Genomic DNA, 72089 nt, shown 5'->3' with positions numbered 1-72089 from the left:
GAGCTCGGGTACGCTCGAGTTAGATGCTACAGCATGCAAACACGCGAACTAAAGCAGCAGCGAGGCGCTACGCAGGGCGGTGAACTAAAGCAGCAGCGAGGCGCTATGCAGGGCGGCGAACTATTGGACACGACACCCAGGCCGTTTGGTTGTTGGGGTCGCATCGGTGGCGAGCGCATGGGGTGTTGGGTGCGGTCACTACAGCATGCGAGGGAGAGAACGGGTAGGGGGAGGACGGGCAGCAGCTCACAGCGGGCACTGCGGTACTGACGGCGAGGTCGAGGAGGAACCGGAGCGGTCGGGGTGGCGAAGGGGATCTCCGATGACGCGAGGTCGAAGACGGCTTGATGAAGGTGGTGCAGGGCATGCGAGCGCTCGGGGCTCAGCCTGCTCGATGAAGTGGACGATGGCAGAGCTCATGGACACGGCAAGGCGATGAGGGGGCAACGGTGACTACGACTTTGACTGCGGAAAGCGCGCAGCTGCGTTGTCCATGGCGGGGAGAGGGCCAAGGAGAGAGCAGGGGGGAAGTGAGCGAGTCAGACGGATCGGGACGGCTCCAGGGAGATCACCCATGCATCTAGATGCTCGGCGAGAAGCAAGAGGAGGCGTGGTGCCTCGCACTCGGCGGCACGCACCTCCATGCCCGCCTGGCGGGAGGAAGCAGGTGACTGGCACTGGGCCAACACAGTGCTGGGCAGGCCAGTGGGCTGCCAGGTGGGATGCGCCAGGTAAAGTCTTCTTACTTTTTCTTTTCTGTTTTCTATTATTTGCAGTTTGTTTTGGCTTTATTAAAAATGCTAGGCCACTTTATAAAAAACATGAAGATATTTGTGGGCACTGTTTGAAATATTCCAACAGCCCTCATTTACTTTCGTGGTTACTTATTTGGACATTTAAAATTATTTATAGCATTTAAATGTCCAAAATCAAATACTGTATGATTTAATTCAATAACCTAGAGTGTCCTAGAAAAGTGTCCACCATTTTTGGCAGAGGTTCTGGACCAAAACAAAAATGATGAACATTTATGAAGGGCATTCCAGGTTCATTGAAAAAATATTTTAGTAAACCCTAGTTGGTTTAAGTGGTGCTGGGGGTTTATGCCATCCCCATTTCAAGTTTCAGCCAAAATTAAGCATGATGCATCACTCTAGCTAGTCCTAATGCAAGCACTAACTAGGGTTGTGACAGTTGGATCTTCATCTTGTTGTCCTTCCATTCGCTTGAAGCCCGGCGACCGGCGTCCAACGAGGGCGCGAGGAAGTGTTGTGTCGGTCTATCCATCGGCGGCTAGGTTAGGAGCTAACCAGACTTGAGGCTGGAGCAACAAATTGGGATTTTTTCTATTGTCGATCGATATGGGAGGCGCTCGTTTGGGCCGCGAGCCTGCTATAGGCACTACTGGAATCAGGATCTTTGCTGTCAGCTAGCTCATTATCGTCCGCTAGCTGATGACAAAGAAGGTTGATGTAGGGCACAACCCTAGGGGGGCGATCTTTCATGCTTGGAGTGGATCCTACGGGGAAACACGAAGAACACGCGGAAAACACAAGGGAAAACACGGGGAGAAACGAGAGGATCACTCAACCGACAAGTAATCGATCACACAAGGGCTAGATCACCGAAAGCATAAGGTAACACATGATCCAAAATCAACAAAGGAAGGATACAAAGGGAACCGTTCTTCTCCGTGAGGTCTTGATTGTCTTCTCCAGATGGAGGCCTTGAATCCGAATGGATCTTCTCCGAAGAGGCACGATCCCTCACGTGGATTAGATCCGGTACGGACGAGCAGAGATCTATCTCTAAATGAGCTATCACAATGCTAACCCTAAAACGTAGGTAGGAGAAGAGTATATATAGTTTACGGGGTGAAAGGGTACACGAGCCTCGGCCCAAGTGGCTGCGCGCAGGCAGGGCCGGAAGTTCCAGGTGGGGCCGGAAGTTCCGGACGCCGGAGGGTCCGGGCAGGGTCCGGCCTAACCAGAGAGTTGGCGCGGGTGAAGCTGGGCTGGCATACGGGGCCAAGAAGGTGTGGGCGGGCCGGAGGTTCCAGGGGCCGGAAGGTCCGTGCAGGTTCCGGGCTAACCAGAGAGTTGGCACGCCCGGGCTGGTCGATGTCGTCGGAGGCCGGAAGCTCCGGGTTGGCCAGACGTTCCGGGGGCCGGATGTTCTGGGCAATGGCCGGAGGTTCCGGGTTGTCTAGAGAGTTGACACCTGTCGTTTCTTCTGCAGCTCCTGGCTCCATGGCTTGAGTGTTGTACCTGATCACACATAGCGTCTCGGACTTAGGCAGTAGCCATGTCTCACTGGAAGAAAAGGGGAACTCAAGTAGGAGTGATGTCACCTTGGATTGAATAGCACGAGCTCTTGCTCTTGTCATGGGTCCACTTGGAGCTTGGATAGTCGATGGAAGGTCCATGGGGATGACCGAAGGATGCTCCGCATCATCTCCCCCCCCCCCCCGGGAAAGATCCGACTTCGGATCGAAATCCTCATCGCCATGGTACGGGGAGAGATCGGAGACGTTAAAGATGTCACTCACGTTGTACTTGTCGCGTGGGAGGTCGATCTTGTAAGCGTTGTTGTTGTAGCATGCTAGCATCTTGAAGGGTCCGTCGGCTCGAGGGAGAAGCTTGCACTTGCGTTCGTTGGGGAAGCGGTCCTTGCGAAGGTGTAGCCACACGAGATCGCCAATGTTGAAGATCATGGGTTGCTTGTTGACGTTGAGCTTGGTCGATAGTCGTTCTACTTGGCGCTAGATGGTGTGCCTTGTATCCTCATGCATATTCTTGATGTAGCTTGCCCGTGCACTCGCATCCATGCATGTTGGTGCGCTCTTGTAGAGGAAGGGGTAGAATGTCCAATGGTGACAACGGGTTGAAGCCGTAGACGACCTCGAAAGGGGACTTGCTGGTAGTCGAATGTCTTGCACGGTTGTAGGCATACTCGGGCGATGGGTAGACATGTTTCCCACTCCTTGATGTTCTTCTTGATCAACACGCGAAGTAGAGTGGAGAGAGTCCGGTTCGTCACCTCCGTTTGGCCGTCGATTTGAGGATGGTATGCGGATGAGAACAAGAGCTTGATTCCGAGCTTGGTGCATAGGGTCTTCCAAAAGTAACTCAAGAACTTGACGTCACGATCGGAGACGATTGTCTTTGGTACTCCATTGAGTCGCAAGATTTCCCTACAAAAGAGATTTGCAATGTGTGAAGCATTGTCTATCTTGTTGCAAGGAATGAAATGTGCCATCTTAGAAAATCGGTCCACAACAACAAACACGGAATCCTTTCCATTTTGAGTTCTAGGCAAACCAAGTACAAAATCCATGCTAATGTCTTCCCAAGGTTGATAAGGAATCGGAAGAGACATGTAAAGACCATGAGATTGAGCTTTAGACTTAGCTTTGCGACATGTTGAGCATCGGGTGGTGAAGCGTGAAACGTCTCGAAACCTCTTGGGCCAAAAGTAGTTCTTGGAGAGTGTGGCGAATGTCTTATCTCGTCCAAAATGTCCCATGAGTCCGTCTCCATGAGCCTCTTGCAAAATTAGCAAACGAAGAGAAGACTCGGGAATGCATAGTTTGTTAGCTTTCATAAGATAAGCATCCTTGATATAATATTGTTCCCAAGAAGTATGCGTCAAACACTTAGCATAGGGGATAGAAAAAGATGGATCATTAGCATACAAGTCTTTTATGTGCTCAAAGCCAATAACATTCAACTCAAGTTTAGTGACAAGTGTGCATATGCGTGAAAGTGCATCGGCAACTACATTTTCCTTACCCTTAATGTACTTGATCACATAGGGAAAAAATTCAATAAATTCACTCCATTTGGCATGACGCTTGTTCAACTTAGTTTGACCTTTTAAGTACTTAAGCGTTTCATGATCGGTATGGATGACAAACTCATGAGGTCTAAGATAATGTTCCCAAACATGTAGCACACGCACTAAAGCACACAATTCTTTGTCATAGATGGGATAGTTAAGTTGAGCACCGGAGAGTTTTTCACTAAAATATGCAATGGCTCGTTTTTCTTGCATCAAAACTCCACCAATTCCGGTACCACTTGCATCACAATGAACCTCAAAAGTTTTGTCAAAATTGGGCAAAGCAAGAATCAGAGCGTGAGTAAGCAAAGACTTGAGCTCATCAAAAGCGGTGGATTGCAAAGATCCCCAAACAAAAGGAGCATTCTTCTTACTCAAGGCATGCAAAGGAGCGGCAATAGTGCTAAAGTCTTTCACAAAGCGACGATAAAAACCCGCAAGACCAAGAAAACTACACACTTGTTGCAAATTGGTGGGTTGGGGCCAAGTTTTGACTGCTTCAATTTTAGATTCATCAACATGGACACCCTTGGAAGATACGACAAAACCCAAGAAAACCACTTTGTTGACACCAAACGTGCATTTTTTCAAGTTGGCATAAAGACGTTCCTTGCGAAGGGTTTGCATAACAGCCCTAACATGATTAAGATGCTCTTTCATGGTTTTTGCTAAACACAAGAATATCATCGAAGTAAACCACAACAAAGACTCCAAAATAAGGGCGAATCACATAATGCATAAGACGCACGAAAGTACCGGGAGCCTCCGATAAACCCATAGGCATAACTAACCACTCATATAAGCCAAATTTGGTTTTGAAAGCAGTTTTCCATTCATCACCCTCTTGTATGCGGATTTGATAATAGCCACTTTTAACATCAATTTTTGAGAAAAAGTTGGCTCCGCTAAGTTCATCAAGCATATCATCTAAGCGAGGAATGGGATGCCTATAGAGAAAGGTAATAGCATTGATAGGTCTACAATCGGAACACAAGCGGAAACTTCCATCTGGCTTAGGCACAAGTATAACGGGAACGGCACAAGGGCTTAAGCTTTCACGTACATGACCATTGTCGATGAGTTGTTGTACTTGTCGTTGAATCTCCTTAGTTTCTTCGGGGTTGACGCGGTATGGAGCTTTGTTTGGGGGAGGCGCTCCGGGGATGAGGTCGATTCGATGTTCGATGCCTCGTAGAGGAGGTAGACCCGGAGGTAGCTCATCGGGGAAAACATCTTGGAATTCCTGCAAAAGAGATTGAAACACTAAAGGTAGCTCGTGAGAGGTGTTAGCTTTTGGTTCTCCATCCTTGCACACAAGGACAAAGTGCATCACACTCGATGGGTTCTCACACACTTCTCTCATCTCACTTTTTATGGCAAATAGTATGAGGTTTTTCTCTCTAGGCGAAGAGGCGTTCAAGTTTGGCTTGTGGATCTCACTCACTTTTGGGTGGATCACTTTCTCACTCTTCTCTCCATGATGGGTGGCTTGCTTGTCGGCTATCACTTGACTAGGAGACATAGGTCGTAGCACATATTCCTTCCCTTTTATCTTGAAGCTATAGTGATTGCTACGCCCGTTGTGGATGACACCACGGTCGAATTGCCATGGTCGACCAAGAAGGAGGCGGCAAACGGTCATGGAGACCACATCACACTCCAAAGTGTCTTCATATGCACCAATTTTTAAGGAGACTTGGACTGTATGCTCAACTCGTATAGTGCCGGAGTCACTTAGCCATTGAACCTTGTAGGGGTGCGGGTTCTTCCTCTTTACCAATTGAAGCTTTGAGCATAGTTCTTCACTTGCCAAGTTGTGGTAACTACCTCCATTGATGATGACCTTGACGGACCTTCCATTGATGCCGGCCTTGGTGTGGAAGATATGGCATCGTTGATCTTCTTCTTGTTGATGTTGAAGAGTCAAGACCTTGGAGACAACAAGAGATGGGCTCGTATCTTCATCACAAAAGACTTGATCATCTTCATCCTCATTCACTCGCCGGTGCATGGCCACTTGCTCAAGAGCTTCCATCTCCTCATCACTCATGGAGTTGTAGGTGCCATCGTCGTTTAGGATCATGGTGCGCTTGCTTGTGCATTCATAGGACTTGTGGCCTCGGCCGCCGCAAGTGAAACGCTTGAAGGAGCTTGTCTTGACGATATCATCGGTCGGAGTAGATGAAGAAGCACGCGGCTTGAAGTTGCTTGTAGTATGAGGAAGATGACTTGAACTTTGCTGAAGTTTTCTTGTAACTTGACTTGGCGTCGTTGCTTGGAGAAGGTTTGGTTGATGTAGATGTTAGAGGAGTTGTTGAAGCTTGGATGTTGGAGAAGTCGTAGGTCTTGGATGAGTACTTGGCGTACTTGAAGTCATCTTGCACTTGACGTTCCGCCTTTGTAGCTTGATGTACGATCTCAATGAGGTTGGAGTATGGTTGGAAGTCGGCGATCTTCTTGATGGGATGATTGAGTCCATTCAAGAATCGTACCATAGTTTGCTCATCATCCTCCGTGACATTGGCTCAAATCATGGCAATCTCCATTTCCTTGTAGTATTCTTCAACACTCTTTGTTCCTTGCTTGAGGAGTTGTAGCTTCTTGAAGAGATCACGGTTGTAGTAGGTTGGCACAAAACGTGCTCGCAGGACATCCTTCATTTGAGCTCAAGTGGTGATTGGAGGTTCACCTCTTGATTGTCGGCGCTCAAGGACTTGTTCCCACCATATGAGCACATAGTCTTGGAACTCAAGTAATGCCATAGCTATCTTCTTCTCTTCCTCATAGTTGTGCAACGAAAGATTTTGTCGACCTTCAATGCCCATGAAAAAGGTACTCTTCGGGGTCATTGCTTCCATTGAACTTGGGCATTGTGAATTTGAGCTTGCCATAGTGTTGCTCTTCATTGTGTTGTTGGTGATGGTGATGATGACGCCCTTGTCATGGAGGGTAATCATCCTCATGTTGCTCTTGTCGTGGAGGAAGTCCATGATCAACTTGCTCTTGTTGAACTTGAGGTTGAGGTGGAGCTTGACGAGCTTGTGAAGGAGCTTGAGGAACTTGACATTGCACGCGCGGTTGGTAGTTTCTCTCTTGGATTTCTTCTTGAAGGGCTTCCTCTTGATTGCGCCGTTCGCGATTGCGGTTGGCGATGGCTCGACTTGATTCTTGAAGGGCACGTTGCGCCTCAAGAGCTTGCGCTTCACGTAGTTGTTGTTGAAGACGTTGAGCCTCAGCGTCTTGTTGCTCTTGGTGTAGACGCGCTCGTTCTTCTTGTTGGCGCCGTAGTCGTTGTCGTTCTTGAGCTTGAGCAAAAGCGACTTGGTTTGATTGAGGACGAGGGACTTTCTCATAGGCTTGCTCTTGTGAATGCTTGACGTGTAGCGGGTTGCGAGATGCATGACGGTCTTGACGTGCGGCTCGTCGAAGAGTGTTCGATGACGGTGTACTTGAGCCGGAGAAGGAGTCGTCGGAGTGTCGACTTGAGTGGCTCCGTCTTGAGTATGACAATGTAGAAGGAGGCCGGTTCACCAACAAGGCGTGGATCTCGTCCATCCTTGCATTGTTCTCTTGCTTGTGCGCGTTGATCTTGTTGTTGAAGTAGTCTCGTGTACGTTGCTCGGAGAGTCGCAAGTCGGTGGCGAGGTTGTCGATGCGGTCGTTCATTGCTTGTTGCTCTTGATGCGATGCTCGTTGTGCACCAAAGAGGTGGCTCTTGGTGACGTATGATGACATGTCATCGTCTTGCTCGATGAAGAGTGGGTTGGTAGAAGTACTCGGCCTATCCATCATTCCAAGCAAAATGTGAGTGGTAGAAGGAGAAGAACTTATACCAATGTACCTTGACCGATGTTGATGATGAATCAAGTTCACTCAAATGCGGACAATGAAATAGCACTATTGGTACCAATTCTTGTCGGTTCTCATAGCTACACAAGTAAAAGCTTAGGGTGGAGCTTGGTTAGGATGGTGGCATAAAATTTGATGCAATTGAAAGTGAGATTCAATGATGTTGGAAAAGATTCACAAAATTGAAAATGCAACAAGTAGACCAAGCAAGTAGGGGTACACGGAAACACACATGCAAATAGATAAATGGGATTGTGCAAACCAAAAGTGAGCCAAAATGTGGAATCCACGAAAATGCTCTTGTTGCACAATACTAGAGAGACGCTAGCACGATTGCACAATAGGAGGATACGGAGCTTGTGCACAACCTACTAGGCAAAAATGCAACGATCTCTATCCCAAGTATGCTATATGTGTGGTATTTTGGTGCTATGATCCAAGATGATCTTATATGACAATCTTAATGTAGTATGATGCTATGGTTCTTGCTTATAAGCTCTTTGCTTATCTTTCCTCTTTGCTTAAAAGCTTGGGTGGCTCTTTCACTTTTGAGCTCTTTTCTCATGCAAAACTTCACGAACCAAGATAGCAATTGTGTATGCTATGACAACTTTGTGACACACAAGTTGATGCCAAGATATGCACCATGATGGTTTGGTATGTATGCTATGGAGTATGATCACTAATGTGCACAAGTCACGTTGCCGGCAATACTCAATGGCTAGTCTCGATGGGTAAGCAACGCTAAAGATGGGCTATGATGTTTATCAATGCAATGGCAAGGTTTGGACAAAGATGTCGTCAAGATTACCGTCCTTGCTTACGGTTGAAGGTTCCAAATGGATGCAAATGTAGACGATGTCGTGGTACACGGTCTTCAGTATGTTGGCGAAGATGCCGCTGCACCATGGTCGGAGTTGCCGAAGTAGCGGAAGTCGACGAAGATTTGCAACCTTTCTGTCTAGGCCGGAAGGTCCGGGCAAGACGGAAGGTCCGGGGTCCGGAAGTTCCGGGGAAGGCCGGAAGGTCCGGGGACCGGAAGTTCCGGGCTGGGCCGGAAGTTCCGGTGGTCGTGATTCTGCCAAGAACAGAGACTTCGGGATCGTGGATTTGGGCAGAAAAACTTGAGGAAAAACCCAAATCCGAAAGGGAAAAGGGAGAAAATAGGGGGGAAGAAGGGTACGGAAGCTAGATCCACTCGAAGCAAAGCAGATCCATGGATCAAATCCAACAAAACTTCATCACACCAACAAATCACAAAAAAATGTGGAGCTATTTTTTGTGGGGATTTTCGGATTTAGGACGAAAACAACAAAATCAAGCTGGAAAACAAAGGGTAGGGGCTCCAAAAACGTGATCAGCGTGGCTCATGATACCAAGATGATGTAGGGCGGAACCCTAGGGGGGCGATCTTTCATGTTTGGAGTGGATCCTACGGGGGAACGCGAAGAACGCGCGGGAAACACAAGGGAAAACACGGGGAGAAACGAGAGGATCACTCAACCGACAGGTAATCGATCACACAAGGGCTAGATCACCGAAAGCATTAGGTAACAAATGATCCAAAATCAACAAAGGAAGGATACAAAGGGAACCGTTCTTCTCCGTAAGGAGGTCTTGATTGTCTTCTCCGGATGGAGGCCTTGAATCCGAATGGATCTTCTCCGAAGAGGCATGATCCCTCACGTGGAGTAGATCTGGTACGGATGAGTAGAGCTCTATCTCTAAATGAGCTATCACAATGCTAACCCTAAAACGTAGGTAGGAGAAGAGTATATATAGTTTACGGGGCGAAACGGTACATGGGCCTCGGCCCAAGTGGCTGCGCGCAGGCAGGGCCAGAAGTTCCGGGCGGGGCCGGAAGTTCCGGGCGCCGGAGGGTCCGGGCAGGGTCCGACCTAACCAGAGAGTTGGCGCGGGTGAAGCTGGGCTGGCGTCCGGGGGCCGCAAGGTCCGGGCGGGCCGGAGGTTCCAGGGGCCGGAAGGTCCAGGCCGTGTTCCGGGCAGGTTCCGGGCTAACCAGAGAGTTGGCACGCCCGGGCTGGTGGATGTCGTCGGAGGCCGGAAGCTCCGGGTAGGCCGGACGTTCCGGGGACCGGAAGTTCCAGGAAATGGCTGGAGGTTCTGGGCTGTCCAGAGAGTTGACGCCTGTCGTTTCTTCTGTAGCTCCTGGCTCCGTGGCTTGAGTGTTGTACCTGATCACGCATAGCGTCTCGGGCTTAGGCAGTAGCCATGTCTCACTGGAAGAAAAGGGGAACTCAAGTAGGAGTGATGTCACCTTGGATTGAATAGCACGAGCTCTTGCTCTTGTCATGGGTCCACTTGGAGCTTGGATAGTCGATGGAAGGTCCATGGGGATGACCGAAGGATGCTCCGCATCAAAGGTCTTTGCCATCAGCTTACAGAAAGCTGACGGCAAAGAAAGAGCGGACGACAAAGAGGGTGTTTGCCATCACGACACCCCGACACGACACCCCCGACACCCCGACCCCCGACATGACACCCCGACCCCACCTCGACACCCCGACACCGTGACCCCGACATAGCACCCGGACCCCGACACGACACCACCGACACTCCGACCCCCGACATGACACCCCGAGACCGCCTCGACACCCCGACACGACACCACCGACACCCCGACCCCCGACACGACACCCTGAGACCCCGACACGGCACCCCCGACCCCGACACAACACCCCGACCCCGACACGACGCCCTCGACACCCCGACCCCAGACACCTCTTGAAAAAGGTGCTCTTCGGCCTTCCAGAGGCCGACGGGGTCATATATTTGTGAATTATGAGTTAGGTCGGGTATTCAATTATTATTATGTACATATATATTATTAATTAGTTCATGTTATTAGGTATTCAATTTTTTATTATGTTCATGATGATAATACACACTTAAATTTTTTATTATGTTGATGTTATACTAATTTCATTTACTCTTTGTCATTGCAGGTGTTGATAGATGGTGGGCGCGGGTCGAGAGCGCTCTGAGCCTCCTTCCTCGGTGCGTGCTGGGAGGTGTGTTGTTATTCCACCCCAGCACCTTCGGAGAGCGCCGGTAGACAGCATGCAGACACCGGCGGGTGCTTCTTCTTCGGTCGGGAGAGGTCGGGGAAGACGAAGAGGGGTGCAGCTAGAGGTGGACGTGGCGGTGGGAGAGGTAAGAAGGCTGTTGTGCCTTCCTCGCCGCCACCCCAGCTGATTCTACAAACCACCAGAGTGCTCCGTCTCAGGTTGACCCATCTAACTTGGACCCGTCTCGGACTCCGGTCCACGAGCCTCAGGCCGACGAGCCTCGGGTCGCCGAGCCTACGTCCGACGAGACTCGGGTCCTAGAGTCTTCGTCCAAGGAGACTCGGGTCCCAGAGTCTTCGTCCCACGTGACTCTTGAGACTAGTGGCCATGCTGATGGTGGCGAGGACACCTTGTCTGACGATAGCTACAGCGATGGCGAGCTGGTTGAGGGGGGCAAGAAGGTCTACCAGCATGGTGGTACAAAGCTCCCGCCCGTGCCGGCGACCCACGACCAGAGTTGGTTGATTGAGCCTAACAGGGAGAAGTAAGTGCATTTACTCTTTTTTAACCTTTTGCCTTCATGTTTCTTCAAATTAATATCTAATGTGTTGGCCTTGTCATACTGCAGGGGTTGGATACATGCCTCTGGTGTCCGCAGGCCCAACCAGGTCCTTGGTGTGATTTGCCGGCACCACTTCCCGGGGTGGGTCATGTTGCTTGGTGAGGGTGAGGTTCCACAGCTAGCACTGACTTGGGAGCTGTACGAGGATGCCCCGGCCCCGCCGGGGGAGATGGTCGACGGTGTCGTGTGCGAGACGGTGGCTGACATTGTGAGACGGCAGTTTTGGGCAATTTCTCCTTTACAGAATTAAAAATCAACAATACCTAGTGATTGTACTAATCAGTGTTGTCTTGTTTGATTGCAGACCTTCTACAGGTGTCTTGAGGAACACGAGGCGGACACGGCTATGGTTCTCGAAGCCGAGTGCAAGCGCCTACTTCAGAACTTATGATGAGGACATCAATACAATTGTTACACCCACAGCCCCTGCTGCTATACATACTGGACCAATTACTAGAGCTCGTGCACGCCAACTAAATTACCAGGTACTTTCGTTTCTTGGTAATGATTCTAATGTTCATGAGAATATGATGCTGCCTAAATTGGATACATTTGTTTTGCTTACAAATGAAGGGCCTAGCTTGGAGAAGGATGAACATTGGAGCAAGAACAAGCATGGAGATGATGGCATGCACAAGGGGAACAAGAACGGAGTTACAAGTGATGATTTCAGGACTTTGAAGCCACCATAATGGGTGCATGAAGCCTTGGACGAAATATACAAGATGCCACTTCATAAATTTCGTCCCGAGGCTATTTTAGGTGCTGCGTCACCTTATTATTGGGCCAGGCCCATGTAATTTCGAAATACATAAGTATAGGCTATTTTTAGAGTCCGTATGTGTGGGGAAACAAGAGATAGGGTCGATTTCGGACCCCTCCACCAAGGGCCACGAAATTCCCCCCTCTTCCTCCATATATACAGCCCTTAGGGCATCATTTAGACTTTGGGTTTTGTTTAGATTAAAAGTTCACCATAGCTGCAACTTCGCGTACTTCGTTTGTGTTCAACGACCAGACAAAGGCGTCACAGAACCCCACCTTGATCAATAAAGCTTTCGCTTATATTCGCAATATCCAGATTACAATCTCAGTTTCTTGCTTGTTCTTCGTTTGCTCGCAGGAAACAGACCCTCGTGGTCAGGTTGATCATGCTCCGGCGTGGTCAATAACCTCTTGGAGTTGGTTTAGCGATTGCTAAGGTGCGACGTCCTCGCACGTTCGTAGTCGGATCATCAAAGTCGACTGCCACCAAAGCGATATCCATCATCTCATCGAAAGACGGGACACCTTTGCCTCTATCAAGTGGCTACCATCAAATTCGTATGAAATTGGGAGATGAATGGAAAACAGCATTTAAAACTAAGTTTGGATTATATGAGTGGTTAGTCATGCCTTTTGGGTTAACTAATGCACCTAGTACTTTCATGAGATTAATGAACGAGGTTTTACATGCTTTCATTGGACGATTTGTGGTAGTTTACTTTGATGACATATTGATTTATAGCAGATCTTTGGAAGAACATTTGGAACATTTATGTGCTGTTTTTATTGCTCTACGTGATGCACGTTTGTTTGGTAACCTTGGGAAGTGCACCTTTTGCATTGACCGAGTATCTTTTCTTGGCTATGTTGTTACTCCACAGGGAATTGAAGTTGATAAAGCCAAGATTGAAGCTATTGAGAGTTGGCCGCAGCCCAAAACGGTCACACAAGTGAGGAGTTTTCTTGGCCTCGCTGGATTCTATAGGCGTTTTGTGAGAGATTTCAGCACCATTGCTGCACCTCTCAATGAGCTTACAAAGAAAGATGTGCCTTTTCTTTGGGGTACCGCACAGGAAGAAGCCTTCACGGTATTGAAAGATAAGTTGACACATGCTCCTTTACTCCAACTTCCTGATTTTAATAAGACTTTTGAGCTTGAATGTGATGCTAGTGGAATTGGATTAGGAGGTGTGTTATTACAAGATGGCAAACCTGTTGCATACTTTTCTAAAAAATTGAGTGGGCCTAGTCTGAATTATTCTACTTATGATAAAGAATTATATGCTCTTGTTCGGACTTTAGAAACATGGCAACATTATTTATGGCCCAAAGAATTTGTTATACATTCTGATCATGAATCTTTGAAACATATTAAAAGTCAAGCTAAACTGAATCGTAGACATGCTAAATGGGTTGAATTCATTGAGACTTTCCCTTATGTCATTAAACACAAGAAGGGAAAAGAAAATGTTATTGCTGATGCGTTGTCTCGTCGCTATACTATGCTTTCACAACTTGACTTCAAAATATTTGGTTTGGAGACCATCAAAGATCAATATGTGCATGATGCTGATTTTAAAGATGTAATGCAGAATTGTAAAGAAGGAAGAATGTGGAACAAGTTTGTTGTTAACGATGGATTTGTGTTTCGTGCTAACAAGCTATGCATTCCAGCTAGCTCCGTTCGTCTTTTGTTGTTGCAGGAGGCGCATGGAGGAGGATTAATGGGACACTTTGGCGTGAAGAAGATGGAGGACGTACTTGCTACACATTTCTTTTGGCCAAAGATGAGACGGGATGTTGAGCGTTTTATTGCTCGCTGCACTACATGTCAAAAAGCTAAGTCACGACTCCATCCTCATGGTTTATATATGCCTTTGCCTGTACCTAGTGTTCCTTGGGAGGATATATCTATGGACTTTGTTTTAGGTTTACCTCGACAAAGAAGGGGAGGGATAACATATTTGTTGTCGTGGATAGATTCTCGAAAATGGCACACTTTATACCATGTCATAAAAGCGATGATGCTGTTAATGTTGCTGATTTGTTCTTTCGTGAAATTATTCGCTTGCATGGTGTGCCAAATACTATTGTTTCAGATCGTGATACTAAATTTCTTAGCCACTTTTGGAGATGTTTATGGGCTAAGTTGGGGACTAAACTGCTTTTTAGTACTACTTGTCACCCCCAAACTGATGGACAAACTGAAGTAGTCAATAGAACGTTGTCTACTATGCTTAGGGCTGTTTTGAAGAATAATAAGAAAATGTGGGAGGAATGCTTGCCTCATATTGAATTTGCTTATAATCGTTCATTGCATTCTACTACTAAGATGTGCCCTTTTGAAGTTGTGTATGGTTTCCTACCTCGTGCACCTATTGATTTGTTGCCTCTTCCATCTTCGGAGAAGGTTAATTTTGATGCTAAACAACGTGCTGAATTGATTTTAAAAATGCATGAGTTAACTAAGGAAAACATTGAGCGTATGAATGCTAAATATAAACTTGCTGGAGATAAGGGTAGAAAACATGTTGTGTTTGCACCTGGAGATCTTGTTTGGTTACATTTGCGTAAGGATAGATTTCCTGATTTGCGCAAATCAAAGTTAATGTCACGTGCTGATGGTCCCTTTAAGGTGTTAGAGAAAATAAATGATAATGCATATAAACTTGAGCTGCCTGCAGATTTTGGGGTTAGTCCCACTTTTAACATTGCAGATTTGAAGCCTTATTTGGGTGAGGAAGATGAACTTCCGTCGAGGACGACTTCATTTCAAGAAGGGGAGGATGATGAGGACATCAATACAATTGTTACACCCACAGCCCCTGCTGCTATACATACTAGACCAATTACTAGAGCTCGTGCACGCCAACTAAATTACCAGGTACTTTCGTTTCTTGGTAATGATTCTAATGTTCATGAGAATATGATGCTGCCTAAATTGGATACATTTGTTTTGCTTACAAATGAAGGGCCTAGCTTGGAGAAGGATGAACATTGGAGCAAGAACAAGCATGGAGATGATGGCATGCGCAAGGGGAACAAGAACGGAGTTACAAGTGATGATTTCAGGACTTTAAAGCCACCATAATGGGTGCATGAAGCCTTGGACGAAATATACAAGATGCCACTTCATAAATTTCATCCCGAGGCTATTTTAGGTGCTGCGTCACCTTATTATTGGGCCAGGCCCATGTAATTTCGAAATACATAAGTATAGGCTATTTTTAGAGTCCGTATGTGTGGGGAAACAAGAGATAGGGTTGATTTTGGACCCCTCCACCAAGGGCCACGAAATTCCCCCCTCTTCCTCCATATATACAGCCCTTAGGGCATCGTTTAGACTTTGGGTTTTGTTTAGATTAAAAGTTCACCATAGCTGCAACTTCGCGTACTTCGTTTGTGTTCAACGACCAGACAAAGGCGTCATAGAACCCCACCTTGATCAATAAAGCTTTCGTCTTATATTCGCAATATCCAGATTGCAATCTCAGTTTCTTGCTTGTTCTTCGTTTTCTCGCAGGAAACAGACCCTCGTGGTCAGGTTGATCGTGCTCCGGCGTGGTCAATAACCTCTTGGAGTTGGTTTAGCGATTGCTAAGGCGCGACGTCCTCGCACGTTCGTAGTCGGATCGTCAAAGTCGACTGCCACCAAAGCGATATCCATCATCTCATCGAAAGACGGGACACCTTTGCCTCTATCAACTTATGGCACGAGGCTTGGGTGCAGGCTGTTCGAGACTACTACATCTCAACTAACATCGGGAGGGCCAAGAAGAAGTGCCGCGGCAAGTATCTGATAGAGGCGGAGGTGTCCCGTCTTTCGATGAGATGATGGATATCGCTTTGGTGGAAGTCGACTTTGACGATCCGACTACGAACGTGCGAGGACGTCGCGCCTTAGCAATCGCTAAACCAACTCCGAGAGGTTATTGACCACGCCGGAGCACGATCAACCTGACCACGAGGGTCTGTTTCCTGCGAGCAAACGAAGAACAAGCAAGAAACTAAGATTGCAATCTGGATATTGCGAATATAAGATGAAAGCTTTATTGATCAAGGTGGGGTTCTGTGACGCCTTTGTCTGGTCGTTGAACACAAACGAAGTACGCGAAGTTGCAGCTATGGCGAACTTTTAATCTAAACAAAACCCAAGGAAAAGCTACTAGATGGATCTACTTATGTAGGAGCAAGGGGTGGCGGCCAAGGAGGTGGGAGGACGTCCCAAGGCAGCCTAAAACTAAATCTAGGTCGTACAAGGCCAATGGGCCCAAGTGGAGGTGATGTAACACCTTTGGACTTGTAGTTTGACTCGGATTCTGCTGCAGCATCAGATTGTTTCGTCCACAACTCAACGCTCCGGACGAATTTGAAGGTGATTCCAATTGGGTTGGAAAGTGCACGAAATCTAGTTTCCAACAAAAAAAGAATCACCCAATTCGGAGTCCGTATGAAAAACTTGTGTGCGTTTTGAGTCAGGTATGTCTGTGCAGTCCGAATCTGAATCCAGAACGTGAGAGACTTGGACTCTATCTTCTCTTGGACCAAAAGTGACGTGAGAGAACTTTTTGGACAGCAAATAAACATCTCTTTCTTCCTTATCTTCATATGTGGATTGTACAAATGTCCCATACACCTGCAATTAGACAAAACACAAAAATGTGTGAAGTATTTTTGTTCTGGATAACATAAATAGATTATTGAATAGTTTGCACTAGAAATCACCTGACAAATATGCATATATGCAATATTTTTGGTCATATCCAAGGTAGTCATGTCCTCATCATCCTCCCCTTCTTGAAAATAAAGCCGTCCTCGGCGTTGCTTAATCTGAAATGTGGCTAACAAAAGAGACAAGGTGTACATGTTGTATATGTATATGTCATCCATTTTTACTTCCCTTGATTTTTGCATATATGACACATGAATAGATGAGTAACTTGCCTAGTTCATAAAATCTAAAGCCAAAAAATTAGCACAAGAAGTAGAAGGCATGAAAATATTGCAACTCAGTTTGCACATATAAGTGAAGCTCTTATTCATTTCAAAAGATTGACAATGTTCATCATTAAACCATCCCAACATTGGTGAATAAACCTTACTTGCATCAAATTTACATGCTACAACATGCTTAAATAAGCAAACATGCAATAAGTCATTCAACACAGAATCATCACCAAGATTAGAGGTCATATCAAAATGATTAAACATTGGTTCTTTTGCATCAATAGTTAATTCAATGGGTGCACTCAAAATTGTTGGTATTTCAGTTGTTTGATCACATGGCAAAGTCAAATTATCAACGTAGTCCTCTAAAATAGGTGGTGTGATCAAAGTAGTGGGTAGCTCATCAGATGGTGCATTCAAATTGACAAGGCATTCATCATTCTCATATAGAGATGGAAGATCAGTACCTTTGTCATTACCTCTTATGATCAACTCAGATGATGTAGCCACTCTCGGGGGCGATGTGTCACATGGTGGAGGTGATGTAGTCCTGACAACAACGGATATGGTTGTCATAGTATGCCTAATAGTTGAAGGAACAATCATATCAACTCTTGGAATGTGCACCGTGCGCTTGTTCTCCTCGTGGCCAACACGTCGTTTTATTTCCTGTTCAGCTTTGCAAGCAAGATGAAACAAATGGTCCATAGGATAACACTCTTCATGAATTAGTATCTCTTGAATATCACGGTTTAATCCTCCCCAAAATCTATCCATAAAATCATCTTCACTTTCTTCTAAAGAGGAATGCAACAAGGTAGTTTGTAAATCATCATAATATTTTGTTACAGTTTCACTACCTTGTTTTAAGTGTTGCAACTTCTTAATCATGTCACGAGTATAATAAGCAGGGATGAAAGTATGTCGCATGGCAAGTTTCAAATCATCCCAAGTAGTAGGTATATAATCAGGGTGTAACCGACAATATTCACTCCACCAAACCAAAGCATAACCAGTGAAAGAACCAACCGCAACCTTAACCTTTTTATGTTCATCGAAATTATGGGAAGCAAATATATTTTTTATGTCGAACTCCCATTCAATATATAAAGCAGGTTTAAAACGGCCATTAAATGGTGGTATAGATACATTAACCTGATCATGTGCATTTGGATGTTTGTGCACCTCTCGTGACGGTTGTGGTATTTGTAAAGGTGGTGGCACGTCTCCCGCGATCGACAAAGCCCATGAATTAACTCTGGATCCTGTCATGATTAGTAGAACAAGAAACAAAACCCAAAAATAATGTTCCTATAACTACTAGGATGTGGTGGTAAAACGCTCACAGTAAAGCAAATATCAATGTCTTACAAGTTCTTACCATGCAGCAGGCGGTGATCGGCAACCAGCGGTGTCAAGTAACTCCGAATATTGAGTAAAGCGATTGCCAGGGGAGCGTATGTATACACGGTGTAGAAATATGTGGAGCTGGGTTGGCTATATATGGTAGCAAAAGATTAGCAATAATCAATTCAAAGATGCAATGTTGAATAAACGCTCAACGACGATACTGTGCTGGTCCTAGGCTAGACCGGACTAGAGACGCGAGCCTAGAACACTAATGAGGTCACGGCGTAGCACAAATAGCATCAATGAAGAATACTAAGTAGCTCTTGACAGCAAGATATAAGTGAAGATCACAACGGCAGTGAAGATAATGATGAAAAACAACTGCCAAGCAGGATATACAACAACTCTCTCTCCAACTTTCCTCTTGAAAAGTTTGAGACAATTTTCTGATAAATTCCTCATTAGTATCTGAGTAAGGAGAAGTACATGAAGGTAATTACCTATTCTTAAGGCCTTGTACTTAGTTTCCTTGATTTGATTCGTAGGCGTAGCGCTGAAATTTCTCTTTGTCTAACTTAGGTGCCCCCGAGATGGTGTGCAGACAGGATGGACTATTGGGAGAGGTTGGTGGATGAGTGGTGCTCTCCCCAATGGCTAGCCGTCCACAACAAGGCCAGGGATAAGCGTGCCCATATGCAAGGTGTGCCACACCATCAAGGGAGCTCCAACCTGTTTGAGTACGGGGATCACTGGGTATGTGGTTTGAGCCCTTAACGATTCATGCAATTTCATTCTTCATGCTAGCTTGATCCCTTAACTAATATTTTCTTCCTCTCTTTTAGGCGCGACACAACAAGAAGGAGGTGCCACCACTGTACGACCTCTATGCCATGGCCCATACTGCCCCGTACAAGAAGGCCAAGGCATTCTTGGAGGATGACCTCGATCATCCAGAGAGCTTCACCAACATCTCCTCCCACGATAAGCTCGTGAGGTACAGAGACTTTGGGGAGGCGATGAAAGGGTAGGACTTCAACCCGATCCAGAGTCCTTTTGATCCTGAGCTTGTGATGCTATCTGGTGAAGGGAGGAAACATGGCTCGGTAGACATTGGGGATGGACTGATACGTTGTCCTAGAAGTCTCCCGGAGATCAAGAACGCCAAACGAGGTCTCTTCCTGAGACGAGGCCTCGACAATGTCCAATGGAGCTCGCCATTGAGGCTAGGGCCCAGGAGCTTCTAGCGGAGGCAAACAGGCAGGCGGCGCAGAGGAAGAGGGAGTTGGAGGAGAGGACGGCTAGTATATTGGAGGCGAAGAGGAACCGGAACGACGCGGGTCACCGGGCCCTATACGAGCTCCTCGTGGTAAGTTTCTCCTGCATATTAGCCAAATCATGCACATAATGTCTGTTTCATTACTAACTAATATGACTGACTCGTGAAAACAAAATTTGCAGTCCGTGTGCGAGAAAAACGGTCAGACCCCTCCGTCGATGCCCCAGATTGGTATAGCGGCCATGGTGAGTTTCATTTCAATGGTCATTAGCTACTAGTATTCACATTTGAGTTGCATCATGCTAACTAGACATTGAAATGATCTTTGGTGCAGCACGCCTCTCGACAAGCATCAACCGATCCTTCTCCATATCGCACTCGCGCAACCCCGACCGGTCCTTCTCCGTCTGACACTGGCGCAAACCCGACCGTTCCTTCACCTCCGTGATGATGGTAAGTTTTCCCAAGTGTTTTGCTTAACAAATGCATACTTAGCTTAAGAAAAGACCTCCTTAGCTCCAAAATGACATATATTTAGCTTATTTTCCTAAAAAATGACATGATAACCGTACTTAGCTCCAAAATGACATATATTTAGCTTATTTTCCTAAAAAATGACATAATAACCTTACTTAGCTCCAAAATGACATATTCTACTAGGATAGCTATAAAATGACCTATACTTCGCATTTTTTCCTCCAAAATGACTTGATATGCTTAGTTAGCTAGAAAATGGCATAACTACCTAGGATAGCTCAATAATGATCTATAGCTAGCTTAGCTAGTTCATTTATGACATAATTAGCTCACTTAGGTAAAAAATGGCATAACTACCTAGGATAGTTGAATAATGATTTGTAATTAGCTTAGCTAGTTCATTTATGACATAATTAGCTCGCTTAGGTAAAAAAAATGGCATAATAACCTTGGTTTAGCCCCCAAATGACCTATACTTAGCTTATTTTCCTCGAAAATGACATAATAACCTTACTTAGCTCCAAACTGACATACTTTACCTAGGATAGCTAGAATTGACCTATACTTAGCATTTTTTACTCCTAAATGACTTAATATGCCTAGTTAGCTAAAAAATGTCATAACTACCTAGGTTAGCTCCAAAATGGCCTACACTTACCATTTTGTCCTCCAAAATGAATAAATATGCTTAGTTAGCTGAAAATGGCATAACTACCTAGGTTAGCTCCAAAATAACCTATTTACCTAGCTTGGCTCTAAAATGACCTACACACTTAGCATTTTTACCCACCTTAGTTAGAAGAAGAAGAAGATAAAGAAGAGGAGAGGAGAAAAAGAAAGAGAAGATAAATTCTTATTCTTCTTCTTCTTCTTTTTCTTCTAGCTAGTCTTCTTCTTCTTCTAACTTTCATCTTTCCTAATTTCTAGCTTTGCTTTAGATGAGGAAACTTGCGTTGATGGAGCGTACCCTACTACTTGTGCTTCCTTTCTATTTATGGAAACTTGTTTTGGATATGTATGTATATATGGATATGTTGTTGGAAACCATTGTATCTTGGATATGTTGTTGGAAACCATTGTATCTTGGATATGTTGTTGGAAACTTGTATGTTGGATATGTTGTTGGACACTTATTGTTGGTATGCTTGTTGAAATTATTTTGAAATGTGTGTGTGTGTGTGTGTGGGTGTGGGTGTGTGTGTGTGTGTGTGTGAAATACATATTAAATTGAATGAATTTAAGAAAAAACAGGGGCTATACAGGCTCTTTGTCGTCTGCTGGCAGACGGCAAAGAGCTTTGCCATCAGCCAGCAGACAGCAAAGCTGCCATGTGGCAGCTACCTATGCAACCTGGAGGTGCATTGGGCTGGCCTATTTGGCAGATTTGCCATCAGCTGGCAGACGGCAAAGACCTTTGCATCTTTGTCGTCCGCTAGTAGACGGCAAAGAAGCAAAGGCCTTTGTCGTCTGCCAGCTGAAGGCAAAGCACGTCGTTAACCCCTTAACAGACCTAACCTGCCACGTGTGTCGTCCAGGCTCTTTGCCGTCTACTAGCAGACGGCAAAGGCCTTTGCATCTTTGCCGTCTGCCAGCAGACGGCGAAGGGGACTTTGTCGTAGCTTATTCAGCCGGACCTGTTGCCATATGCTAAAGGCCTTTGCCGTCTGCCAGGCATGCCATGGCTGACGGCAAAGTGCCTGATTCCTATAGTGAGGGACTACCTTGCACTTACGTTATTGGCCCATCCAAATTGAAACATTTTTCTTCATTTTTTACATTGCCTGCTCGTGCATTGGGACGAACAAAACTAGCCTAGGCCAACCTGGACGACTCAAACTAGGTGCACACTTTCCAGCAACCCGAGGAGGCCGCCCATACCAGCCCCTACGGTGGCGCCGCCCCTTTTTGCGTGTATGATTGTGGTAGTGAAAAATATTCGAGTGACGCATTTGATTTACCCATAGAATGGTTGAATTGCTTGTTTCTATGAACTGAGTTCGCCAATAATGTGAAGGATCCGATCTTTTCATCCTATTGTAGATTGCTTAGATCTCGATATGCGAAATGTAATCGCATGAAATATACAGTAAAAGCCAGTGTGATGTGTGTGGCTACGACTAGTCTGACAACCCATCCTCATATAACATATCAAGGACGCACCATCTTATCAGATTAACCATTCGACTTACCAATATAGTGTGGGAAGAAAGAAGTATTGGGACTGCGTATCCAAGCAATTGATGCCATGGACTCCTTCGTAGAACCTTGTAAGCAAAAAAGAAGTTACAGTATGCCTGTACAAAGAGCTATCATAAGTTCAGTTACCCGCTTCTCAGAATATTAGTTAGCCACTTATTGCAAAATTGTTCAATTATGTTGCTTGACTTAATTTAGTTATTTTCTGATTACATAATGCCATAACCTGTTAATCCTATTATAGACTGCGCATATCTATGTGTTTGATACTTATTGTTAAGAATTAACTGTTTGCCTGAACTGAAATAGCTACTTAAGCACATAGATAGCTGGTCATATGTACTTCTAGGATGCAGCAGAATTCACGTGTAATTTACGTTCTGATACCCTGTTTGTTTAAATGGTTTGCTATTATCACTTGTAGCACTAGTAATGTTTGCATGTTCATAGATAGACAACAATCACGTTTATATGAGGGACACCATCTTTTTAACTTATATAAATATATGTGTGTGTTGGAATCATTTTGCTTACATCAAAGAAATTTACAGATGTCTGTGTTGCTGGTAAACGATACCGACTTGTTACTTTAATACGTTGCCAAGAACTTGTTAGTTTTACTAGTTCATGTGTAATTAAATACGTTGCCAAAACTGGTTAATTTTACTAGTTTGATGTTAGTTTCTTATGGGTCTTGCAACACTTTATTTATGATTGCTAACATTCAAGTTTGCAGGATCCAACTGAAACTCCGTTGGCACAATAGGTATGTTTTCAGAAACTTCCTTGTTTACCTGGTTTGCTGATGTAACTTGTTGCTGTAATCATCTTACCAACTTCAAGTTTTCAGGATCCAATTGGAAATCCAATTACATAGCAGGTACATTTTCAAAAATATATTTTGGGTAACGGGTTTGCTGATGTAACTTGTTGCTCTAATCAAGTTACTAACCACTCAACTTTTCAGGATCCAAGAGAAACTCCAATGCCACAATGGGTTCCTTTTGCAAAACTTGTTTGTTTAACTGCTTTGATGCTGCAACCGGTTGCTCTAATCACGTTACTGGCTACTCAAATTTTCAGGATCCAAGAGAAACTCCAATGCCACAACAGGTACCTTTTGCAAAACTTCTTTGTTTAACTTCTTTGCTGCTACAACTGGTTACAATGATGTTAATAACTACTTTTTAGCATCCAATTGAAACTCTTTAATTCCTTGTTTGTTTAATTGGTTTGCTGTTATAACTCCTAGTTGAGATGTTTTGCTAACTTCAACTTTTCAGAATCCAACCGGAACTTTAATGGCAAAACAGGTTAGCCCAAGATCAAAGAGCGAGGTCCCCATGAACGTTGTATCATCCCACAACAGTGGCACCGGCCCAATCGTGCATCATGAATTGCCAACTGTTGATGCTCTAGAGGCTAAAATATTGGTAGAAAGAGATTCTGCTTCTGCACTTAGAGATGAAGTTGACATGTTGGGGAAGCAAACAACACAATCACAAGCAGTGCTCAAGACAACCATTAAAAATTTGGTGGATTTCAAAATAAAGCAAGATGAGACTGACCGCATTGTTAAGGTCCTGAAGGAAAAAAGGAAATTAAATTCCCACTTGGTAAATCATAGGTGAAATGTTCTTTCCATCGTTGAATAATCTTTGTGTTGTTTGTTCATGTAATCGATCAAACCATTTGTTTTAGAGATCATGTATAATTGTCTTTTGTTTTTTGGTTTGTAATTTTTTTGAGCACAAGTCTGTATTAATTGATAAGACTCTGAGACATTTCATTTTGATTGTTGTGCTAGACCTACAAATATGCCAATTGTGCTGAATGTACATTCAGCAATAGTAGTATAGATGGTCCTTAAGTGGCACGCATCTGAAGGGCCAAGATGTTGTACTAGCTTCGCTAAAAAAACGATGCTCTTCGAGCAAAAAAAGTACAGCGGCCTGGCTTATGTATGTTAGTTGATATTATTGATCCATATACTCTATAAGTGTTTATATGTCTCTTAGTTTTGTACATTATTGGTTGATTGACTCGGTATTTTGAATCTTGAGACATCGCTTGTTAATAACCCACAAGTATAGGGATAATTGTAGCCTCTCTCGATAAGTAAGAGTGTCGAACCCAACGAGGAGCTAAATGTAGAACAAATATTCTCTCAAGCCCTATCTGCCACTAATACGACTCTACGCATGCTTAATGTTTGCTTTACCTAGAACAAGTATGAAACTAGAAGTACTTTGTAGGTGTGATAGGATAGGTTTGCAAGAATATAAAGAGCACGTAAATAAAAAGTAGGGGCTGTTTAGATAAAGAAGCAATACAGTAAATATAATGAGTGTGTAAAAGTGGTGGTAGGAGTTGTGAAATTGTCCCTAAGCAATTGACTATGTTACTATACCGGTAATCACTATTGCAATTTTATTTGAGGGAGAGGCATAAGCTAACATACTTTCTCTTCTTGGATCATATGCACTTATGATTGGAACTCTAGGAAGCATCCTAACTACTAAAGATCATTAAGGTAAAACCCAACCATAGCATTAAAGCATCAAGTCCCCTTTATCCAATACGCAAACAACCTACTTACTCAGGTCTGTGCTTCTGTCACTCATGCCACCCACCATAAGCAAATCATGAACATATTGCAAACCCTACAGCGGGGATCCCTCATGCTTGCGCGACACGGAGAGCACCATAGGACAACACCAATAATAAAACATGCAACTCAAACCAATCATAGCAATTCATCAATCACCGATAGGACAATGAAAATATACTCAGACATCATAGGATGGCAACACATCATTGGAAAATAATATGAAGCATAAAGCACCATGTTCAAGTAGAGGGTACAACGGGTTGCGGGAGAGTGGACCGCTAAATATAGATGGGGGAAGGTGATGGAGATGTTGGTGAAGATCGCGGTGATGATGATGGCCCCCGGCAGCGCTCCGGCGCCACCGGAAGCAAGGAGGAGAGAGCCCCCCTTCTTCTTCTTCTTCCTTGACATTCTCCCTAGATGGGAGAAGGGTTTCCCGTCTGGTCCTTGGCTCCCATGGCATGGGAGGGGCGAGAGCCCCTCCGAGATTGGATCTATCTCTTTGTCTCTCTCTGTTTCTGTGTTCTGGGATTCTGCCCTGGCACCATTTCTTTTATATTTGGAGATCCGTAGCTCCGATTGGATTGAAACCTTCGCCTAGATCTTTTTCCAAAAATTACCTTTCTTGCGGCCAAAGAAGGGCATCAACCGCCTTACGAGGGGCCCACGAGGGTGGGGGCGCGCCCACCTGGAGTGGGCGTGGGCCCCTGTCTCGTGCCCACCTCGGGCACCATCTCGCATTGACTTTACTTCCCAAAAATCACAAATAGTCCAAAATAATTCTCCGTCTGTTTTTATCTCGTTTGGATTCCGTTTGATATGGGGTTTCTACGAAACATAAAACATGCAACAGATAGGAACTAGCACTGGGCACTGGATCAATATGTTAGTCCCAAAAATAATATAAAAAGTTGCCAAAAGTATATGAAAGTTGAATAATATTGGCATGGAACAATCAAAAATTATAGATACGACGGAGACGTATCACTTGTGTACATATCTAAATGGGAGTACACATTATGCTGCGTGTGACACTTGAGTTGGACATAAAGTGGTTTCAAATATTCGAATTCACCTTAAACTAGATTCTAGCTTCTAAATTCGAGTATCGGCATTTGTAAATCATATTCATATATATGACAGTGGAATACATCTTTGTCGTGCTTTTAAAGATCCGTATAAGAATACAAAATGGATTCAAATTTTGTTGCCAGGGTAAACGTGGATGCTTATTGTCCCAAAATTCGAAAGAAGCGGTAAAATGTCCACTCCCACGCCGGCTGCCTAAAGCCAATGTCTGGGAGATGGAAATTACTGTCTACCCCTTACATGGACAATCCATCGGCCCGATTACCATTGCTCTCAATAGGGGTAGGTCAGTAACTTCAATTAGATGTGAAACGACCGCCTCTGAGCCCATTTCGACACGGTGGACGCCAAACATGGGCGGCAAAACACATTTGATTCAAGCTCGTCTGAAAGACCTCTGTCTATCCCTCCATTTCCCCATTCATACACGGTAGACGGCAAAACAAACTTGACTTGGCCAAAATCGATGTAGGCAAATATTTTTAATAGGGGCAGGTTTGTAACTTCACTCAGACGTGACACAACCGCCCTACCTGTCAGCCCCATTCATACACCATGGGCGCCAACCGTGGGCGCCAAAACACCCTCTCCTCGCCCGAAATCGCTCTGGGCAAATATTGGGGAGATGCGAGATTACCGTCCTATCCCAAACCGACGAGACGTCCAAATTTTAAATGGGGGCTAAGTTCATAACTTTCCCATATTTCAGACAGGCGCGTCCCAAAAACATGGTTCCCCGTACCTCTCCCTCCATTTTCCCATTCATACACCGTCCGCGCTAGAACACCATCCCCACACCAGCCTCCTCTGTCCGCCACCCCATCCATCGCCACCGTCCTCCACCATGCCAGAGCACCTACCAAGACCGCGTCATCCACTACTAGAGATGGAAATTTCACATCCACGATGATGGACTAGGAGCCTTGCATCACGTCCTCTCGCTTCATTAGCATCATCGTCCTCTTTGCCGGGGCCGCTCACACGACCTTCTCGTCCACCGCAACGGGACTTATCCCCCGATGCACCCATCTACCGTCGCAGATCTGCTTCAACGCCACCGACAACCATCGCACCCCCGATGCCTACACGGCGCCGCAAGAGAGGTGGTACATCATATCTGCTCAACTTTTTGATCTCAACCAGAAAATAGATCATAACTTGGTTACTGTACTTTCTTTTCAGCTCTTAGAATTTAGTTCTTAGTTCAAAGCAAACAATGGATGCTAAATAGCATTTCTGCGGTTTGCAGCTTTAAATCTGCCATGTCACAGTCATAATAGGGTTTAATTGATCATGCTTAGGGTTTAATTGATCGTGTTGGTTCTGTGGTGGTTTCTTTAATAGAAATCAGAGGGGAAACCATCTTTTGCTCAAAAAAATGCCTAGGGTTTCCCCTTTTATGATCAGTATACGATCAACATACGTGCTTCGTGTCATAATAGCACTACTCCACCCATCAAGCTAAACAAGCTTAGTTGTTCAAATACGAATCTGATATTATTAAAACAGAGTCGTTTAATTGGTCAGCTAAATGTTCCGAATTTAGTTTTGAAATTGCATGTACGCCGCTCGGGTGTGTATCTACATGACTCCCACGATGGGTCGCGGCCCACCTTGGGATTTTGGGTCAGCCCAGGCCCCGATTCCCCCTCTGTTCTGCTGTGCTTCCGATCTCTACTCGCCCCCAGCCGCCTGCCTCACCATTGACTTGCCGTCCCCGGATGGCATGACTCTAGGAGGAGACGCCGGACTAACAAGAGGTCAGGAGCCGCTCGCCCAACAGCGTCACCGCTGCCTGGGTGCGCCGCCGTGCCTACCTTCCCAGTCCGTTTAGGGTTCAGGCATGCAGCAGCCACTAAGCCAACCCGATTTATCCTGAGATACGTCCTCAACACTCAGCAGCCACTCCTCATCACCCATTTTCTAATGGATTCATTACTCATTAGGCAGGACTGTCATTAGGGTTTATTGTGTACTGAGTGCTACCTACACTTAATGTTCAGATGTATTTCAGTAATCTTTAGTACCTGTAAAGTTCACAGGGTTTCAAAATTCCGGTCCTAGGAACAGACACTATTCATTTTGGATTGTTGGTCATAGTAACATTGACCCAGATTACTACTGTAGGCCAGGTTTGTTGACAATTTTACTTGTCTTTCTTACTCATTCGATATGATATCCAATTATTCGCGTCGATTAGTTGCAAACAATAAGTGCTAGACCAACTTCTTGATTCAGATTTTGGACGGTCTCTTACTGCAATTCCAATTCTGCATACTTGTCCTAGTAAGCTCACAAGTAATGACTGGTTCACTACCTCTATGCTTGCCTTGTCATATTTGTTGTCAATATTCTTTTAGGGTGGATCACCCTATTTCAAAATACTGGAACCGCAGACATGAGTGAATAGAATTTCTCTGTGTGGTCTATTCCATCATGTGTGGGCAACGAACACTGCATTGTATAGAAAGAAAGTGTCATTTCCACCTTTTACATAGACTATGATCTTTTACATGGAATACAATCTGCCTACTTGCTTTGTGTCGCACTACCAGCACTCCACCCTTGAAGCTAAACATTATGCCACTCATAATTCTTTAGTTTATTTGTTCAAATACGAATTTGATATTATTCTAATGTTCCTACTTCAGTTTTGAAATGTGTGTCTGCCTGTTATAGAGACATAAGAGGTTTGTATTTCTGTGTGTGGTCTGGTCAGTACGGTTGGGGGGTGAACTTTGCATATGCAGGGGTTTATAGGGAGACACTCTTCGAGTTGAATCCGCAATGCACTCCATAGATAATCATACTACTTTTTATGTTTTCATGAATCTCAGATACTGAACAACATCATAATGATTATGAGCTTGCGCGCATGAAAAGAATAAAGCAGAACAATGCCATGGCTGTCAAACCTGGCATTAAGGGACCAAAATCAAGTCTGGATGCAATGAAATGCAAATGCTCTCCACCTATAGATTCATGCTCAGAATATGATCCTAATAGTGATTCTGGGCTAGAGGGAGACCTAAGTCAATGTAGCTCCCTAGTGGAGGAGTAGGAGGCGGGTGCCCTATCTTATTCACCCATCAAGGTGCTTGCTCTAACTTTCCAAGGTTATATTGGTCGCACATATCTTGCAACTAATGCTTTGCATTGCTTCTACTTTGTTGCACTACCATTAGCTTAGTTCACACATTATGTATGTGAATACGCCCTACCTATCCATTTCCAGTACATATTCCATCTGTCATCATACCATATTTATCCATTCAAATATTGTTCTTGTGTATCAGACGTTCAAAAGGAAGATGGCGATTGCTGATCACGGAGGAGCACGAACAAAGTATTTGGAAAAGTAGTGACACCTGATAAATCAAATAGCCCATTAGGTGTAGTTGCAATATCACGAAACCCAGAAAACACGACCACAACTCTAACAGACTCTAGCCCTACTACACTGGCCATGTCTGATGCCCCAACTCAGCAGACCCCAACTGCCACAAATAGTATGATGATGCCAGTTGACATAGCACCAGCTCTACGACGCAAAACCCCCATTCCAGCAAAGAGTGCACCAAATCCAGTTGCCAAATCCCTTTTCGAACGAGTGAGAGCCCTAATTGCAGCAAATAGGACTCATGTTCCACTTCTTCCCATTTTACAAGACGAAGCTTATATTGTTGCCAGGAACTTTGCGCGCATCTTTCCTTCATGGAAAGATTATACCACAGACAAAGAACAATATCCAATCTTCCTCTGCAACTTACGCGTAAGTAATGTACTAATGTTATTCATGGTAATTACTGCATATGTTTCTACTGACAGAAGACACAAGATTTCATTCTTTTAAATAAGCCAGGACCAAACTGGATTATCAAGACGAGCAAGGGTTGGTTGCGGTTTTCAAGCACTCGTTGATGAAGTATCCTTCCTACTTGAGGCAAGCGCACTTCGATGGCAAGCCTCTAAACGAAATTTTTGTGAAGTCTCCGGTGCTACATTTATCAGATAGTGACTGGAATAATCTTGTTACACATTGGCCTCGTCTGCAGTGTAAGGTACTGTCTATGATATCACATCACAATTTGAACTACATTTCTGCATGTGCCTTAACGTCTCACTTGTACGAAAACTGTTTGCAAAAAAAGATCCATTCTCAAGGGACCACAGAATCTCGCAACTATACTGTACACTGCATTACTCTTGTGAGTACCTCTTACCCTGTATGACCATACTTACTTTCATAGCCGGTTGATTATGTAGCATCACTGCACATGTTAGCCTTGTTATCATCCATTTGATGGACATTATAAGATCCCTATAGACTCTTACATAAATTTAGAATCAACCCAATGCTTTTGAAGAGGTTTAGCTCTGCAGTTCTCTTGTAAGGACTGAACGTCATCTATCACTGTACTTACATTAACAGCTACTCCCTCCGTCCGATAATATAAGAACGTTTTGTATAGTACACCAGTGTTCAAAACACTCTTATATTATGGGAAGAAGGATGGGTTCATTGTGTAGCATTACGCATCTTATCTCCCTCGCCCACCATTTACTAAAAAAATATTAGATCTATATTTAATCTTACCAAAAAGTTGAATACACGGACAATGCCAGTGCAGACGTGTAGCCCATTGCTCTTGTCAGTACATTTTGTCATGTAACGCTTGTACTTCCAGGGATTGGTAGTTGATTATGTAGCATCAATCTGCATCTTATCTTCTATCCCTTCCAGTATTATCATATCTATAATTACTCTCTACAAAATATAGAGTACATGCAATGCTTATGAAGAAGATTTTGCGCTGAAATTCTTGAGTTATCCTTCCCTTGACATGGAGAAGGGCATTATAAAGCCGGTGTTAACTGCTAATGTAAGTCAGTCCTTCTAAAGCCTTTATCCTCAACTGTTGTTTATTTGCTCATAGTCCCTATCGTTAACTACTGTTTAGTTTGTTGTTTCTATCAAAATGCATGTTTGCAACAACAGTAAGTTCCAAGTTTTACTTGTAAAACCAATTTTCTTATTCATACCATGCACATTACTCAATACTCCCTATATGTATGCTTGTTTTTGTGGATCTATAATCCGGTGTGTGGTGAAGCAGCCCATGTTTGCACCTTGTCATCTCCTGTTTTATCTTACTGATATGGCTGATGATATGAACAACATGCCATGCACATTAACTGAAATAGATATAATGATTGTCTTTGCCCTTCATCTATGCTTGTTTTGTTGGCATGGTAATCCAAGTGTGGTGAAGGTCCCCGCATTATGCTATTGATATTTTGAACTTACTCTTTATTTTCTAATTTGAAATTGGATGGAATTGATAGCATAGTTATCATCTTTGTTTATGCACGTACAAAACATGTCATCTCGCTGCTTGTTTCAGGGTGATATGCCTGATGGCATGCACAAGTCTGCTGAAGGATGTGAGACAAACCCAACATATATTGCAGCAAAAGAAGGCAAACATCTTGAAGATAGCGAGACAACCCCAAAGTCTTGTCTTGATTCAGTGTTCAAGTTACTTGAGACTAGTAGTCAAACAAGCTCACATAATTCGCTATCTAAATCAGTTCAACTTCTTCAATCCCAAGTTCTAGCAGAAAGGCATTCTGCAACTCAACTTCAACTTGAAGCAGGGGCGGAGACAGGACCCAGGCCCCCAGGGCCTGGGTCCGGGACGTGAGGCCCAACTCCTTTGATTAATATAGTGTTACTAGATACATGAGCCCAAATCCAGGGTATTGCTTGAAGGCGGCCCAGGGCACACTGCCGTCCTGGCTCCGCCCCAGACCTGAAGTCCTATCTCTAAGAAAGATTGCAGAGAACACCAATGACAACCTCATTGCTAAACAGCTACACCTGGAAGCTATGACCGACATGCTAGGCCGGTCTCACAGCGTTATTCAGCAGCTTGCCCAGCAGTTCCCGCGCAAGGCTGACCTTTCTTGAACTGTCTTGGAAGTGGTCTTGGTTCAGTACTATTTTGTTATGCTGCAATGGCGCCCAGTTTTTGTAATCTACTTCTTCATTGCGCTTTATGATCACTGGTGGTAAACTTCGATACCCAGTGGATGTAATATACCATAAATCCTTTATTGTATAGTGTAGGTTTATTCTAAGTTACTATGCCGTAATTTCTTTATTGTATAGAGTAGGTTTGTTCTTAATTCCCACTAGTTACTGCCATCATTCGCTATCTGAAAAAATCGAAGAAAATCTGATGCAGTCGACCGGGCTGAAACATTCGCCTCTAACGGGCCTGCTTTTTAGCGGGCCACAATTGGGCCGGCCTACAACTTTCTTGGGCCAGAAAGGCCATTGGGGCCTTCACACTTTGCGCAAGGCTCACAACTTACACGGGCCTATATTCGGCCCAAAGTTCAGTTGGGCCTTAGTGGACCCGGCGCTTAGTTGGGCCCATGTAGCTTTGGGCCATTAACATGCTGAATATTCTGTTGGCCTGTTACGGCCCAGAAGAAACCATGGGCCATTAGCAGGCCGAAATGGATGTTGGGCCTCAATTTTCACTAGTCGTCGACGGGCCTTCATCAGGCTGAAATGTAGACTGGGCCTTTTTTGGCCCAGTTATATGACGGGCCATTACCAAGACGAAACATATCTCGGGCCTTAGTTGGCCCACTGATATCATGGGCCTTTAAGAGGCCGAAAGCTTAATAGAGGCATCAACGGGCTGAATTATACGACAGGCCTTTAACAGGCCCAAAGTCACGTTGGGCTGAACTGTTGCCACCTTTATCATGGGCCGTTAGAGGGCCGGATGTCGCGTCGGACCATATATGGCCCATGGGCAGCACGGGCCATTCCGAGGCCGAAAGACACACCAGGCTGAAATGGGCCCATGTCCATCGGGCCTCTAACATGCCGAAATGTCACTGGGCCATAATTGAGCCCAAATATTTGGCGAACAATTAATGGGCCATATCTGGCTTCGGGTCGTAAATGGGCCATGTTTAAACATGTCGTTATTGGGTTGGCCCACTAGTACCTGAGTAAATACTACGGCCTTTGGCTGGGCCGGCCTTTCTAACATATATGGGCCTCTGTTGGGCCCTGCCACGTGTCAACGTATCATAGGCATGTCTCCTCCATTGGACGGACGACATCTGGCCCACCGAGGAGCCGACACGTGTTTCGTCCAGCCAATGATGATTTTACATGTGGAAAATCCCCATTGGTCCAGGCTATTAACGGGTTATTGAACGCAAACCGGAACCCGATAGCTTAACGGCGACCTGTTATGGTGGATGCCACGTGTCAGTTACCCTTGACGAAAGCACTTCCATGACGTGCCATTTATCGTCATGGAAGTGGACACTTCCATGATGATAATTTTGGTATTGTCATGGAACACTTCTACGACAACACAGGTATGACTATCTCGATTCTGTCATAAAATCGTCATGGATGTACATGCATGACAAAAAACGTGACCTACTGTGATAAACACGTTTTCCTTATGATTGTTCTGAGACATGAGGATGGTGATATTAGAGTCATGCTAGTGAGTAATTGTGGACTGGTAAGAATACTTGTGTTACAGTTTGTGATCCCCGTAGCATGCACGTATGGTGAGCCGTTATGTAACAAAGTCGGAGCATGATTTATTTATTGATTGTCATCCTTTGTGTGGAGGTCGGGATCGTGCGATGGTTAACTCCTACCAACCCTTCTCCTAGGAGCATGCGCGTAGTACTTTGCTTCGATAACTAATAGATTTTTGCAATAAGTATGCGAGTTCTTTATGACTAATGTCGAGTCCATGGATTATACGCACTCTCACCCTTCCACCATTGCTACCCTCTCTAGTACCGCGTAACTTTCGCCGTTGCCATACACCCACCATATACCTTCCTCAAAACAGCCACCATACCTACCTATTATGGCATTTCCATAGCCATTCTGAGATATATTGCCATGCAACTTTCCACCGTTCCGTTTATTATGACACACTTCATCGTTGTCATATTGCTTTGCATGATCATGTAGTTGACATAGTATTTCTCGCAAAGCCACCGTTCATAATTCTTTCATACATGTCACTCTTGAGTCATTGCATATCCCAGTACACCGCCGGAGGCATTCATATAGAGTCATATTTTGTTCTAGTATCGAGTTGTAATTTTTGAGTTGTAAGTAAATAAAAGTGTGATGATCATCATTATTGGAGCATTGTCCCATGTGAGGAAAACAAAATAAAAGAGGCCAAAGAAGCCATTCAAAAAAAAGAGAGAAAATAGAGAAGGGGCAATGTTTCTATCCTTTTTCCACACTTGTGCTTCAAAGTAGCACCATGATCTTGATGATAGAGAGTCTCCTATTTTGTCACTTTCATATACTAGTGGGAATTTTTTATTATAGAAATTGGCTTGTATATTCCAACGATGGGCTTCCTCAAATGCCCTAGGTCTTCATGAGCAAGCAAGTTGGATGCACACCCACTTAGTTTCTTTTTGAGCTTTCATAAACTTATAGCTCTGGTGCATCCGTTGTATGGCAATCCCTACTCACTCACATTGATATCTATTAACGGGCATCTCCATAGCCCGTTGATACCCTAGTTGATGTGAGACTATCTCCTTCCTTTTGTCTTCTCCACAACCACCATATCCTATTCCACCTATAGTGCCATGTCCATGGCTCACGCTCATGTATTGCGTGAAAGTTGAAAAGCTTTGAGAATACTAAAGTATGAAACAATTGCTTGGCTGAAACCGGGGTTGTGCATGATTTGGATACTTTGTGTGATGAAGATGGAGCATAGCCAGACTATATGATTTTGTAGGGACAACTTCCTTTAGCCATAGTATTTTGAGAAGACATGATTGCTTTATTAGTATGCTTGAAGTATTATTGTTTTTATGTCAATATTAAACTTTTGTTTAGAATCTTATGATCTGAACATTCATGCCACAATGAACAAAATTACATGGATAAATATGTTAGTTAGCATTCCACATCAAAATTTCTGCTTTTATCATTTACCCACTCGAGGACGAGCAAGAATTAAGCTTGGGGATGCTTGATACGCCTCCAACGCATCTATAATTTTTGATTGTTCCATGCTATTATATTATCTGTTTTGGATGTTTTATATGCATTAATATGCTATTTTATTATTTTTGGGACTAACCTATTAACCTAGATCCTAGTGCTAGTTTCTGCTTTTTCCTTGTTTTTGAGCTTCGCAGGAAAGGAATACTAAATGGAGTCCAAACGGACTAAAACTTCACGATGTTTTTTCTTGGACCAGAAGTCACTAGGAGACTTGGAGTTCAGGTTAGAAGAGCCACGAGGCGGGGACAAGGGTGAAGGGCACGCCCAGGGGGGTAGGGTGCGCCCCTACCTTGTGGGCCCCTCCTAACGCTCCTGACCTAGTTCTGCCTCCTATATATTCACATATATTCACAAACCACCAGAAGCATCCACGAAAAAACTTTTCCACCGCCGCAACCTTCTGTTCCCGTGAGATCCCATCTTTGGGCCTTTTCTGGCATCCTGTCGGAGGGGGATTCGATCACGGAGGGCATCTAAATCAACTCTATTGCCTTCCGATGAAGCATGAGTAGTCCGCCTCAGACCTACGTGTCCATAACTAGTAGCTAGATGACTTCTTCTCTCTCTTTGATTCTCAATACCATGTTTGCCTCAATGTTCTTGGAAATCTATCCGATGTAATACTCTTTTGCGGTGTGTTTGTTGAGATCCGATGAATTGTGGATTTATGATCAGCTTACCTATGAATATTATTTGAATCTCCTCTGAATTCTTATATGCATGACTTGGTATCTTTGTATTTCTCATTGAATTATCGGTTTGGTTTGGCCAACTAGATTAGTTTTTCTTACAATGGGAGAAGTGCTTAGCTTTGGGTTCAATCTTGTGGTGTCCTCACCCAGTGACAGTAGGGGTATCGAGGCATGTGTATTGTTGCCATCGAGGATAAAAAGATGGGGGTTTCATCATATTGCTTGACTTAATTCCTTTACGTCATGTCATCTTACTTAATGTGTTACTCTATTCTTTATGAACTTAATACTCTAGATTCAGACATGAGTCGGTCCATGTATGGAGTAATAGTAGTAGATGCAGGCAAGAGTCGGTCTACTTGACACGGACGTGATGCCTATATTGCATAATCACTGCCTTGGATATCGTCATAACTTTGCACTTTCCTATCAATTGCTCGACAGCAATTTGTTCACCCACTATATTATTTGCCTTCATAAGAGAAGCCTCTAGTGAAACCTATGCCCCAGGTCTATTTTCCATCATATTAGTTTCCGATCTACTTCCTCCGTTCCTAAATATAAGTCTTTGTAGAGATTCCACTAGGAACCACATACAGATGTATATATATGCATTTTAAGTGTAGATTCATTCATTTTGCTTCATATGTAGTCCATCTAGTGGAATATCTACAAAGACTTATATTTAGGAACAGAGGGAGTACTATTTTGCAATCTTGTATTTTCAAATCTATAAACCAAAAAACCCAAAAATATTTTATCTTTCGTTTAGTTTTATTTATCTATCTCTTCAGATCTCACCTTACAAGTGACCGTGAAGGGATTGACAACCCCTTTATCGTGTTGGGTGCAAGTGTTTGATTGTTTGTGCAGGTATTGGTGATTTGTGCGTTCTTCTCCTACTGGATTGATACCTTGGTTCTCAAACTGAGGGAAATACTTATCTCTACTTTGCTGCATCACCCTTTCATCTTCAAGGGAAAAACCAACACAACCTCAAGAAGTAGCAGTATGTTGGTGACCAAATGTTGTTCGGAGTCATATATGAGATCACGGACACGACGAGGAGTTCCGTAATAGTCCGGAGGTAAATATTGATATATGAGACAGTAGTGTTTGGTCTCCAGAAGGGTTCTGGAATTCACCGGAAGGGGTGTCAGATGTTTCCCGAAATGTTCTGGTACGAGAACACTTTATTTGGGTGATGGGTTAAAGCCCACGGGGCTTTAGGAATGTGCAAAAGGCAGTTTTGCGGAGGCCAAGGGGCTAGACGCCAGGGACCCTGACGTCTGGGGCCAGACGCCAAGGACCCTGGCGTCTGGTCCTCGAGGCCAAGAAGGAGTCTTGCCTTGCGGGCCAAACCGACTTTGAGGAGGCTTCTCCAAGAAACGACCCCAGGGATCAACATATAAATAGAGGGGCAGGGCTAGCACGAAGAACACATCAAGATTCACCAAGCCATGTGCAGGCAACCCCGCCCCCTCTAGTTTATCCTCCGTGATAGTTTCCGTTGTGCTTGGCGAAGCCCTGCGAAGATTGTTCTTCACCACCACCGTCACCACGCCGTCGTGCTGCTGAAACTCATCTACTACTTCGCCTCTATTGCTGGATCGAGAAGGCGAGGACGTCATCGAGCTGAACGTGTGCTGAACGCGGAGGTGCCGTACGTTCGGTACTTGATTGGGACGGATCGTGAAGGTATACGACTACATCAACCGCGTTGATAAACACTTCTGTTTAGCGATTTACAAGGGTATGTAGATGCTCTTCCCCACTAGTAGCTATGCATCTCCGTGGATAGATCTTGCATGTGCGTAGAACATTTTTGTTTTCCATGCAAGGTTCCCTAACAGTACTGGGTGTTGAGACCCGCGGTGAACACGAGGGAGGGAGTGAGTGGGTCGTGGTTGAAGCTGGATGGGAACACGCGCGGCGCCACGCCATGCGGGAAGGTGGTGGGGTTGAAGCCGCCATGCACGTCGTCGTTAGCGTAGCCAGGCGAGGTCGCGTACCCCCACAGCGGCGGCGAGAAGTTGGTCGGCGACGCGACGCTCTGCTGGCTTCCCCACGCGGCCTGTGGGCACTGGCCGGCCTGTTGAGGTGGAAGGTTCGCCATCCCCGCGCGAGAAGCCTCCCCCTGCTCCTCCTCCGTCGCCGCATCCCTGGCCTTCTTCATGTTGAGCCTGTTCCACCGGTCGGTGGTGACCGCCTCCCGGCGCTCAACGTCGACCTTCCACTCGGCGTTCGACAAGCCCGGGGGCCTTGCCATCGGCGCCCTCGGCTTCCTCTGCTTTGGCTGAACGAAATCGGTGGCTAGGCGAGGGGCGACATACTTCTTCGGCGGCATGACGGGCGACCCGGGGAGAGAATGGCGGGGGGAGAAGGGGCGACACTCGGGAAATAGAGGGAAAGGGGAAAGAAAACGGCGGGAAATCGGCTGGTGTCGTGGACAGCGTGGACCCACGCGCCTTTTTGCTTCAGTCGGCGCCCCCAGGAGCCCCCCGACGTGCTGGGTTCGGCTTGGATTCGCCGGTTGTAATTTCGGACCAAACCGACGATAAACGAGGATCTCGGGGCGCGGCTGAGCCGTTTTTTCGCCGTCGGCGCTAAAAAAGGCGCCCTGGGGGCCCAGAAGTTGTGGTTTTGTGAAAACTTCCCCAAAAGGTGCTGTAAACTGTTATAAGTGCCCCTGAAAGTGTTCTGTGCAATTCACTCTTTTCCCCCTTATTATCGACCGACGTGGTGGTGTACCGGTTTTTCTTTCGGTGTTTATTATTTTTCCCACCAAACAAAAGGACTAGCCAAGCGCTCGGCAGCCTCCGACCAGCGCCCTCCCCCACGCCCGCGGCGATCTTGCCTCCACGTCACCGCCTCCCGCCTCCCGCCTCCGCCTCGCCCGCCGCCAGCAGCATCTGATGGCGGCGGTGTTAGCGGCGCATGGCTCCCACGTTTCGGCTTCGGTAATCACTCCCCTGCTCCATTTTTGTCCTTCCATTTTACTCTCTGTTCCCACCCCAGCATAGAATCACCGTTCCCTCCATTCGTGTTTGGTCTAACGCGTGTGGATGGCGGCTTGCCTATTCGTGTATGCTGAGACTCGGTGCTGGCCGCGATTGTAGCTTTGTGAACACTGATATGTGCAGTGTAGAGTTTGACGAGTTAGGTTTCAGCTTACGACTTGGAAATTTGTATGGGCGACAGTATCCTTCTGTGTTGTTGGACATATTTCCAAGTTAAATTAGGTGAACCATCCCGGATCGACCAAGCTGGTATGAGATAAAAGCATCAAAGGACCCAAGTAGGGGACAAACGGAAGTAGCATTAACAACCTTTTGGGGGTCGAAAATTTAGTAACACGTGCTATTCTAATGCAAATGCAAAAGAAGTTGCAGAGTTTGACAGCTTATGCTGGTTTCGGGGAGGTGAAGATTCATACCTCAGGTTCCCTTACACACTCCCCGTGAAAAAAAAGGTTCCCTTACACACTCCCCGTGAAAAAAAAAGGTTCCCTTACACACACAAGAAAAAGGGTATGGTCTGAAATTGTCAAGGTGCTGCTAAAGACTTGCAAACCAAAGAAAATTGTATGAAAGCAAAACATTTTTCGGACACAATGCTGCGAGATCTAGTATTATTATTATGATGTAGTATTGCATCATGAGACTTTGAATATTAATTTTTTTTCTCATGGTGGTGCCAAAATTTAAATCTGTTGGAACCATTTTCATGTTATTTTCTTGGTCACATACCAATGCGATAAGTTGGCTGTATTCAAATGTACACTCTTTCTAGTGTTCAATACTGAGTCAACCCGGCAATCCGACCCATGGGCAAGCGCGCCCATGGGCACCCGACCCTAATGGGTAGGGTATGGGTCGTCATTTTCACCCATGGGTAAGCCCGATGGGTAACCCGATTAGTCATGGGTAGGGTATGGGCATAAAGTCCTGCCCGTGGGTCACCCGATGGGTCGCCCGATTAACTGACATGTGTGTCTCGGTATAAAAAAAGGCCTAAACTAGTCACCTGGTCTCGCACTACCCCATTGTTTCTGTATGCTACATATGGCTCACAGCTTTTTCTAGACAAATATGGCTCACTGCTGCCATTTGCTAGCCACTCAATACACAGCCCACTTTGATTTAGTAGATTAGACAGCCCACTTTGATTTAGTAGATCAGACAGCCCACTTTGATCAGACAGCCCACTAGTACTAGTAGCATGCAGTAGCAGGCCCTTGCCGCTCCTTTTTATAGGCCTTTCCTTTTCTATCGGCCCATGTAAATAAGACTAGCTACACACACGCTCACGCTGGTGCATCCGCTTCACATAGGTGAATTAGTACCACCTCGCTAAGGTAGCAAGGAACGGAGCAGCAGGAAGGCTATAAATATAGCAGGTTGCTGTATGTGTGCTCTATTGCATGCGTGCCCGATGGGTGCCCGATAGGGTTGGGTGACCCGCCGGGTTCGGGCATGGGTCCGAGTTGTAACCCATGGGTAGGGTCGTGGGTGGGTCCTCTGCCCGATAGCGAACTCGGGCATGGGTTTGGTTGGGGTCGACCCGGTGATACCCGACCTGACTGCCAGGTTGAATACTGAGTCTAATTATACAACTTACATGTGTAATGGAATTCAGATCATTGCAGGTTTTGGAAGTGCTCTGAGAGGAATACCAAAAGGCAAGTTCGCCAACAGAATTGCTTTTTCTGGAGCGATTAGGCTAATCTATTTTTTTGAACTACCTAATTGCAATCAATTATGTTTCAGGATTTTGTCCTTGTTTTTACAATATCCAAGCATCAATATATAATGGACTTGTTCATAGGAGGAAAATTCCTCTTCCGTTGAGATGCTCTTTTCGCTCTATTCAAGCAAGAAATAATCACTCATCATCAGCTGTTGTACCTAAAGATTATTGTGAAACTTACATCCAATTTTTGAGAGACAAACGGATAGTTCCTGATTCAGATCCTCCAAGCTCTAAGGATGTGGACCTACTGTACCGGTTTATAGATAAGAGGTGAAAATCTGTATTGAACTTCCTTGTCAAGTTCTTGAGCTACATTTGAAGAGAAATCTTAATCATCTGTTACTTGTCTCAGTAACAAGCTCATGGTATTAACTGGAGCTGGAATGAGCACCGAGTCAGGAATTCCCGATTATCGGAGGTACGGACATGACATATATGTAAATATCTCATGGAATGTATTAGCAGTCATAGCAGCCTCCTTGAATCTTAACCAGAATTTTGATTTTATGGCAGTCCTAATGGAGCATACAGTTCTGGTTTCAAACCACTTACTCATCAGGTGTGTGTGTGCCCCTACTCCCTACTATTCGACTGTCAATGACAACTCTTGTTCGTGCCTTATAGGTTTAATATGCTTACGTGAACACATATTTTTGTTTATCACAGGAAGTTATTTTGAGAGGGACATATCCCAAGACAAATTATTTGAATTGTCTAGCATAGTCTTTTGAGTTTTGATCATGACTTTCGAGTCCTAGAGTTAATGAGGTTGTGTCTTCTGCATTTGTTGACAGCTTAGACATATATTATCCATGTGAGATCAAGAATGCCACTGGCATTGGTTGCTTCTTCCTTTACCATCAAGGAGTTTACAAAATGGTCTCATGTACTTCCTTTTCTTTTTCTCAAGTTATCTGGATCTTGACTGAAACACGTAGGTCTGAAATTCTAATACTACTGGATCTATCTAGCTCTCATCTTTTACTTTTCCCGAGAAACCAACAGGAGCGGTGCATCCAGTTAAGGACAAAATAGAGTAGACAAATTACAGACGGACTTGTTCTCGTGAGGAGGAAGTCAGAAAAGCCCCAGGTTCTGCACGTGAACTACTCCCAAGAGGTCACACTAGTCATACTTAAAAGTATGATGTCTTCAGAGGGGATTGATGCAACCCCGCAGCAGTTTAGTTAGCCTTTCTGCATTCAAGATGATGTGGCGGTTCGTCTCCTTCCAGGCGTTCCACTCGGCATATCTTGTCATGCATGAACCGGCACAGCAGAACCTTCTTGCACCATTCCTCCATGGATGGGAAACCGGAAGCTAAGGATGTGGCCTACTCGTCTAGCCAATAGTTCACCAATGGTTCCTTGAACAAGTGGCTACGAGCTCTGCATTGCGGAGGAATAGCTGCTGGCATGTTGGGCTATGCAGCCAACCCCCTCACCTGCTAGAAGCCTAGAACCTCTGCCGTTTAATATACGACCATGGAGCCCCAGCAAGGAGAAAACCTTTTATTTCCTCAGTCAGCATACACTGTCTGAATCTTTTCCATCTGGAACCTAGGTTGGCTACCAAGAAATTGGACCCTGTAATCACCGGAATCGTTTCACTCTAGTGGATGGAGTCCGATTGATTACAGTGTGGCCCTGACCGCTCGAGTCCTGAAGCAGATTCCAGAGATCAATGAACTCTTGGAGCTGCAATGGGGAGTTCAAATCAGGCACGACAGTAATCCATCTTTAATCTCACAGTTTGAACTGCACGGTCCTGTTTTGCACTTTGTTATTTCAATTTTTCTCAACTTACCCTGGATTTTGCCTTTCTGCTGGTCATCACTTGTTAATGCCCTTTCCATTTGTCCACATCTTGCCAATAATTATGTCATCTTCCCCATTTTCCATTTGAATAAAAATAGGAGTTTGTTCGCTCTATTCGAGCCCGGCGGCGCTACTGGGCCAGGAGTTATGCTGGATGGAGAAGGTTCAAGCGAGCACAACCAAATACAGCTCACTATGCTCTTGCTTCACTAGAAAGAATCGGCCGTGTTCACACGATGGTTACCCAGAATGTGGATAGGTAATGACCTGCTCCTGTGTTATTATTAATTGGGAATGACTATGCAGCTTATTTTTTACCATCGCTTTGTGTATGAGTATTGTAGATTACATCATCGTGCTGGTAGTAAGCCAATTGAGTTGCATGGAAGTGTATATGAGGTAATTTGCTTAGATTGTGGAACATCCATCAGCCGAGAGTCATTCCAAGAACAAGTGAAGGACCTCAACCCAAAGGTTTGTCCATTTGATACTGGTTATATTTTTCCTTAAGACTCAGGTTCATCATATAAGTTTTTTTTTTAGAAAAGGAGGAGGACCCCCGGCCTCTGCATCTGGACGATGCATGCAGCCACTTTATTAATTATTCATACAAGACCTTACAAAGTCATACAACAGTAAGACTAAAGCCACCGTCTAGGCAACATCTGTCGCTACTCCTATCCAGTTGATGAAGGGATGCTGATAGTCTGGGCCTAATACCAAATAGACCTCGCAGCCAAACCTAACATCTAAGACCCGAGGTCCCAACCAGGACTCCTGCCGGGTATGGGGCACCTACCAGTCCGACCCACTCCTCAACCAGGACGCCTGTCGGGTATGAGGCCGCCGCAGCCACCTGCCACCAATACATCTTCAGTACTGCTGCATCTACCTTGCCCGGTCTAGCTGCCGTCGACGCCAGACAACGCCACCATCCTACGCTCGTCCATCATCACATGCCCACCAGCGGACCCCGCTGCTCCATGCCGCCGAGACCCGCCGTCGTTGACGCGAGAGAAGGCGCGCCACACAACCTCACGCCTCTTCCATCCGGCGCCGCTCCACAAACGATGCCCCCAATAGGGTACACGACACCGCAGCTCCGCCATCGTCCGATCCGGTGATCTTTGGATTTCTCCTGGAGCGGCACGAGCAGGTTGACGATAGTTGCTTGACGATGCCTTCATCAAGGTAACGACGTAGACGCCGCCATCGCCAGCCATGACCGGAGTCGGCTCGGTTTTCACCGGCGACTATGTCTCCCCAACTCGCCGCCGGTGCTAATAGTGGGATCCAAGATCCGTCACTACCAGCCTGGCCAACCGCCTTCGGTGGAGAAGGCAGCCACCACCACCATTCCCGGGCCAAGAGACCCGGACGTCCTCGTGCCGCGAAGATTACCCGGGGGGGATCTCCTCTTGCCGTTGTCGAGACGAGGCGCAACCGCAGTGGATCTCGATCTAAACCCCTCGGGCCTAGATCAGATCTCATCGCAGCCAAAATCTCATCCACCAACGGCCATCGGAGATCTCCTGGCCACTGCCAACCCGCTGCTCACTGCCATTGGAGGAGGGAAATTGACGCCGCTGCACCCACGCGTTACCGCCGGCCGAGGACTGCGCCGCTGCCGCCGCCTCACCACAGGGGCTTCGCCCCGCGGCGTCCTCAGCGACGGCGGCGGTAGTGGGAGGCGATGGAAGGGGAGGGCTGAGGGCGGTGTGGACGGGGACTCCCCGGGGGCGGCGTGGCGCCGCCGCCTCGGGGGAGAGAGGTCGGGAGAGGGGTGGAGAGGTGGTTCATCATATAAGTGGGAAGTGCTTAAGGTATAATGAGGAAAAATAAGGAGTGATTGTCTTTGCTTGTGAAGTTTTTTGACCTATTGTAATCATTTGATATTTTATAACTTCAAATTTCAATTGAATAGTTTTGTCATAGTTCTTACTGATCATTTAGATGTTAATATATTAAAAATATCAAGTTTGAGACCATCAATCCATTCATGTTATCATGTATGTACCGGAGTGGTGCCTCTTGAACCACACTGTGCGTATATCCCAGTCTTGACTATATATTCAATTTTTTTGTTCAATTTGGCCTTTGTCGCTCAGTTATTAATAAGTCTTGTAAATACTTTACTGTCTGTAACGTTATAGCAGAGCTCCTGCTTTTCCAGACATATTTTTGTGTGCTTCCCAAGGACCTAAATTGGATTATGATTTTGGTAATCTCTGAGGGCGGAGTGTTGTATTGTTGTTTTGCAGTGGGCTCTAGCTATTGACAGTTTGGAAGAGGGACAACCTGGCTCGAGCAGAAGTTTTGGTATGCAGCAGCGACCTGATGGTGATATTGAGATTGATGAGAAGTTCTGGGAGCAAGATTTTGACATTCCTAGTTGCAGTCAGTGTGGTGGAGTGCTAAAACCTGATGTGAGATTTTTCTTCATCTTTCTGTGAGTACTTTTAGTTAATTTAAAAACGAGGATGTGAAACTATGGATTTGTTGTCATTTCAGTTATTAGAAAGATGATAATAGGCAAATCAAGCCATTAAGATTTGTAGCTAGGAACACTTGGTATTAGTAGACACTGACTTCTGTAGCATCTGATGAGCCCATTACTAACATGTGATCTCTTTAACAATTTGTATAACTAAAATCTAGGGTGTAAATTCTTATATCACTGAGTCATTTCAGTGACGTACTTTCTTTCCCTAGTCCATGTAAGTTATAATAAGGGCATCAAAAAGCACTTTTAAATGTCTTATCCTGTTCTTTGAAGGTTGTGATGTTTGGTGATAATGTTCCGAGAGAGAGAGCTGATAGCGCTAAGGAGGCTGCTAGAAACTGTGATGCTCTTCTGGTGGTTGGTTCAGCGGTAATGACAATGTCTGCTTTTAGGCTGGCAAGGTATCACTGGAAAATATTATTTAATCATTTCCATATTATTGTCGATAGCTAGTTATCTTTTTTGCCTATATTTCTTGCTCTGGATTAAATCTTTCAAACTGGATCAAGTTATCTTATTGGTTATCGCGACATCAAACTGATTATAAATCCCAATCCCAGGCTTGCACATGAAGCAAATGCTCCAATCGTCGCGATTAACATTGGGGGCACGAGAGTTGATAGCATTATATCTTTGAAAATCAATGCGAGATGTGGGGAGGTTTGTTATCTTGTACTTTTGCCTTTTCTGTACTGCAGCAGGTGACACGTGTGTTGCATCATAATTATCACCTTTTTTCAGATACTTCCCAGAGTACTTCAGATGGGAAGTCTAGCTGTACCAAGCATAAGCTGAACATTTACAGTGTTTGGAGAAATCAGTTACGAGGGAAGATGGGTGAGACATATATAAGTAGCTGTAGATCATTCTGTAAACAGGTCAGAACTTCATATGACCTTCCGGTTTGTGTTAGAGCATTATCATGGTTGTTGTAAGTGTAAAATCATTTTTTGTGATGACTCATTAGTTATGTATCCAGGAAAAGTAGACCCAAGTTGATCATCTGTATAGTTCCTGTTTTTTTGGACGATTTATGGAACCAATGTTACTATTTAAGGGGCTGCCAGGTTTGTCCAGAGAAGCTACCCCCAGTGTTCTAGATAAAATTCTGATGACGAGTGTAGCGGTATGTTTGGCGGAGCTAGAGACTGTTGAAATGCAAGTGGGTGTACGTCTTATATTATGGGACGGAGGGATGTTTGGCAGGTTCAGGCCCTAGGTAATACTCTTTCCATGTTGGTGGTTTTGCTCGTTTTATAGAAACTAGTAATGGTGCACGTGCAAATGCACGTATCATCGGATGCACCAAATTTGTTTATGGAATGAAAAAGTTCTTATTTCATTTTCAAGCTAGTAATAATGTGTAGCGATTATATACACACATCAACTGATGTAAATTCGATAAAAGAACATTACAAGTTTATTAATAATAGACTCAATGAATTCATCAGCTTTAGCTTATACCCTTGAATGGCAGTCCAACAACTAATCCCAAAATGAGAACATATATCTTATAGTCCAGAAAAGTTTCATGAATTATATTTCATGAAAATATACAAATAAGTTAATTCTTGAGCATGCTTCACCCATTATCATATAGAAATCGTTTGTTGTGTATCAAGAGTTTAACTTAGGACTTGTGTATGTTCAACACTTCAAGTAATATAAATATAGATCAACGCTTGTGTGTTGCTATGTTCACAATACTCACCAAAGATAACAATGACACATAGCTAAACTGTAAATAACATATGCAACTGCCTTCAGATATATATGTTTTACACTCAGACAATTGTGATTATTGTGCCGGAGTAACTATGGAACAAACTCTGTATTAGAATAATAGCCTTGTATTGGTTTAACTGCATTATGTGCAGTCACAAGCAGTAATCTCCATCGCCTGAAAAAATCATGCACTCGACATTGGAAATGTCAAAATTTGTTGCATTTTTGCCCTCCAGCAACAGAGCCCGCTCCTTTGTACTTCACCGGTGCCTGCAATTTAGTATCAACGATTCACTGAGTTCCAAGCACAATCACAAGTCTACAAGGTGACAAAATTTAGACAGCAGCTCACCTGTAACCATGGTCTTTGTTGGCCACACTGGACACATCCTGTTGCCCCTCAGATCCTAGACTTGACTGAAGTTCTGAAGAGAAAGTCTGAGCATAAATTATACTCCCTCCGTCCATTATGAACCATATACGGATGTATATAGATGCATTTTAGAGTGTAGATTCACTCATTTTGCTCCGTATGTAGTCCATAGTGTAATCTCTACAAAGACTTATATTTAGGAACAGAGGGAGTAAGAGACACTGTTTGCAAACTGATAGCACGAAGTAATGAAAATCTGAAGAAAAAAGTTGATATATGCATCTTCTCAACTGCAAAATAAATTGAATGAAGCTGCAATACTCTACTATGTAGATGGTTGAAGGGCATGACCAGGTCGAGCGACCACGGAAGCAGTGAACAACACATGCAATGTTGTGGCGACAAAATAGAATTAACACATTTCAGCATAGCCTTCAAAAAACTGCCAATAACATTTGCATGCTAAATCCAAGTTTATGGAGGAGTAAAGTATGTGGATGGATGCAATGTATTACTCAGGAGTGTTGCATATTAATCAAGTATAAAATATGTTTTCCATCCAATTTTTATGTGTTAAAAGTTTGAGATAAAGGGTGTCTTGGAGCTCTGATATCTGCCAAGGAAATAAGAAAAGATATTTGAGCTCACCATGTCCGAGTGCCTAAATGAGAACCACAAAATGTAAATATCATGGTTTAATTATGGCGAAAATCCAAGGCAATGCTTACGGAAGTAGAGATAGCTAATTATTTTTTTCGATGATAGCTTTGTTGTGTGCCGTGAATCATCCAATTAGCATAGACGCATCCCAAATTAGGGGAAATGCACCATCATTTGTCATATGTATTACCTGGTGCATATAGCTGCGGAAAAGCTCATTCCATTTCTTCAGTCCTACAAAACACTTTGGAGGAATAACACCCGTTTTATTCTTCTGGTTGCTTTATGTGTGACAAGAATAAGAAGATAATTATATTTTGCAATGTGATATCTGTTCCATCTTCAGGGTGATCCAGCATAGCCACTTTTATCAAATCATACATCTGAAACAAGTAAAAGCCCTCCAGGTTAAATAAAGCGCCTATACATCATCTAGTGAGTTAAACACATGCCTGTCACTAATCATAGAGATCAAGCAAGAAAATAACAAGTGCTATTCCATGAACTTCTCCATTTTACATGCACTATAGTTACACTTACGTCTATGTTCATTCAATCACAAAGACTTTTGGGCTTTTTCCACAGTCCAAAAAAGTCCTGAATTTGACACAAACGCCACTCCAAGAGGTTAGTGGGTACTACCAAATGTTGGGCTTTTCAAGAAACATTAAAACCATTAAGCTACGCGTGAAGGGCGGCCAACCAGCTATGCCACGTGGCGCAAGCTGGTTGGCCGTAGTGAGAAATCTTTTGGATTTTTTAGATTTAGGTATTTTTTAAATGTATTTTTTTAGATGAAGATGAGGACCTATAGTATTTTTAAATGTAGGGTTATGCAAAGTGGCACTCACTGGTAGTCTGTTGTGGTATTTCTTTTTTCTTTTTACTTCATTGAATACGCACGAAAAAAATCAAGCCTGGTTCAGTCCAAGGCACGTGCCAAACCTGAATATAGTGGCATTGAGAGAGATCAAGAGGGGAAGGAAGATGCACTACTACATCCTATATGATGTGGCACAACACATGAGGAATTTACCAAGAAATCTTGCCATGGATCTGAGAGACTAGGAGAGATGAAAAAACAACCAGGAGAAACTCATCTTGGCATCATCAGCATTGGCTGTGCTCGCACAATTGCTTTGCATAGTGGCATAACATGACAGTTTTCCACCCTGTAGACATAAACTCAGATTCAAAGTTTATTGTATTTTGAAAACATAATTGTAGAAAGGAAAACAGATGCACCTTGAGACAAGTTACTTGCAGCAAAACAATATCAATGAGAGAATATAAAGTGCAAGAATGTAATTATATAATTTGCTGAAGACTGAAATACTTCAGACTTGTTACTTCTTACTATTATGTCGCCAAATATTTTTCTTTCTTACTGTCTTATCAACAATTGAAGTATCCCAGGCAAAGTTATCCTAGTTGTTCTAGCGACCCAACCCGGTAAGAGTCGAAGTCTCTATGCTTACCATGCTAGTCCCTGTATCAACTTGCTAGCACACACAATACTCGATGAAATAACACACATCTCTTTATTACATCGATGGTCCAGGAAGAATACATTTATTAAAAAATAGGGCACAGTGCCAAATAAAACAAATACTGCGGAAGCAAAGTAGTAAATGAGTCCAACTCCACGAGCAAAGGTTGAGTGTAGAACATCGGCCTATCGCACCTTAATCCTCGTCGGATATATCTGCAATGTGATAAGTTGCAGCCATATAGGTCAGTACATTGAATGTACTGGCAAGTCAGATCATAAGTATAATCAACCTATTTGTATATGCAATTTGGCTAGTGAAAATCTCTAAGTTTAGTTCTGCATAAAGCTAGTTTTTCCCTATTGCAAAAGATATTATTCTACTACTACCAAATAGCATAGGATGAGTTGGCAACCCCAACTCAATCCATTCCCAAAGTTTCATTTAAAACCAACTGATTTAATTAAGGATGATGAGATCTCCCGGCATTTCCACTACTAGACTCTCAAGTTGTCCGTAACCGGGGACACAACTAATGGATTAGGTTGACACTCTTCAGAGGTTGCACACTTTTCCCCACAACACTCAACCACCTCCATGATCGGAAGATCGAGACATAGTTTTTCGAAAGTATTCCCTCTTAACCCACGGATAGGCCGGTACACCTACTCATTCTACATCTGATAGCCCATCCCGGAAGAGGTCACACTAACTACTCAACTAAGCCAGAGCCCATATTGGCTTGTGACTGCACACGTAAGCCTCTAGACATGAAAATACGTCTGATCCCTTTGATCATGAGCGGATGGACCACTAGTGGTGCACCACCATGGATTTCCCATGCATGCCCCACTGTACTTCGCCACCATTCAAACCAATTCCCACCCAGGTAGTTCATTAGTTATCTTAGGTCCTGTTTACTACATTGTCACTCATACTTTATAATGATCACTCCTCAATCCACGTCTACTTTAGCGAAGCAATATAATGTAAAGAGGTGGCGACAATGTTGTATGGTTCAGACCTATCTCTGTTAGGACCGAGAGTATATCGACTAGAGGGGGGGGGGTGAATGGGAGATTCAAATTTTCTTTCGAAAACTTTGAAACTTAACCCAATCACAGCAGCGGAATAGAGTGTCGAAGGAAATAGACTGAATCAATCTTCTTCATCAGAAGCATAATCATCGAGGAAAACATTGACAACAGTGCGAGCTTGATAGATCACAGGTTTAACAATGATGAGAGTAATACAATGATACGTCTCCAACGTATCTATAATTTTTGATTGTTCCATGCTATTATATTATCTGTTTTGGATGTTTTATATGAATCAATATGCTATTTTATATTATTTTTGGGACTAACCTATTAACCTAGAGCCCAGTGCCAGTTTCTGTTTTTTTCTTTGTTTTTGAGTTTTATAGAAAGGAATATCAACCGGAGTCCAAATGAGCTGAAAATTTACGGTGATTTTTATGGACCAGAAGAAGCCCCCGAAGCACAAGGGTTGGGCCGGAAGAGTCCCGAGGCAACCACAAGGGTGGATGGCGCCCCCCCTAGGGCGCGCCCCCCTGTCTTGACGCTGCCTCGTGGACCCCCTGACGTGAGACCGACGCCAAAAATTCCTATAAATCATGAAACCCCCAGAAAAAACCTAGATCGGGAGTTCCGTTGTCGTAAGCCTCTGTAGCCACGAAAAATCAATCGGGAGCCCGTTTCGGCACCCTGCAGGAGGGGGAAACCATCACCGGTGGCCATCCTCATCATCCCGACGGTCTCCATGACAAGGAGGGAGTAGTTCACCCTCGGGGCTGGGGGTATGTACCAGTAGCTATGTGTTTGATCTCTCTCTCTCTCTCTCTCTCTCTCTCTCTCGTGTTCTTGTTTTGGCACGATCTTGATGTACTGCGAGCTTTGTTATTATAGTTGAATCATATGGTGTTTCTCCCCCTCTACCTTCTTGTGATGAATTGAGTTTCACCTTTGAGGTTTCATTATTATCAGATTGAATACTATTATGGATTTGAGAAAACTTGATGTATGTCTTGCGTGGGATACCCGTGGTGACAATGGGGTGTTCTATTGATTCACATGATGTATGTTTTGGCACTCAACTCGCGGATTCCCGGGGTGACATTGGGGTAATCTATGCATAGGGGTTGATGCACGTTTTCGTCCTTGCTTCTCCGGTAGGAATCTTGGGGCACTCTTTGAGGTTCTTTGTGTTGGATTGAATATTACGAATCTGAAGTTGTTTGATGCATATCGTATAATTGACCCACGGATACTTGTGGTGACATTGGAGTATCTAGGTGACATTAGGGTTGATTGATGTGTATCATATGGTGTTATTTTACTACGAACTCTAGGGATGTTTGCGACACTTATAGGAATAGCTCAATGGATTGATCGGAAAGAATAACTTTGAGGTGGTTTCGTACCCTACAAGCAATTTCATCTTATGTTCTTCACGATAGGAACTTTGGAGTGACTTTTGTCGCACGTTGAGGGATTGCCATATGATTCATTTATATGTTATCATTGTTGAGAGAACTTGCACTAGTGAAAGTATGAACCCTATGCCTTGTTTTCAAGCATTGCAATACCGTTTTCGCTCACTTTTGTTACTAGTTACCTTGCTGTTTTTATATTTCTAGATTACAAAAACCTATATCTACCATCCATATTACACTTCTATCACCATCTCTTCGCCGAACTAGTGCACCTATACAATTTACCATTGTATTGGGTGTGTTGGGGACACAAGAGACTCTTTGTTATTTGGTTGCAGGGTTGTTTGAGAGAGAGACTATCTTCATCCTATGCCTCCCACGGATTGATAAACCTTAGGTCATCCACTTGAGGGAAATTTGCTACTGTCCTACAAAACTCTGCGCTTGGAGGCCCAACACGAGTCTACAAGAAGAAGGTTGCACAGTATACACATACAACAAGCAAACAGATGTAATAGGACGAGACACAACATAGTTGAGACTGAATAAAATGCTATTGAAAGAATTTACAAGTAAAACAGGGGTACAGGATGGTAACGAAATAATACAGGCGATGACAATGAACAAGGATGAACACAGATACACGGGATGATGGTAACAGTACAAAATGATCAAGTAATCTATCGTCACAGAGCACGAATAATAACTGCTGAAGGAAATGCAGTAGAAAAGATATAACCAGTGGTGCTCGATGGCGACAGAGAGATTTGGTAGACTAGTTCACCCTTCTGCCAAAGGGCTACGTCTGGTTGGAGGGGTTGTGACTTAACATGGAAGATAAACTCTCTTCACCCTATTCTCCTTCAACAAAGAGCTGATCAGACTCAGGTTGATTTCACTCGTGGTAGATCCTTGTCGATGATGTCCGAACCTTTGGTCGACCTTTGTGAACAAAAATCACTCTTGGTTGCTGAAGACCAGTCTCGGTGAAGACAACAACTCTTCAACACTCGAAGCCGAAACCTATCCGTCCAGAGAGTGCACAGCTCTCAAGAGTAATAGCTACAAGAACTCTCACTCAGAACTACTGTGATGCTAAACCACTGTCTAAGTTTGTGCTCTCGGTTTTTCTCTCGGTGGATCTTAAACTCAAATCACTCGAAGAGGGGTTGCTCAAATCAATCTTCTCAGAAATCTCAAGCGGAGCAACCAACAGTCAAAGTTGGAGCGGGGTGGCTATTTATAGCCGCAGCCTTCCCAGATGGGAAATGACCAAATTAGGCATTGGGCTCAGCCAATGGGCGAACGACACGATTCTAACGGTCGGATTTGAGCACAACGGTAACATTTCTTGCGGAGCAAGAAATTCTAACTCCTCGGTCCGAGGCAAATCTCTTGCAATGAAGAAGGTCACAATCTCTTGTTGGCAAATATTTTTATCGGAGCACAAAGAGATTTCTCTCGCATCTTTCATAGGTTATGGCTAAGCATCACAGCAGATCTAAGCATCAAGAACCTATACCCCTCCTATGACTCGAAAGAATGAAAGAAGAACAACAAAATGAATACTACATCTTCACTTTGTCTTCAACTTCCATCGCTGCAGTCAATTTCATTGAACAACAGTACCGAAGCAAAATCTTCGCTTAAGAAGTAAACTTTCGAGGGGTCGATTTCTTCACATCAATCTTCTCGACTCTCACTTCAACAAATATAGCTCGTTCTTCTCTGCAACATAGATGTACTTCGATGAGTTCTTCGAACTCAGCACCGAAGACAGCATACTCTTCGTGATGCGGAGCATCCCACAATCATCCCCATGGACGCATCTACATCTCCTATAACACCACTTGGACCTATGACTCGAGCACATGCAAGAGCTCTCGAAACCGAGGTGACATCACTCCTCTCACAACTCCCTTTCGATTCACACGAGACATGGCTACTACCTCATACGGAGACGCTTTGCATACTCAGGTACCAAGGAGTTAGCCATTGAGAAGCTAGGAAGCAAGGAGAACCGGAAGCAGAAGACATGCGTGAAGATGGAGAGGAAAAGCGCCAAGTCCCAAGCTGGCCGGACGATCCGGACGAGGGCCCGGATGATCCGGACAGAGCCCGGACGATCCGGACCCCGGTCCGGACGATCCGACTAATTCGCCCCGAAGACACCCGAAGCCTCTCCATGAAGCCGGATCATCCGGATATCGCCCGGACATCCGGACCCCCAGGTGGACATCTGGACCTGCACCGCCACCGCCTGCGTTACCAGCTCATCCGGGCCTCCTCCCGGATCATCCGTCCCGAGCCCGGATCAACCGGCTCCCCACCCGGATCATCCGGACCCCGCCTGCGTGCATGAGTTGGGCTAAGCCCATGTACCCCTTCGCCCCCTAGCCTATAAATAGGACTCCTCCTCCTCACTTCGAGACTTAGCATTGGTTTAGCTCATTTGAGATAGAGCATTGCTCATCCGCACGGATCTACTCCTCGTGAGGGACCGCACCTCTTCGGAGAAGATCCATCCGGATTCAAGGCCTCCATCTGGAGAAGACAATCAAGACCTCCTCTCGGAGAAGAACGACTACGTTTGTATCGTCCCTTGTTGACTTTGGATCTCGTGTTACTTTGTGCCTCGATGATCTAGCACTTGTGTGATCATATTCGTGTCGGTTGAGTGTTTCTCTTGTTTTCCCTCGTGATTTCCCTCGTGTTCTTCCGCGCGTTCTTCGTGTTCCCCGTAGGGATCCTCTCCAAACGTGAAAGATCGGTCCCTAGGGTTCCACCCTACATCATCTTGGTATCATGAGCCATGTTGATCACGTTTTTGGAGCCCCTCCCCCGTGTTTTCTAGCTTGATTTTGTTGATTTCGTCCTAAATCTGAAAATCCCCACCAAAAATAGCCCCCAATTTTTTTTGTGATTTGTTGGTTTTGATGATGTTTTGTTGATTTTGATCCGTGGATTCATTGTGTAACTCGTGGATCTTGCCTTTCCCCAACATCTCACCCTCAAAATCTATCCAAAATCCGCGAAATCTTTGAATTTCTTCCCGTTTTCGAGTTCATCGCGAGCAGCCCCGAGCGCAGTTGACCTGACCGGATCATCCGGCCCCTGACCCGGATCATCCAGATTCACCCGGATCATCCGGCTCCCGGCCCGGATCATCCGGCTTCCTCTGCCGAAACTGCATTTTCAGCAGTTCTTCTCCACCCCCGCCTACGCCTCCGCACTCCACCCACTTAGACCACCACCACCTGCACCCGCCAACCCCACGACATACCCCTCCGTACCACCATTCGACTTTGAGTTCGAGAATTTGAGTTGTGGTTTCCCGTGTCCTATTGTGTTTCGGCTATTTAAGTACGACGCGACATCAACATCACCACCGCTCATCTTCGTCGACTACTTATCATCGCTACGGAGGGTAACTTGGACGACATCTTTGTCTACGCCTTGCCATTGCATTGATACCCACCATAGCCTTACTTTCCGTTGCTTACCCATCGAGACTAGCCATTGAGTATTGCCGGCAACGTGACTTGTGCACATTAGTGATGATACTCCATAGCATACATACCATATCATCTCTTGTGTCCCAAAGTTGTCATCACATACACAATTGCTATCTTGGTTCGCGAAGTTTTGCATGAGAAAAGAGCTCAAAAGTGAAAGAGCCAACCAAGTTTTTAAGAAAAAGAGAAAGATAAGCAAAGAGCTTATAAGCAAGAACCATAGCATCATACTACATTAAGATTGTCATATCCGATCATCTTGGATCATATCACCGAAATATCATACATATAGCATACTTGGGATAGAGATTGTTGCATTTTTGCCTAGTAGGTTGTGCACAAGCTGAGTATCCGCCTTTTATGCAATCGTGCTAGGGTCTCTCGAGTATTGTGCAACAAGAGCATTTTCGTGGACTCCACATTTTGGCTCATTTTTGGTTTGCACAATCCCATTATTCTATTTGCATGTGTGTTTCCATGTTCCACTACTACCTTGGTCTACTTGTTGCATTTGCGAATTTGCGAATCTTTTTCAACATCTTTGAGTCAAATTAACAATTGCATCAAATTTTGTGCCACCATCCTAACCAAGCTCCACCATAAGCTTTTACTTGTGTAGGTGTGAGAACCGACAAGAATTGGTACCAATAGTGCTATTTCATTGTCCGCATTTGAGTAAACTTGATTCATCGTCAACATCGGTCAAGGTACATTTGGTATAAGTTCTTCTCCTTCTCCCACTCACATTTTGCTTGGAATGATGGATAGGCCAAGTACTTCTACCAGCCCACTCTTCATCGAGCAAGATGATGACATGTCATCATTCGTCACCAAGAGCCACCTCTTTGGTGCACAACGAGCATTGCATCAAGAGCAACAAGCTATGACCGACCGCATCGACAACCTCGCCACCGACTTACGACTCTCCGAGCAACGTACCAAGGACTACTTCGACAACAAGCTTGACGCTCACAAGCAAGAGAACGATGCAAGGATGGAGGAGATCCACGCCTTGTTGGTGAACCGTCCTCCTTCTACTTCTTCATACTCAGGACGAAGCTGCTCAAGTCGACACTCCGACGACACCTTCTCCAGCTCAAGTACACCGACATCGAACACTCTTCGATGAGCCACGCGTCAAGACCGTCATGCATCTCGCAATCCACTTCATGACAAGCATTCACAAGAGCAAGTCGACGAGCAAGAACTTCGTCCTCCACCACATCAAGTTGCGTTTGCTCAAGCTCAAGAACGGCAACGACAACGGCGCCAAGAGGAAGAACGAGCGCGTCTACACCAAGAGGAACAAGACGCCAAGGCTCAACGTCTTCAACAACAACAACGCGAAGCTCAATCTCTTGAGGCGCAACGTGCCCTTCAAGAATCAAGTCGAGCCATCGCCAACCGCAATCGCGAACGACGCAATCAAGAGGAAGCCCTTCGAGAAGAAATCCAAGAGAGGAACTACCAACTGAGAGTGCAACGTCAAGTTCCTCAAGCTCCTCCACAAGCTCGTCAAGCTCCACCTCAACCTCAAGTTCAACAAGAGCAAGTTGATCATGGACTTCCTCCACGCCAAGAGCAACATGAGGATGACTACCCTCACCGTCAAGGGCATCATCATCACCATCGCCAACAACACAATGAAGAACAACGCTACGACAAGCTAAAATTCACCATGCCCAAGTTCAACGGAAGCAATGATCCCGAAGAGTACCTTTCATGGGCATTGAAGGTCGACAAAATCTTTCGTTTGCACAACTATGAGGAAGAGAAGAAGATCGCTATGGCATCACTTGAGTTCCAAGACTATGTGCTCATATGGTGGGAACAAGTCCTTGAGTGCCGACAAGCAAGAGGTGAACCTCCAATCACCACTTGGGCTCAAATGAAGGAAGTCATGCGAGCACGTTTTGTGCCCACATACTACAACTGCGATCTCTTCAAGAAACTCCAACTTCTCAAACAAGGAACAAAAAGTGTTGAAGAATACTACAAGGAAATGGAGATAGCCATGATTCGAGCCAATGTCACGGAAGATGATGAGCAAACAATGGCACGTTTCTTGAATGGACTCAATCATCCCATCAAGAAGATCGCCGACTTCCAACCCTACTCCAACCTCATTGAGCTCGTGCATCAAGCGACCAAGGCGGAACGTCAAGCGCAAGATGACTTCAAGTACGCCAAGTACTCATCCAAGACCTACGGCTTCTCCAACAACCACGCTTCAATGACTCCTCCAACTTCTACCTCAACCAAGCCATCTACAACCAACGACGACAAGTCAAGTTACAAGAAAACTTCGACAAGTGTAAGTCGTCTTCCTCCTACTACAACCAACTTCAAGCCGCGTGCTTCATCATCTACTCCAACCAATGAGACCATGAAGACAAGCTCCTTCAAGTGTTTCACTTGTGGCAGCTGAGGCCACAAGTCCTATGAATGCACAAACAAGCGCACCATGATCCTCAATGATGATGGAACCTATGACTCCATGAGCCCTTGAGCAAGTGGCCATGCACCGACGCATGAACGAGGATGAAGATGATCAAGTCTTTTGTGATGAGGATTCGAGCCCCGCTCTCGTTGTCTCCAAAGCCTTGACTCTTCAACATCAATAGGGAGAAGACCAACGATTCCACATCTTCCACACAAAGGGCGGCATCAATGGAAGGTCCGTCAAGGTCATCATCGATGGAGGTAGTTGCCACAACTTGGCAAGTGAAGAACTATGCTCCAAGCTTCAATTGGTCAAGATGAAGCACCCGCACCCATACAAAGTCCAATGGCTAAGTGACTCTGGCACTATCCGAGTTGAGCATACGGTCCAAGTCTCCTTCAAAATTGGTGCATATGAGGACACTTTGGAGTGTGATGTCGTCCCGATGTCCGTTTGCCACCTCCTTCTTGGTCGACCATGGCAATTCGACCGTGGTGTCATCCACAACAGGCGTACCAATCACTATAGCTTCAAGATGAAAGGGAAGGAGTATGTGCTACGACCGATGTCTCCTAGTCAAGTGATAGCCGACAAGCAAGCCACCCATCGTGGAGAGAAGAGTGAGAAAGTGATCGACCAAAAAGTGAGTGAGAGCCACAAGCCAAACTTTAGCGCCTCTTCGCCTAGAGAGAAACCTAGTCCTATTTGCCACAAAAAGTGAGATGAGAGAAGTGTGTGAGAACCCATCGAGTGTTATGCACTTTGTCCTTGTGTGCAAGGATGGGGAACTGAAAACTAACACCTCTCACGAGCTACCTTTAGTGTTTCAATCTCTTTTGCAGGAATTCCAAGATGTTTTCCCCGATGAGCTACCTCTGGGTCTACCTCCTTTACGAGGCACTGAGCATCGAATCGACCTCATCCCAGGAGCGCCCCTACCAAACAAAGCTCCATACCGCGTCAATCCCGAAGAAACTAAGGAGATCCAACGGCAAGTACAACAACTAATCGACAACGGTCATGTACGTGAAAGCCTAAGCCCTTGTGTCGTTCCGGTTATACTTGTCCCTAAGCAAGATGGAAGTTATCGCATGTGTTCGGATTGTAGACCCATTAATTCTATCACCGTTCGCTATAGGCATCCCATTCCTCGCCTAGATGATATGCTTGATGAACTTAGCGGCGCTGCCTTTTTCTCTAAAATTGATCTTAAAAGTGGCTATTATCAAATCCGCATACAAGAAGGTGATGAGTGGAAACCGCTTTCAAAACAAAATTTGGCTTGTACGAGTTGTTGGTCATGCCTATGGGTTTATCGGAATCTCCCGGTACTTTCATGCGTCTTATGCATTTTGTGCTTCGACCTTATATTGGAGGCTTTGTTGTGGTTTAATTTGATGACATTCTTGTTTTTAGCAAATCCATGAAAGAGCATCTTAATCATGTTAGGGCTGTTTTGCAAACACTTCGCAAGGAACGTCTTTACGCCAACATGAAAAAGTGCACGTTTGGTGCTGACAAACTTGTTTTCTTGGGTTTTGTTGTCTCTTCAAAGGGTGTCCATGTTGATGAATCTAAAATTGAAGCAATTAAAACTTGGCCCCAACCCACCAATTTGCAACAAATGCGTAGCTTTCTTGGCCTTGCGGGTTTTTATCGTTGCTTCGTGAAAGACTTTAGCACTATTGTCGCTCCTTTGCATGCCTTGAGTAAGAAGAATGCTCCTTTTGTTTGGGGATCTTTGCAATCCACCACTTTTGATGATCTCAAGTCTTTTCTTACTCATGCTCCAATTCTTGCTTTGCCCAATTTTGACAAAACTTTTGAGGTTCATTGTGATGCAAGTGGTACCGAAATTGGCGGAGTTTTGATGCAAGAAAAACGAGCCATTGCATATTTTAGTGAAAAACTCTCCGGTGCTCAACTTAACTATCCCATCTATGACAAAGAATTGTATGCTTTAGTACGTGTGCTACATGTTTGGGAACATTATCTTAGACCTCATGAGTTTGTCATCCATACCGATCATTAAACGCTAAAGTACTTAAAAGGTCAAACTAAGTTAAACAAGCGTCATGCCGATGTAGTTGGCGCACACATATGCACGCTTGTCACTAAACTTGAGTTGAATGTTATTGGCTTTGAGCACATAAAAGACTTGTATGCTAATGATCCATCTTTTGCTCCTCCTTATGATAAATGTTTGATGCATACATCTTGGGAACGATATTACATCAAGGATGGTTATCTTATGAGAGCTGACAAACTATGCATTCCCGAGTCTTCTCTTCGTTTGCTCCTTTTGCAAGAGGCTCATGGAGGCGGACTCATGGGACATTTTGGATGCGTTAACACATTCACCACGCTTTCCAAGAACTACTTTTGGCCCAAGATGTTCTGCGACGTCTCATGCTTCACCAACCGATGCTCTACATGTCGCAAAGCTAAGTCTAAAGCTCAATTCTATGGTCTTTACATGCCTCTCCCTATTCCTTATCAACCTTGGGAAGACATTAGCATGGATTTTGTACTTGGTTTGCCTAGAACTCAAAATGGAAAGGATTCCATGTTTGTTGTTGTGGACTGATTTTCTAAGATGGCACATTTCATTCCTTGCAACAAGATAGAGGATGATTCACATGTTGCAAATCTCTTTTGTAGGGAAATCTTGCGACTCCATGTAGTACCAAAGACAATCATCTCCGACCGCGACATCAAGTTCTTGAGTTACTTTTGGAAGACGCTATGCGCCAAGCTCGGAATCAAGCTCTTGTTCTCATCCGCATACCATCCTCAAACGGACGGCCAAACGGAGGTGACGAACCGTACGCTCTCCACTCTACTTCGCGTGTTGATCAAGAAGAACATCAAGGAGTGGGAGACGTGTCTACCCATCACCGAGTACGCCTACAACCGTGCAAGACATTCGACAACCGGCAAGTCCCCCTTCGAGGTCGTCTACGGCTTCAACCCGTTGTCCCCATTGGACATCCTACCCCTTCCTCTACAAGAGCGCACCAACATGGATGCGAGTGCACGGGCGAACTACATCAAGAAGATGCATGAGGATACAAGGCACACCATCGAGCGCCAAGTACAACGACTAGCGACCAAGCTCAACGTCAACACGCAACCCATGATCTTCAACATTGGCAATCTCGTGTGGCTACACCTTTGCAAGGACCGCTTCCCCAACAAACGCAAGTCCAAACTACTACCTCGAGCCGATGGACCCTTCAAGGTGTTAGCACGCTACAATAACAACGCTTACAAGATCGACCTACCAAGCGACAAGTACAATGTGAGCGACATCTTCAATGTCAAAGACCTCTCGCCTTACCATGGTGATGAAGGTTTCGATCCGAGGTCAGATCTTTCCCAAGGGGGGGGGGATGATGCGGAGCATCCCACGATCATCCCCATGGACGCATCTACATCTCCTACAACACCACTTGGACCTATGACTCGAGCACGTGCAAGAGCTCTCAAAACCGAGGTGACATCACTCCTCTCACAACTCCCTTTCGATTCACACAAGACATGGCTACTGCCTCAAACGAAGACGCTTTGCATACTCAGGTACCAAGGAGTTAGCCATGGAGAAGCTAGGAAGCAAGGAGAACCGGAAGCGGAAGACATGCGTGAAGATGGAGAGGAAAAGCGCCAAGTCCCAGGCTGGCCGGACAATCCGGACGAGGGCCCGGATGATCCGGACAGAGTCCGGACGATCCGGACCCCGGTCCGGACGATCCGGCTAATTCGCCCCGAAGACATCCGAAGCCTCTCCATGAAGCCGGATCATCCAGACGCCGTCCCAGATCATCCGGACATCGCCCGGACATCCGGACCCCCAGCCGGACATCCAGACCTGCACTGCCACTGCCTGTGTCACCAGCTCATCTGGGCCTCCTCCCGGATCATCCGGCCCGAGCCTAGATCATCCGGCTCCCCACTCGGATCATCCGGATCCCGCCTGCGTGCGCGAGTTGGGCTGAGCCCATGTACCCCTTCGCCCCCTAGCCTATAAATAGGACTCCTCCTCCTCACTTCGAGACTTAGCATTGGTTTAGCTAATTTGAGATAGAGCATTGCTCATCCGCATGGATCTACTCCTCGTGAGGGACCGCACCTCTTCGGAGAAGATCCATCCGGATTCAAGGCCTCCATTCGGAGAAGACAATCAAGACCTCCTCTCGGAGAAGAATGACTACCTTCGTATCGTCCCTTGTTGACTTTGGATCTCGTGTTACTTTGTGCCTCGATGATCTAGCACTTGTGTGATCATATTCGTGTCGGTTGAGTGTTTCTCTTGTTTTCCCTCGTGATTTCCCTCGTGTTCTTCCGCGCGTTGTTCATGTTCCCCGTAGGGATCCTCTCCAAATGTGAAAGATTGGCCCCTAGGGTTCCGCCCTACATCACTTCGGTTGTGTATGGACTTTTTCTCTCTGTATGCACTAGCAAACAAATCAGTCCATACATGTTTCTGTCAACAATCTCCAAAACACAAGGTAGGCAGATATTGCACCAACAATCTCCCCCTTTTTGGACGATTGTTGAGAAAACAGATCACATTGAATGATAGATAAAGAATGAAATGTAATGCGAAGTATAATGAGAGACGAGAGATAATCACGAAGATAATATATTCTCCCCCTTAAGATATGCTTCGGTTCGGGAAAAATGATATTTCTCTTGGTATGAGTGTCATTGACAGCAGATCTTATACTTGAGTTCTTTCAATGCACTCGACGGTGTTTGAGGTAGTTCCTGTCACAAAAACTTCGACAAGGGTTAGATGTAAAACAAGCGTTGGGAGATTTGTGACAAGGATATGTCATGAAGATTTTCTCAGAACTCAATTTGAATCCACACAAGATGTAGTTTCCTGCATGTTAGGCATTCGATATGATCATAGCAGGATAGAAGTGTGTGTGCTTCGGATGTGGTTTTCCTGCAATTAAGATGATGCAAATGATATCTGTGAGGAAAAACACTTTGTGAGTCATATAGATAGCCTTCAATAAGGTATTTATGCAAATGCTGATTTTATCTTCCCGCAAGGTTAGATAATGAGAGATGGCAACCAAAGCATATCCAACCACAACAGTTATGGTTCATCTAGTATTTGAGGTACTACTTAAAAAAATGGTATCATCATTTCATGACCCTCTGTTCTTCTTCAAGAAGCACCTGTAAGATAGGTAATTCTCGAAGAACTTGAAGATAATCATTCACAGAGCAAACATATTCAAGGGTATCTGCAGACAAATAGAGTGAAGAAAATGATGTTGCAAGCGTGGGTTATTAACCTTACATGACGATTGAGTGTTTCAGCACCACATGCGGTGCAATAAGTTCATAAAGCAAATTGTTTGAGGGAAAACCAAAAAGTGAATTAAACACAAACACCCTACAAACCCCGAAAAACTATCACTCGATGCAATTCTCCCCCTTTTGTCATTAAGTGTCAAAAAGGAAAGAGAGGAAATTCAAGGAATTACTCCGTTGGAGAATCTTTTGAGTCCAAATTAAAACCCCTTGAAGAATCAGTCAAAAGAACGCGGAATGGTCAAGGTAGAAGTAGGAGTTGCAGCTTTGGCCTTGGAAGATTTGGAGCGATGAATATCTGGCTTGTATACTCGAGTACCGGCTATATCCGCAACTTCATCATCATGATTGACAAACAACAGATCCGTTGAGTTAGAACATTGTGGGAGCACTAGAGTTTGTCTTCGGATGCGCGGAACAGCGAGCAAGTCTAAGTAGTCATATTCCTTGAAGAGTCCCTTCTTAGCCAAATCCTTGCGAGAGCAATGCTCTCTCAACAAGGTCCATGATCGCTTCCTTGCATACTTCTCATGCAGAAGAATTTGACGAGTGTGATTATGAATCAAAGTTCAGCTCAGTCATCAATTCCACCTTTTCCTTCCTATCCCTCTTGATGTGTCTTTCCAGGGTCTATTGCGTGCAAATGCAAATATCATAAAGTGATGGATTTTCCTCACGAGGAATTTCAATCTTGGCTTCTTTAACCTTGAGAGCATTTTCAGGCGCAAAGGCAGTTGCAGCAGAGTAACCAGGTTCCTTCCCTTTGCTATTTTCCTTCACAATGCGCAGAGTGTCACGAACAGGTGGAATGAGTACCTTCGATGCATAGGTCCAGAAGAATTTCTCATTTGTAAGCTGCTCGATGGTGAACATGATCCATGGAGCATAGGACTTCAATGGATGAGCGCTATCTGCAACACATGCGAGGTTCTGAATGAAAAGGTAAGGAATGTCAAACTTAATTCCTTGAGATATTGCCACAAGAGCATTTCCTACGATGCCTTTGATGGAGTTGGGCCTGTTTGTTGCGTGATGGTATTACACAGAATGTGAAATAGCACTTTATTATCGTAAGCCAACTTCTTCGGGTCAACCTCAATGCATTCATCGCGTACCAAGGTGGGATCCATCAGGACGTGGAGTTGTGCTTTAGACATTTCCCAGAAATGCAGCATGTGGTCTCTATCCTTCTCAAACTCACATTGTGGGATATTTATCAGGGCCATAAAATGATCTGCTGAACATTTGATTCTCTGCCTGCCAGTCATCCATTCAAGCATCCATGTTGAAGTATTTCCCATTTCTCCTATGATGTACAACATGGCATAGAACTGAAGTATAACTTGCTTGTTCCAGCCATGATTGAAACGCATGAATCCCTTCAGAAGAGCATGTTCAATATGATCAAGTGTTGGGAAACGTAGCATGCAATTTCAAAAAAATTCTATGCTCACGCAAGTTCTATATAGGAGATGCATAGCAACGAGAGGGGGAGAGTGTGTCCACGTACCCTCGTAGACCAAAAGCGGAAGCATTTGACAACGCGGTTGATGTAGTCGAACTTCTTCTCGTTCTGACCGATCAAGCACCGAACGTACGACACCTTCGAGTTCTGCACACATTCAGTTCGATGACGTCCCTCGGACTCTTGATCCAGCAAAGTGTCGAGGAAGAGTTCCGTCAGCATGACGGAATGGTGACGGTGATGGTGAAGTGATGTAGGGCGGTGCCCTATGTGGATGATCTTTCACGTTTGGAGTGGATCCTATGGGGAACACGACGAACGAGCGGAAGAACACGAGGAAAAACATGGGGAGGAACGACAGAAACTCAACCGACAAGTAATTGATCACACAAAGGCTAGATCATCGAACACATAAGGTAGCACAAGATTCAAAATCAACAAAGGAAAGATACAAAGGTAGCCATTCTTCTCCATGAGGAGGTCTTGATTGTCTTCCCTTGAAGGGGTCTTGAACCCGCTTGGGGGATCTTCTCCGAAGAGGTCGTGAGCTCCGAGGAGAAGTAACCAAGTGGATGAGCAAGGCACTCACACAAAATATGAGCTAAACCAATGCTAACCCTAATACGAAGCTAGGAGACGAGTATATATAGTGCTAAGCCACCAAGGGGTAAGTGGGAGAGGATACATGGGGCGAAAACCCCTTGCACTGCGTGCAGGCAGGCCGGTAGTACCAGTCATGTGGCCGGTAGTTCCGCTGGGAGCTCATGCAGGGCGGTAGTTCCGCTAGAAGCTCAGGCGCTGGATCTGGAGGTGTACGCCGAAGGGACAACGGTTGTACCGGTCGTAGGGGCGGTTGTTCCGGTCTTTGGGCAGAAACCGGTAAAACCAGTGCAGCACCGGCCTTGCTCCGCTCGATCACAGAAGGTGGGCCGGTTGTTGGGCGGTAGCTGGCCGGTTGTTCCAACCGGGCGGTGGTTGGGCGGTTGTTCCGGTCCTTCTGGGCTGGGCAGATCGTCTACATGCTCTTGATGTTCATCTTGCATCGTAACTTCTCCTTGGTTACTTTCTTGGTACCTAAGCACACAAAGCATCTCCGTTTGAGGTAGTAGCCATGTCTCAAGTGGGTCAAAGGGAAGTTCAACAAGGAGAGAGTTAACCTCAGATTGAATAGCACGTGCTCGAGCTCTCGTCATGGGTCCACTTGGAGCTTGAGTAGTCAAAGTAGTGTCCATGGGGATGACCGTAGGATGCTCCGCATCATCTCCCCTCCCTTGGGAAAGATCCGACCTCGGATCGAAATCCTCATCACCATGGTACGGGGAGAGATCGTTGATGTTGAAGATGTCACTCACGTTGTACTTGTCTCGTGGGATGTCGATCTTATAGGCGTTGTTGTTGTAGCGTGCTAACACCTTGAAGGGTCCATCTGCTCGAGGTAGGAGTTTGGACTTGCGTTTGTTGGGGAAGCGGTCCCTGCGAAGGTGTAGCCACATGAGATCTCCAATGTTGAATGTCATAGGTTGTTTGTTGATGTTGCGCTTGGACGCTAGTCATTGTACTTGGCGCTCGATTGCGTGCCTTGTATCTTTGTGCATCTTCTTGATGTAGTTCGCCCGTGCACTCGCATCCATGTTGGTGCGCTCTTGTAGAGGAAGGGGTAGAATGTCCAATGGGGACAACGGGTTGAAGCCGTAGACGACCTCTAAGGGGGACTTGCCAGTAGTCGAATGTCTTGCACGGTTGTAGGCGTACTCGGCGATGGGTAGACATGCCTCCCACTCCTTGATGTTCTTCTTGATGAACATGCGAAGTAGAGTGGAGAGCGTCCGGTTCGTCACCTTCGCTTGGCCGTCGGTTTGAGGATGGTATGCGGATGAGAACAAGAGCTTGATTCCGATCTTAGCGCATAGCGTCTTCCAAAAGTAACTCAAGAACTTGACGTCACGGTCGGAGACGATTGTCCTTGGTACTCCATGGAGGCGCAAGATTTCCCTAGAAAAGAGATTTGCAACGTGTGAAGCATCGTCTATCTTGTTGCAAGGAATGAAATGTGCCATCTTAGAAAATCGGTCCAAAACAACAAACACGGAATCCTTTCCATTTTGAGTTCTAGGCAAACCAAGTACAAAATCCATGCTAATGTCTTCCCAAGGTTAATAAGGAATAGGAAGAGGCATGTAAAGACCATGTGATTGAGCTTTAGACTTAGCTTTGTGGCACGTAGAGCATCGAGTGGTGAAGCGTGAGACGGCGTGGAACATCTTGGGCCAAAACTAGTTCTTGGAGAGCGTGGCGAATGTCTTGGCGTGTCCAAAGTGTCCCATGAGTCCGCCTCCATGAGCCTCTTGCAAAAGGAGCAAACGAAGAGAAGACTAAGGAATGCACAGTTTGTTAGCTTTCATAAGATAACCATCCTTGATGTAATATTGTTCCCAAGATGTATGTGTCAAGAATTTAGCATAAGGAGTAGCAAAAGATGGATCATTAGCATACAAGTCTTTTATGTGCTCAAAGCCAATAACATTCAACTCAAGTTTAGTGACAAGCGTGCATATCCGTGAAAGTGCATCCGCAACTACATTTTCCGTACCCTTAATGTACTTGATCACATAGGGGAAATATTCAATAAATTCACTCCATTTGGCATGACGCTTGTTCAACTGAGTTTGGCCTTTTAAGTACTTTAGTGTTTCATGATCGTTATGGATGACAAATTCATGAGGTCTAAGATAATGTTGCCAAACATGTAGCACACTGATAGAGGCAAAGGTGTCCCGTCTTTCGATGAGATGATGGATATCGCTTTGGTGGAAGTCGACTTTGACGATCCGACTACGAACGTGCGAGGACGTCGCGCCTTAGCAATCGCTAAACCAACTCCGAGAGGTTATTGACCACGCCGGAGCACGATCAACCTGACCACGAGGGTCTGTTTCCTGCGAGCAAATGAAGAACAAGCAAGAAACTAAGATTGCAATCTGGATATTGCGAATATAAGATGAAAGCTTTATTGATCAAGGTGGGGTTCTGTGACGCCTTTGTCTGGTCGTTGAACACAAACGAAGTACGTGAAGTTGCAGCTATGGCGAACTTTTAATCTAAACAAAACCCCAAAGTCTAAACGGTGCCCTAAGGGCTGTATATATGGAGGAAGAGAGGGGGAATTTCGTGGCCCTTGGTGGAGGGGTCCGAAATCAACCCTATCTCTTGTTTCCCCACACATACGGACTCTAAAAATAGCCTATACTTATGTATTTCGAAATTACATGGGCCTGGCCCAATAAAAAGGTGACGCAGCACCTATAATAGCCTCGGGACGAAATTTATGAAGTGGCATCTTGTATATTTCGTCCAAGGCTTCATGCACCCATTATGGTGGCTTCAAAGTCCTGAAATCATCACTTGTAACTCCATTCTTGTTCCCCTTGCGCATGGCATCATCTCCATGCTTGTTCTCGCTCCAATGTTCATCCTTCACCAAGCTAGGCCCTTCATTTGTAAGCAAAACAAATGTATCCAATTTAGGAAGCATCATATTCTCATGAACATTAGAATCATTACCAAGAAACGAAAGTACCTGATAATTTAATTGGCGTGCGCGAGCTCTAGTAATTGGTCCCGTATATGTAGCAGTAGGGGCTGTGGGTGTAACAATGGTATTGATGTCCTCATCATCCTCCCCTTCTTGAAATGAAGTCGTCCTCGACGGAAGCTCATCTTCCTCACCCGAATAAGGCTTCAAATCTGCAATGTTAAAAGTGGGACTAACCCCAAAATCTGCAGGCAGCTCAAGTTTATATGCATTATCATTTATTTTCTCTAACACCTTAAAGGGACCATCAGCCCGTGGCATGAGCTTTGATTTGCGCAAATCAGGAAATCTATCCTTATGCAAATGTAACCAAACAAGATCTCCAGGTGCAAACACAACATGTTTTCTACCCTTATCTCCAGCAAGTTTATATTTGGCATTCATACGCTCAATGTTTTCCTTAGTTAACTCATGCATTTTTAAAATCAATTCAGCACGTTGTTTAGCATCAAAATTAACCTTCTCCGAAGATGGAAGAGGCAACAAATCAATAGGTGCACGAGGTAGGAAACCATACACAACTTCAAAAGGGCACATCTTAGTAGTAGAATGCAATGAACGATTATAAGCACATTCAATATGAGGCAAGCATTCCTCCCACATTTTCTTATTATTCTTCAAAACAGCCCTAAGCATAGTAGACAACGTTCTATTGACTACTTCAGTTTGTCCATCAGTTTGGGGGTGACAAGTAGTACTAAAAAGCAGTTTAGTCCCCAACTTAGCCCATAAACATCTCCAAAAGTGGCTAAGAAATTTAGTATCATGATCTGAAACAATAGTATTTGGCACACCATGCAAGCGAATAATTTCACGAAAGAACAAATCAGCAACATTAACAGCATCATCGCTTTTATGACATGGTATAAAGTGTGCCATTTTCGAGAATCTATCCACGACAACAAATATGCTATCCCTCCCCTTCTTTGTTCGAGGTAAACCTAAAACAAAGTCCATAGATATATCCTCCCAAGGAACACTAGGTACAGGCAAAGGCATATATAAACCATGAGGATTGAGTCGTGACTTAGCTTTTTGACATGTAGTGCATCGAGCAATAAAACGCTCAACATCCCGTCTCATCTTTGGCCAAAAGAAATGTGTAGCAAGTACGCCCTCCGTCTTTTTCATGCCAAAGTGTCCCATTAATCCTCCTCCATGCGCCTCCTGCAACAACAAAAGACGAACGGAGCTAGCTGGAATGCATAGCTTGTTAGCACGAAACACAAATCCATCGTTAACGACAAACTTGTTCCACATCCTTCCTTCTTTACAATTCTGCATTACATCTTTAAAATCAGCATCATGCACATATTGATCTTTGATGGTCTCCAAACCAAATATTTTGAAGTCAAGTTGTGAAAGCATAGTATAGCGACGAGACAATGCATCAGCAATAACATTTTCTTTTCCCTTCTTGTGTTTTATGACATAAGGGAAAGTCTCAATGAATTCAACCCATTTAGCATGTCTACGATTCAGTTTAGCTTGACTTTTAATATGTTTCAAAGATTCATGATCAGAATGTATACCAAATTCTTTGGGCCATAAATAATGTTGCCATGTTTCTAAAGTCCGAACAAGAGCATATAATTCTTTATCATAAGTAGAATAATTCAGACTAGGCCCACTCAATTTTTCAGAAAAGTATGCAACAGGTTTGCCATCTTGTAATAACACACCTCCTAATCCAATTCCACTAGCATCACATTCAAGCTCAAAAGTCTTATTAAAATCAGGAAGTTGGAGTAAAGGAGCATGTGTCAACTTATCTTTCAATACCGAGAAGGCTTCTTCCTGTGCGGTACCCCAAAGAAAAGGCACATCTTTCTTTGTAAGCTCATTGAGAGGTGCAGCAATGGTGCTGAAATCTCTCACAAAACGCCTATAGAATCCAGCGAGGCCAAGAAAACTCCTCACTTGTGTGACCGTTTTGGGCTGCGGCCAACTCTCAATAGCTTCAATCTTGGCTTTATCAACTTCAATTCCCTGTGGAGTAACAACATAGCCAAGAAAAGATACTCGGTCGGTGCAAAAGGTGCACTTCCCAAGGTTACCAAACAAACGTGCATCACGTAGAGCAATAAAAACAGCACGTAAATGTTCCAAATGTTCTTCCAAAGATCTGCTATAAATCAGTATATCATCAAAATAGACTACCACAAATCGTCCAATGAAAGCACGTAAAACTTCGTTCATTAGTATCATGAAAGTACTAGGCGCATTAGTTAACCCAAAAGGCATGACTAACCACTCATATAATCCAAACTTAGTTTTAAATGCTGTTTTCCATTCATCCCCAATTTCATACGAATTTGATGGTATTCTCTACGCAAATCAACTTTGGAGAATATTGTAGAGCCACTCAATTCATCAAGCATATCATCTAGCCTAGGAATAGGATGACGATAACGAATAGTAATATTATTAATGCCTCTACAATCAACACACATACGCGATGTACCATCCTTTTTTGGCACTAGAATAATAGGAACAACACAAGGACTAAGGGATTCGCGTATATAACCTTTGTCGAGAAGCTCTTGTACTTGACGCATAATCTCCTTCGTCTCCTTTGGATTGGTACGGTATGGCGCACGGTTTGGCAGTGAAGCACCGGGAATTAAGTCGATCTGATGCTCAATCCCTCGAATAGGTGGTAATCCCGGTGGCACGTCTTGTGGAAAGACGTCAGCGAACTCCTGCAAAATGTTAGTGATAGAAGGAGGCAAAGAGGAAGGCACGTCCTCGAATGAAAATAATGCCTCTTTGCACACAAAAGCATAGCAAACAGATTTGCTGAAATCTAGCTCATCAATATCAGATTTGGTGGCAAATAAACATGCACTTTTCAATTTAATTTCAGAAGCAACACTAGATGGTTTATTATTAGGCTTCATTTGTTGCTCAAATTCTTTTGCCACAATCTGATTTTCACTCTTATTCTTCTCTTGTTTTGCTTTATTAGCTCTATTAATATCATCTTTCAAAATAGAATCAGGAGTCATAGGAAGCAAAGTAATATTTTTATCCTTATGAACAAGAGTATACTGATTGTTTCTACCATGGTGTACAGAATTTTTATCAAATTGCCATGGTCTACCAAGTAATAAGGAACATGCTTGCATAGGTACCACATCACAATCAACATAATCAGCATATGTAGATATACTAAAATGCACACGAACAGTACATGTTACCTTTACCTTGCCGCTGTTGTTGAACCATTGGATGTAGTAAGGATGTGGATGTGGTCTTGTGGTGAGAGAAAGCTTCTCCACCATCTCCATGCTAGCCAAGTTGTTGCAGCTCCCTCCATCTATGATGACGCGCACAGAACGTTCTTTCACAACTCCCTTGGTATGGAACAAATTGTGCCTCTGATTTTGCTCAGCTTGTGTGACCTGCACACTCAAAACACGTTGAGCAACTAAACATTTATACCTGTCAGCGTCTTCAGGAGCCATGTATTGCGTCTCATGATCAGAATCATCTCCACCATGTTCTTCACGTGTAATAAGAGCCAAAGTCTCCTCATCATAGTCACTAGCGGACTCATATCCACCATCCGCGGTAGCAATCATCACACGCGGAGATTTGCATTCTCTCGCATAATGACCTCCTCCCTTACAACGACGACAAATAATATCACTTGTGTGCCCTGTTGATGCCATGGAAGAAGAAGAACTCTGTGCAGGCCCAGCAGGTGCGCTCTTGGCAGATAATGGTGGTTGTGCCTGTTTTCTTGTATCACGACTGGAGGAGGCACGTGATTGAGGTGCTGGTGCAGTTGAAGTAGAAGATGCACGCGGTGTCCATGATGAAGGTCGGCCTGCAGAAAAGTTAGTTCGCGCCAATGCTTGTCGATCCTGCACTTCACGTTCAGCTTTACAAGCAAGATTGAATAAACGAGTGATATTAGTATACTCCTTATAGTCTAGAATGTTCTGAATCTCTCTATTTAATCCACCCAGAAAACGTGCAAGCATAGCTTCATTCTCCTCAATAATACCACATCTAATCATGCCAGTTTGTAATTCCTGATAATATTCTTCTACAGAATTTTTTCCTTGTCTTAAGCGCTGTAATTTTTGAAGCAATTCACGTTGATAATATGGTGGAACCCAACGA

At 44.7% G+C, this 72089-nt stretch overlaps 1 protein-coding gene across 2 annotated transcripts; it reads left to right on the top strand.

Moving 5' to 3' along the window:
- Positions 1 to 38579: 38579 nt before the first annotated feature.
- On the top strand, positions 38580 to 45968 carry LOC123111007 (NAD-dependent protein deacylase SRT2). 2 transcript variants are annotated; one of them, XM_044531662.1, is made up of 11 exons: positions 38580 to 38800; positions 40479 to 40521; positions 40610 to 40862; positions 40945 to 41010; positions 41106 to 41151; positions 42508 to 42668; positions 42754 to 42883; positions 44671 to 44835; positions 45186 to 45313; positions 45473 to 45572; positions 45654 to 45968. In XM_044531662.1, the coding sequence occupies exons 1-11, from the start codon at positions 38756 to 38758 to the stop codon at positions 45705 to 45707; spliced, it is 1191 nt and encodes a 396-aa protein (XP_044387597.1). In that variant the 5' UTR covers positions 38580 to 38755; the 3' UTR covers positions 45708 to 45968. The 2 variants fall into 2 exon arrangements, with proteins under 2 accessions (XP_044387597.1, XP_044387596.1); XM_044531661.1 differs by having other exon boundaries at positions 38611 to 40521.
- Positions 45969 to 72089: the final 26121 nt, after the last annotated feature.

The sequence above is a fragment of the Triticum aestivum genome, chromosome 5B, assembly GCF_018294505.1.
Source record: "Triticum aestivum cultivar Chinese Spring chromosome 5B, IWGSC CS RefSeq v2.1, whole genome shotgun sequence".
Taxonomy (NCBI): Eukaryota; Viridiplantae; Streptophyta; class Magnoliopsida; order Poales; family Poaceae; genus Triticum; species Triticum aestivum.
This window is presented reverse-complemented; position numbering and strand designations above follow the sequence as displayed.

Coding starts and splice junctions, on each gene's coding strand:
- LOC123111007 (XM_044531661.1), top strand. CDS start 40,383: ATGGGTTTGGTTGGGGTCGACCCGGTGATACCCGACCTGACTGCCAGG. Junction 40,863..40,944: donor TACCGGTTTATAGATAAGAG/GTGAAAATCTGT, acceptor TACTTGTCTCAG/TAACAAGCTCATGGTATTAA. Junction 41,152..42,507: donor TCAAACCACTTACTCATCAG/GTGTGTGTGTGC, acceptor GAATAAAAATAG/GAGTTTGTTCGCTCTATTCG.